Source organism: Miniopterus schreibersii, assembly GCF_964146895.1.
Source record: "Miniopterus schreibersii genome assembly, chromosome: 12".
In the NCBI taxonomy this organism is placed as follows: domain Eukaryota; kingdom Metazoa; phylum Chordata; class Mammalia; order Chiroptera; family Miniopteridae; genus Miniopterus; species Miniopterus schreibersii.
Genome location: NC_138112.1, coordinates 60992148 through 61064236, shown reverse-complemented (window position 1 = coordinate 61064236; position 72089 = coordinate 60992148). Strand labels below are relative to the sequence as shown.

Genomic DNA, 72089 nt, shown 5'->3' with positions numbered 1-72089 from the left:
TCCATATGAGCATAGAGAGGTTAAGTAACTAATTCAAGGTCACTCAGCTAGTAAGCGGTAGACTAGAACTGGATACCAGCGCCCTTTTTTCATGCACAGGGGACTTAACATATTACATGGTGGACACCAGCTGCACAAAATCCTCTGAGCTTCTCTGTTGGGTCCAGTCAGCAATCAACCCTTACTGGGTGGCCCTTCCTTGTTTTGCTGTTGTCAAGTGCCAGCTCCAAGGCACCTTCGCTGACCAAGTGGAGGAAGCCTCCCTGGAGAAGGGGGGAATCTAGCCCACTGACCCCAGCACACACTTTCTCCCTGGGCTGAAATCAGCCTTGGAGTCAAACATGAGCATAACCAGAGGGGTTGTTTCCTCTTGCCAAAGAGGGAGACTGGCATTTTTACTTGCCTTGTATTATAAAATTTGTTGCAGTAGGGCAATTTAATTAGCACAGCAGTTTGAAGTTTTACTAGTTACTGTATTTAAGCGATTTTCTGGCACTCCCGCTGTTTTATGAGGCTATAATTTGGCTCCCAAATGGAGTTACAATAAGGCCAAATAAAGCAAAAAGATGGCAGCTTTATTCCGGAGGTTAAACTCCTGTACAGCCCAAGGTAAGGCACCAGTGAAGCAGGGCAACCCTCTCTGCTGGCTTCGTCCAAGGACACGCTGATTGTTCACTGTGTTCCTTTGGGCCATTTGCTAAGCATTACATTGTGAACCTATTGCATCCAAAACTCAGAGAGGTTATGGGACTTACTAGGACTTGAATTCGGATTGGTTCGTTTCTATGTATCCAAACAAGTCACAAATGTTAGCAATGATGCAAATGTGGGAACCATATAGTATCCATGTAGATAAAGATGGTGTCCAGCTTTCCTGGAGCAGAGGATATGGGAACCGTGTGGTGTCAATGCAGGAAGCATGGGACCTAGTTTTCTTGGTGTAGGCGGGGGCGGGGAACCTTTTTTCTGCCAAGGGCCATTTGGATATTTATAACATCATTCAAGGGCCATACAAAATTATCAACTTAAAAATTACCATGAAAAAAGCTCCTAGATTTATTGACTTTTGAGTCCTGCCTGCAGTTGCGTTGGCAGGGCCAGGCCAGAGGATTTTGTGGGAGTGGAGAATGTGGAACCATATGATGCTCATGCAGGATTAGATTCTGTGTATGTGCTTGCAGGTAATGTCTACTATGACAATTACTTGTTTTTATTTATCTCTTTGAGGTCAGGAATCATCCAAGAGCCTTTGACCATTGTGTCCTCAGTGAATGAAAATTGTAGCCAATACGTATCTGTTGAATGAATGGATGGAGGTACATCAGAGCCTGTTTTGAAACTGGGGAGCATGATGCAGGTCATTTGTCTCCCCTTTTTTCTGAGCGTGTGTGATTTGTCACTTTTTGCTCACCCAGAATCTAGCTCTTTCTTCCTATTAGTCTCCATCTCCCTTCTGTGGAACCCCCCAGGGTGTTGGTAGGAGGGTTATTCCTGACATTGTCTATCCCCTTTTCTTTGGAAGGTAAGGAGGTCAGATCCCCTCTCTATGCATGTCCTGGGACAGCCAGGGGCAGGCTTGATCTCCAAATGACGCTAGATCTAGGGACATTGAGCACCAAGGGACCTTTAGAAGGAGGGGGATTTGAAGATGAGATTCAGCGTGGTGGCAGGTATGTCCTGTGCACCAGCTGGTGCCTACTGAGTGACTCTTGCTGAAGAGTCCTGCTGCTAAGCTGTGCAGTGTTCCTGGCTCCTGCCTGGTTTTCTAGACCTCAGTGCCTCCAACTGACCCTTCCAATAATTTCCTTTTCTTAAGGATTCAGAAGTCAGTTTCTTCCACTTGCAGCAAGAACTCTTACTAGTTAGTACGTGTTGGGAAAAATTGTAAAGTAAGGGAAGGACAAGAATGTATACTTTCCATTTGATGGCTAGGATCCCATAACTGGCCTAATTTCCTCCCACAGATTCTGGAGATTTGTTACTTTTGTTGACTAGAAAAGGAGAGCTAGAGAATTGGGTGTCTTCTGTGTATCAGACACCATACAAAGGCTCTGTAGCCTATGCCAACCAGTCCGGCTCAGTAAGGTATTATCTCCATTTTATTGTTGGGAACACTGAGACTCAAAGAAAGCAAATGTGTTACCCCAGTTATCACAGACGGAGGTGTTAGAGCAGCGGGTTCCAAACCAGGAAGTCTGCGTGCTCCTTCCCGGTGTCATTGCAGGCGCACAGTCAGCTGCTCCTCCCTCCTGTGCCCAGCAGGGCCCCTTGCATGTCTTAGTGTGCCCTGTAAGCCGTAGCAGGTCTCCTACTAGCAGGAGACTCAGTAGTAGCCGACTTGGTCAGCTTCTTTCCCTTGCTCTAAAGTTCTCTATGATAGTGCCTTGTAGTTTTTCTGTATTTTCACTCTTGGTGGCAGCGAGTAATCCCCATATAAATAAGAGATCATTTAGGATGCAAGGGGTGTTTAAGCCCCAGTTCTCAGAGGTGCTGTGTGGAGGTGCTGATATTTCCTGGTTGAAATTTGCTTTCAGAGGACAGGGTATCTGGGTAAAAAAAAGATATTTTTATGCCAGTGTTTTGACACTTTGTAACCACTGCTTTTGAGCAGTGTTTCTCCCTGAGAAGTGAAGATTCCTGACTTTTGTCAGTAATGTTTAATGAAGGCTAATGGTACTGATTTCCATTTCTAGGGAAAAGACAAATTGCGATCTTTTGGGCAATAGTAGATAATACTTTATTATCCTAACAAAGAACCCTCCGAAATTTTAGCTTTTGACAGCTGTCGTGGGGCATTCACTGCCATGAGCACCACAAGCACACAGTATTGTATGTATTCAAACATCTGTACAGTGTTTATTATGCGCCAGGCCCTATTTTCTGTGTGTATATTTACAATTATTGACTCCAGTAATCCTCTCAGCAACCTGATGAGTTGGGTCCTATTATTACCCTCGTTTTACAGAGGAGGCAATCGAGGCACAAATAAATGAAATAATGTGCACCAGGCCACACATCTGATAAGCGGCCAAGCCAGAACTCACACCCAGGCAGTTTCTCTCCAGAGCTTACACTATTAACTCTGTCCTCTCTGATGCGCTGGGACATGGATACAACACGTACCCCATTGCCACAGGGCTCTCTCCTTACAGGATCACAGCTAACCATCCAGGCTGCTCTTTTCATCTTAAGAGTCTCAGTTCCTTCCTAGCTGCTCTTGGTTGCTATACTGTTTTCAAGGTGAGCTGAAGTATGAGGACAATTTGAATGAGTGACCTCGGATACTGCAAATATTCTCAACTGCAGAACTTGATGTTCTAGTAGAGTTACGTAATAAGCCACATAGATGTCAAAATTGATGGGAAATTGGTTATGACCTAAAACAGAGTATGGAAAAATTGGTCACTATAAAAATATTTTCCTGGTTAGATTGTCGACTGGGCATGGCTGAAAGGTGAGCAAAAAATATAATCACCACATAGTCTTTTGAACTGCGGTCAAAATGACAATAAAATGGTTGACTTAAGAAGGTGATATGTAAAACGTCCTGAGTCCAAGGCAGATAGGATGAGTTGACAGTGAGATTTGGTGGGACTAGAGTATAGGTTATGGATTATAGGGAGAGAATGGCAAGAGACGAAGCTGAAGAGGTGGAGTGAGGGAGGGTAAGTAAGGGTAGGTTTTAGCTTATGGGAAATGGGGAGCCGTGGAATTATGTTAAAGGGAAAATTATGTAATAAAATACGGATTTTTTTAAGGCATCCCTTCAGAATCAGTGTGAGGGATTGATGACTGAGGCAGAAAATCTGTTCTTTTCTACTCTGGTACATTCTGTGATTGTACCTGGCTGGGTTTGCCCTTAAGGACATTCTGGATGACGACGGTAGGTCCTGATCGGCCCTGCTTTCCCATTCCGGAATATTATGGGGAATGTTCTTCGGAGGAATTCAGTATCTGAACAATGATCAGTTTTATTGATGTGATAATTTTCTGCCGTTATGAAGCGATGTCTACTGACCTTTGGGACTCATAGCTGTGGTGAGTCCAATTTGTTTGGGACCCCCAAATGCCAGGAGTCTGCCAGGGAAATAATGAAGGGTCATTTATCCTGCTGAGAGTCTCTTTAAAGGGAATCAATAACCTCATTGGAAAGAAAAATTGCATCATTTTTAGGAGGCCCCTTTCCAGGTGAGTAATGCTCAATGGGTGTTGTAACTGCCACTTATAGACTGTTTCCATCTTGACAGGCTCTGACCACATGCTGATAGATGGACCTCTTTTCTTTTAACATGGGTTTTGTTACTCCCATTGTCAGATGAGAAGACTGAGGTCTGCAAATTGAGCTAATTTGCCCACATCGCACAGTTAGTAAATGGTAAGGGATTTGAACTTGGGTTTTATCAAACACAAAAGACCCTACACTACAGGGATGTGTGTGTGTATAAATGTATGTGAGTGTCTTTCTGTGCATATGATCAGGAAAGTTTTCAGAGAGCAAATTGTGAGTCAATACCAGGTAGTACTCCTAAAAGCAGTCTTGCCCACCAGGAAGTTGTCTTGTTTCCTAAGGCAGTAGGTCTTGGCAGGCTGAAGGGGGCAAATAACTTGCTTCGGAGTGATCATTTGAATTGTGTTCTGGAAGTAAGCATTAGAAGAGTCCAAATGACAATAAAATGGTTGATAAAATTGATTAAATTACAGCTTTTGAAGCAGGTTAGAGTGACCGTGTCCCTCTATTAACCCTAAGTCTTAACATATATGAATATTAACACTTAAATCATGCTCATTGTGTGCCAGGCATTATTCTAAGAACTTTTCATCTGTTAACGAATTATTTTAATTCTTACAACACTGTATGAGGTAGGCACTATTATTAATCATCCCCATTTTACAGATTAGAAAACGGAGTCAAGAGAGATGAATAACTTGTCCAAGGTCATATAATTAAGTAGCAGAGGTGGGATTCAAACCAGAGCAGTTTAGCTGTCAAATCCAAGCTCTCTACTGCCTGTTTACCATTCCCCCCAAAACCAACTCATCTAAGGGGTCTCCTTGTCTACCCCAGAACGAGGCCCATGAAGACTGCTTACAAGTGCCTGTCTCTAAGATAATTCTTCTGCTGTTTTCTCTTTAACCAGTAAGAGATTTGCCCCATGACCCCTTAAGTCCAGGACTGCCCGGGCCACATAGTTGCTGCAGAGGGTTTCACCAACCTGCAGGGGCCTGGGCTTGAGACCTAGGATAGTGGTAATATATTCTGAGTGGTCTATTGGCTATTCCTTTGCTGTGACTAAAGTGTTTAATGGGGAGTAGCTGGATGGAGAAGAAACTTGTGGCTACGGTGGAGGCATACAGGGCCCACTGGGGACTTCAGCTGTGTTTTCTGCACAGATCACAGGTGGAATTTGGGATGACCCTTGCAGGCCTTGTCTACTGAAGTCGCCTGAAGGCAGGGATGGCATCTGCCTTGCATTCGTGTGTCCCAGTTGCAAGCACAGTGCTCGGCTCGCAGCAGATGTTTTATAAATTCTTGTCCACCAGACTTTTTGCTGGTCCTTCAAAACTCAGAACAGCGTTATTGCCTGTAGGTTTTCCTGATCCCTCGCACTTCCCTTTCATCTTTGCAGAACTGGTTGCCCCTTCGTCTGGGTCCTTACCAGCTGTGAGACTTTAGGTAAATTGTTTTACTTGTCTTTGTCTTAGTATTCTTAACCTGTAAATTTGGGATAAAGGTACTATTCATCTCTCATAGTTGTGAACATTTTAATGAAATAATGTGTGTGAAAGGCATTCTATTAACTTTAGCAAGATATAGAAATGATAATAATCCTTTTATCTATTAAATAGTGAGTCTCCTAAGAGATAGGGACCATAATTTTACATTGCTTTATAGACATATCTTTGCCTGGAATATCTCTAAAAGAGACTTACAGTTGAAAGTATAAGTAATTTGATTATTTTAAGGGAAATAATGGCACAAAGACTCTGTGGTTCTAGGGACATTTCAATGATCCCTCAGTAATTTTTCCATCAGCTCAGATGCGAGTAGCCTAAGAGGACTATGAAAGGTTTATCATAAAAGAAAGTGCTACTATTTTCACATTGCTAAGTCAGATTAATATACACTTTCTCTTGGCTCATTCTGAGGGCTGGTTAATCTAGTGACACTAATGGTTTCTATGACAGCCCTGACCTTGAGGTTCTTAGACTCCCTCCTGAGGAAGGCAGAAACCTAGGAAGTCATTTACCACTCCAGGTGAGACCTGTAAGATTCTTGGCCAGGTAATTAGGGAATTTGCATATTAATTCTCAAAGGGTGGGGGGTGTTGTACAGGTTGCAGAAATGATGTCTGATCTGGAGGAAGGGGTCCGAAGCAGGAAGAAACTGTGTGCCTGTTTCCTTTGTTGGTCGAATCTCTTAGAAATTGCCCTGAAGTAGTCCTGAAAAAAAGAAACCCAGTCTCATCCTTCATGCCTTGACCTCTTTGGCCCACAGTTAAGCAGGACACACACACCGGTTTGGTGAAATAGCCTTTATCAATAATGCTGATAATGGCTACCATTATTTAGAACAACAACTGGGATCATTTAGAAAGGCTTGTGTTAACCCATGGCCTTGCTCTCAGCATGGATGGCTGGTCTTCAGGATTTCGGTCTGGCGCTTCTCGTCAGAGGAAATAGCAGGAGAAAGATTGAAGATGGGAAATGAGCCGCATGCTAGCTCATTGCACAAGCCACACATCGTCTCTGCAGACTCCCAACTTGGGGGAGTTTTGTAAGCAGTTTTATTTGACAGTCTTTTCAGCACATCGGCCCCAGTCTAGCAAAGTAACATATTGGATGAAGGAGGAAATACTTCAGTACCTTTGAGTGCACCTGACGTGGTAGGCCTTTGGGGTTATCTTATCCCAGCTCCACTCTTAGCAGAGAAGTAGGTATTAATTTTCATTCACATATGCAGAAATGGGGGCTTGGAGAGTTGAAGAGACCTGTTCAATGTCACACAGCTGGTGAACCAGGCTCAAAATACAGACCCATCTCTGCCCTTTCCCACTGGGCTCCGTTGGGAGTGTGGAGTTCTAGAACCTGCTCCAAGCTCCTCCCCTCTCACTACGTCCAACCTCGTGGCTGTGGAAAGACGGAGAAATAGCAGAACCGTCCTACCCAGTGTCCGAGGGTTTACGACCAGTGGCGGGCAGGGGGCGAGGGGCTGTATTACCTGTGGTAACTGTGCACAAACATCTGTTCAGATGACATTGAAATAATTACGAGTCAGTACAATTAGGAGTTTTTGCCACCTGGTCCTGTGCACTTCCAAGCACAGGTTCTGCCTCTGGGTGCAGAGGTGTCTTTCTTCCATCCCTCCCCCCTCCCATTACAGGGGAGCCGGAGTGTGTAAACACTGCAGGCATCTCTCTGCAGGCATTAGCTGTTTGTTTGAAGGATTAATTTATGTTCCTCTAGAGGAGTATTGATCTGAGTTGGGTGATTAAAGGCACTCGATGAAGAACCTGCTCAATCTCTTCCCCTGTGCGCCACTGGTTGTGGAAAGGGGTATATCATATCAGCCTTTTCTCACCCAGCACCTCTTCCTTTGCCTCAACCCCTCTTCTGTTCTGCTGCCCTAGGACTTTCAGTTAGCCAAGAGACAGAATCCACTGTGTCCTGGGGAGCTGTGGAAAGGCGGGAGAGCAGTTCCGGAAAGCAGAAAAGAGAATGGTCTCGCCTTTTAACTAGCAGTCATAAGCTAGTTGTTGTCACTCAGGATGTGGCATTTTGTTGTGGCAGCCCAAACAGACTCAGACCGTTGAGTTAGGTCTGTGAGCCTGGGATGGAGGCTGAAGCTTATCAATTTTAAAACTCTAAGAAAAATTAAGTTTCTCACTTGAATATGCATCATGGAAAACATAATCAGAAGGTAAATCTTCTGGGAAGAAACACACATAATGAATTCCAAATCCTAATAGAAATTGATATTGGATTATAAACTATTTTGGATTAACCATGCCACTGTTCCCCTTCATTAGTGTGTATAATTAAAAGTTAACTGTGTATCATTTTCTTCATATTTGTGGATATTGCTATACCAAGGATGGTGTGGTTGGTCTATGACTAGTTATTATTATTATTATTATTTTTAGTTAGGGCACTGAGTTAATGAGTTCAGCATGAGAGGACTGAGATTTAAATGAGTTCATGAACTTTGTCTTTCTAATCTCAAACGCATGCCAGGAAGACCTAGTAAGAATGTATGACTGAACAAATGTAACACTCATTTCATCTACAGAAATCATGTACCATTTAACACATAGTAGCAATTAAGTGTTTATGTGAATGAGAGATTCAAGTTACATAGACTAAGAGAAACAAAAGATGGAGATATAAATCAGCACTTGCAAGTGGGACAGTTCCTTAGTTCCCCTGCCTTTGTTCCTGGATGTGCCTCTGGCAGGAGAAATTAGCTTTGACCAGCCACCCTTGGAGAATTCATGATGTAGTGAGGTGACTTATGCATCACACACTATCTTGCCTGGTTTCCTGCCTCAAAGGACCCAGGGTTATTGAACTCTGCAGGGGTGAGTTTTTAGATTTTTGAACTCGGGGTTAGAAATTTAAGTTGTTTGCTTGAATAGTAAGTAACCTTTCAAATGAGAAAAATGTCCCAAGTTGTTGGTTTGATTTGGATTAATAGGGTTATGTTTGTATTCTGAGTAGAGAAAATTACGTGCTTGAAGGTGTAGATTTGTTCTTTCTGTCCTTAGCTCATTGGGATATTGTGGCATTTAGGGATTGTGCTAGTGTATCATTTGACCTTTTCATTTCCTGTTCTCAATATGAGGCCACTGCGTGTCCTCTAGAGTTGGCCTGCTGTTAATTTAGGCCACAAAAAAGATGTCAAATGCTACTACTGTGATAATTTCTCTATCCACCTAGCATATCTCCCTAGTAACCTTGAGAAGGTTTGGGTTCTTTGGTCACTGGAAAGAAAATTAATTCATAAAAGTAATCACGGTCCAGCTGCTATACCACATACTAAGGATGGAAGACAACTGTCTTTTGCCCTCAAGAAGATGCATATTGGTGGGGAAAACAGGTGAGGATATCACAATACAGAGCAGTATCTGCCATGGCAGAGGCAAGCACCGGAGACTAGGGAGCACTTAGGTGGGCACTGAACCCAGGCTTGGCGGGCAAGGGAGAGGCTCTGGGTGGGGAAGGGGGCTTCTGGAGGAGTGACAGCTTCCTTTAGGGTTGCAGGTGGGCAGGAGTTACCCATGGGGCTTGGGAGAGGGAGGGGAAGGGAGTTCCAATCAGAGGGTCCACTGAAGGGGCTCAGTCAGAGGAGACTCCTAATTAGATTTATACTTTAGAAAACTCACTCTGACTACAGTCTGAAGAATGAATCAGAGGCATAAAATTGTGCAAACAGGAGCAGTTATGAGACTGTTGTGGGGGCAAGGCATTTAACTAAGACAATGTCAGTGAGGAAGAAGCATATGGGTTCGAGTGGTGTTCAGAAATCATAATCAACCCTGAATCTCTATTTAAATAAAAATAATAGCTAACACTACTTACCAAGTGGCTGTTATGCGCTGGGCCCTGCTTCAAATGCTTTCCGGGTATTAATGTGCTTGTCACTAACAGCAACCACATGGAGAGCAGATGAGGACACTGCAGTGCCTCTTAAGTGGAAGAGCTGGACTGGAGTCTGGGCTGTTTGATCCAGAATTTGAAGTATCACCACGAACCATATCTACAGGGTCTGAGCTAAAACACGTCTGGAAATGCAGAGTGGGGAAGCCACACCTGCATCCCGAGGCTGCCTCTGAGACCTGGTGCCCAAGGAGGCCCTGATGGGTTAGCAAGCCCAGCCCTCTTCCTCTTGGGTCAGATTAAAAGTATGAAGAGACAGAGGAAAAAAACCAGAAGGTTGTGATTAGAGGGAAGAAGACGGGTTTCGATGAGATGGGGAGAAGGTAAAAGATGTGGCCAGACTGAGGAGAAGGCATCCCACTGCATTGAGGACAAACCTGACACAGCAGAAAAGTTAGCCATGTGGGAAGATACCTTCTTCCCAAAGAACAAGTTGTATTATTTACAAGGCAGGAGATGAGTATGATCCCATTTTTGTAAGATGTATATATGCGAATGGGTTATCTCTGAACTGTAAATGCATTGTTTTTATTTTTCTTCTTTTTGTTTCTCCTTTTTCTAAAGTGATAACTGTATTATTTGGCTAAAGGTAAAATAATAAAAAAAATTGGCTGAAGTCAGTTTGTGGGAAAGGAAGTGACTGAGGCAGCCACTGAACTCATAGGGACAGAAAGAAGAGGGTCCTGGGGTTGAACAGCTGACATCACCGGGGTTGGAAAGACGGTGGTGTAATTAAATGACATGGGATTCAAGTGAGAGGAAAGAGCGAAGGCCCAGAAGCAGGTTATGAACAAGGACTGGTCAACTCAACCATGTGCAGCAGGGAAATGAAGGGGGTTTCAAGGATTATAGTATCATCAGGTGAGAGGCTATTTTTGTTTGTTTTTATTTTTTAAGTCCTTTTTTGAATGCTCAAAATATATATAACACTAAATTTACCACCTTAACCATTTTTAATGTGCAATTCAGTAGTAGTGAGTATATTTACATTGTTCTGCAATAGATTTTTAAAATTTCTTCATCTTGCTAAACTGAGACTTTATACCTATTAATCACGAATTCCCCCTCCCCTCATCCTCCTGTCCTTGGCAACCACCTTTCTACTTTCTGTTTCTGTGATTTTGAGTACTTTAGACACTTCATATGACTGGAATCATAAAGGATTTTTTCTTTTGTGGCTGGCTTATTTTGCCTATCACAATGTCCTCATGATTCATCCGTGCAGAATTTCCTTCTATTTAAGGCTGTATAATATTCCATTGTATGGATATGCCACATTGTGTTTATCCATTCATCTGTCAATGAACATTTTAGTTGCTCCACCTCTTGGCCTCTGTCAATAATGCTGCCATGAACATGGGTGTGCAAGTCGAAACTGTTTTTTGTTTTTTTTTCCAGATGGCGGGTCTCAATTGTTACATGTTGACTTTTAACAGTTTCATTGTCAAGGGTGGATTTTTGTTGACCTTGTCCCCACATTCTCTCTCTCTCTCTCTTTTTTTTTTTTTTTTTTGCCACCAGTCTCGTTTTCTCCATAGTCTCTATGTTCAGAACCTTCCATCCTTTCATTTTTTTTCTCTTTGCTTACAGTACTTTGTCTACTTCTCTATAATTATACTTGTCACCTTTGGCTGAGATCAGTGAATTGTTCCAGTGCCTGCTTTCCCTTGGGATTGTGAGCAATTTGTGGGTAAGGACACTGACTTCTCAGCCTCTACCTTCCATAGTGCCTTGGTTTAGAAGGGTTTTGATAAGTAGTAGTCAACTTAAATCCAAAGCTTTCAGGGGAGAGGTCAAAGAAATACATTTTTAGGGTCCCCGCCCATCGGGAAACTGAACTGGCAATTGTAGGAGAAATCTTACATAGAAAAAGTACCAAGAAGAGGTTGTCTCTTTGAGTAGAACCAAGCGAGGAAACTTCCTTCCCATGTAGACATTTGTTTTAATTTTGAAAGCTGGTAAGTATTCTATGACTTTTTGTAGACTAGGAAGGTAGAAACTGAACTGTTTCCAGGGCCTAGGTAAAGCTCAGATAGGTAATGAATGCTTAATATGTATTTTTATGTGTTGCATGAGGATGGTGAAGATTAGTTCTGGAGGACAGCTCCAATTCTAGAATTTTCTTTTGTGAGATGGGTATAATTATAGTGTCTACCACATAAAGTTGTGGTGAGGATTATATAAGTTAATTTCTTTTAAAAAATATATCTTTATTGATTTCAGAGAGAGGAAAGGAGAGGGAGAGAGAGAGATAGAAACATCAATGATGAGAGAGCCATTGATCGGCTGCCTCTTGCACGCCCCCGACTGGGGATCGAGCCCACAACTCTGGGCATGTGCCCTGACCGGGAATCGAACCCCGATCGCCTGGATCCTAGGTCGATGCTCAACTGCTGAGCCATGCCTGGCCGGGCTATGTAAGTTAATTCTTATAAAGCACTTGGGGATATGCCTGGCATATAATTAGCATTAAAAAAAGATAGCTATTATCACTCTGTGGCAGAGTGTTTAATATGCAATGAGTATTTTATACACCATGTCTTATTTTATCTACATACTAATTCAAAGCATTTCCGTTCGATTTTCTGAGGCTCACAATGTTAAATAACTTAAGTCAGGGTTTGACCTCAATTTCAACTCCAAAGTCTGTGTTCTTTTCACTAAGCTGCCCTTTAGGACAGCATGGCCAAGGCTGGCATTGTTTTGAACATGAATCTCTGGATTCAATTGTTCACATTTGTCTTTGTGGATCCTAGTGTCTCTGTATAGATTGGGTTTTATAGACAGTATAGAACCTGATACTGTGTTAGGAATCTGATACTTATCCACAGAGAGCAGAGTGTTGCGGGGGTATCTTTATGGGGGGGAGACGGCGAGGGGCTGCCAGCCTTCTTAGAGCCGGGAAGAGGGAGAAGGGATGAGTCTTGAGGTTCAATACCAGAATTCCACTAATTCTTTCTCTTTCAGTGAGATCCCTTGCTCCTCTTGTCACCCAGACCTGTTGTTTGTCAGACCAGAATCTCTCTTATTCAACTTCTCCAGATGTCAAAAGTCCAACCTTGGGTTGGGGTGGGGCAGGGAAGTCACCAACTGTGGGGCATTGGTTTACTTCTTTATACAAACTTTCAGACTCTTCATTTTCAGCCCAGTCATAGTTGGAACTGCAAAGGCACTTGCTCTCTAGCTCCTGAGCATGCTGTAGAGATACAATTTTTTTTCCTGTATTTTTTGACTTCACCCCAAACCCTTGCAAACCTGTTTTAGGTTCCTCCAGTCTCCTAAGTCAGTGATCTTTGCCCATCTCCTTGACAATTTCTAAAGCTTTGTTGACATGTCCAATCTGCTGGTGTCTCCTAGTCTATTTTGTGTGTGTGTGTGTGTGTGCATTTATAAATTAAACATTCTTTATGATCCTTTTTTATTTTTGTGGGTTTTTTAGAGGGGAATGTTGTAAATATATGGGTTGAATTTGCTTTGTTTTTGCACAGGTCCATCTTCTTCCTGAAACTGTGCATGTCCCTGGCTTCTCTTCTGTCACTATCCTGATTGTCTTCCCCTAGCTCCGTCTATTCCTCCTCTCTGCTTTTCAGGGGCTGCTCTTATTTTGCTTTTCCCTTTAACAGTGGTCTTTCCCAGCCCCCCTCACTGGTTCTCCTTCTGTTCTTGTGTTATAGATTTTGATAAAGTGACCTCCCTATTGTGTCATGGGTTTTTGAGCCCCTGCCGGCAAATAACTCACACATCTCTGCCTCCTGCCCTGACATCACCCCCTAGTCCAGCAGCCAGTTATCATCTGGACATGTCCACTCAGGTGTCCTATAAGCATCTTCTAAAACTCAACATGCACAAGGCAGAACAGGGTGTCTTTTCTCCTCACACCAACTCCTCCTTTTGTATTTGCATCTGTAGCCACAGGAGTCACAAACGTGGGGGTCATCTTAATCTCCCAGCTCTTTTTCTCTCCGTAGATCCAGACAAACACCAAATCCTGCCAGCTTTCCTCCCACATATCTTTTCGGATCCGTCCCCTCCCTATGTCTCCGTGGTGCCTGCTCTCATAACCTCCTTTCTGCTCTATGACACAGCCTAACCACCACCTGCTTCTGTCTTTTCACTTTTAAATCCATCCTCTGCTCAAGTAGCAGAGTGACCCATCCCAAGCATAAATCTCATCACATAGCTCCCCTGCTAAAATCCCTTCGATCCCTCCCGTGTGTGGAATAAAACCTATGTTTCTTGGCATGATATACAAGGCCTTCTGCGACCTGGCCCTACCTCTTTCTCTTACTTCTCTCATTTCACTCCTGGCCTCACATGTCACTCTTGCAGTTCAGACATCCACTATTCCCTCTCCTCTTAGGTTTCTTGCTTTTGAACCTTTGCTCCTATAATTTCTCTGCCCTATACCTTTGTCCCCCCACTTGACTGAAAAGGATCTTATACCTTCTTCAAGATATAACTCATCACATATATTCTTCCCTGGGGAGGAACTTCTAATTTCTCTGGTTTTGTTAGGTCCCCCTTCTCTGTGTGCCTATATATCCATGTATGCACACCACCATCCTAACATTTAACATATGTACATGTTATTCATTCATATATATGTCACTGGAACACATATGTATTTATAGGTAGTTTGTTTTAGTGAAACTGATAGACTGCAAATTTCCCCAGAGAAGGGATTTTCTTTGTTTCTGATGCCCAGCACAGAGCCGTTAGTCAATAATTAGAGATCAGATGGAAATGATCTTACTTATAAATTGCTTCTTAGAGGCTGGAATAGCAAGAGCTCAGAATTCAGGAAGTGTGGCAGAAGTGTTGGCATTATGGTTACAATTGTGTGACAAAGGTGATTATTTCATCCCTGTTTCTCTTGTGACCTTGAATGTTTCAAGTGGTGAATATTGGGAAAGGGTGCTTCCTCACCTGGGGGTATTGGATGGCAGGGAAGAGAAAGCTGGAGACAGTTTTCATTCTACGCCGATGGGTTGAGAGTGCAGAGAAACGCCGGCTGTGACTTGGGTCATCACCATGGGTTAAAACAAGATTTCATACAGTCAAGTGGCCTAGAAGAGGGTTGGTGAAGAAGGGTGGATCCTCTGCGGGCCTCGCAAGCAGGACTGGGTTGGTAGAGAGGCAGGCAGGGCTGAAATAAATGAAAATAGGCATTTACTTTCACCCTCCTCACATATCAAAGTTCTCCTGGGCTGTTCCCAAATGTCTCTGGGCCACGTCCAGTTTGCAGATGGCAATGGACATCCCAATGTTGCATGTAGGCTCTTCAAGACAAGCTCTCATAAGTAGCTCCCATGCCCTGGGAGGCACGCCAAAATACATTTTCATGATGACTGCAGAGATGCTTGCTAAAAAGCAAACAGCACATTAGTGGCCTTCTGAGTTCTTGTGCAAATGGAGTGTGAAATTGTGGCTTGATGCTCGAAAGCTATACCTTTTTGTCTCCCTGATGAGGATTAAGAAGCCCAGCTGGATTTGATTGGGAGGGTGTTCGTGGGTGGAGGTGTGCAAGTCACGGGGCAGTGAAAGAAAGACTGGTGAGACGGAAGGACAGCCCCCCCCCCCCCAAGTGCTTCATTTAACCTTCAGGAAATTAGAATAGAGATCACGTGACTTAACGTTTGCCTGGAAATTAACTGCCTCTGTTTGTTCCGGACCCTGGGATTGATGAAAGAGCCAGGGGATTCTGACCACAGAATTATAATAAAGGGAAATATCTTAAGCAATTATTAAATATTTAAAGAACCATCTCAACACTAACTTGTCAGAGGGAATGAATGAAACGGAAATGATTTTTAAACATTGTTTCTAATGGCATGGGTAGAAATCCAGGGATGAAAATTACTCTGCGCCATAAAGGAAATACTTTCCTTTTGTTTTTGGTGACACTGGTGTTTCTGCATCACCTTTCATCCCAAATGTTAATTAAGGAACAGTATGCCCAGAAGGTGGATCAAATGAGGAATCCCTTTTTCTTTTGCAGTATCATCAAACCAAGGCATGCAGAGGACAAGGGGACGTTAATTCCCAGTGCGGCTGAGAGAGTCTCTGTCAGAATAAAGGGAAGCAAGAGCTTTGTTTACAGTTTCTTTTCTTGTCCAAACTGGACAATGTGAGATAAATAGGTGGTAAAATATGATTATTTATCCGAGATGCTATAGATCTTCACTGGATGTAGTAAATACCGTGGATTACCTACCCAGTACTCATTGCCCTTTTCTTTTGCTCAAAACTCTGACTTTGCTCAAGGATCCACCTCGGGCAGAGACGTCTAGTTGCCTAACCAATATCAGTTTTCACTCACAGAAATTTATGGGAAACAAAAATGCCCAGCTAAAGAATTGTATTTTTCAGCCTCTCTTTTTAAACAATTGAACTATATTTGGCATATAACACTGTGGAAATTTAAAGTGTACAGTATGTTGATTTGATATATTTTAATATGATTTCCATGATAGCGATAGCACCTCTATCAGGTCACAGAACTATTACTTCTTTTTTTGGGTGGGAATAATTAAGAGCTAGTGTCTTAGCTTGTTTGATGATGATAATGCAGTACTGTCTCTATTCCTATAGTGTGCATTACATCCCTAGGACTTACTTGTCCGTTAGTTGCGATTTTGTATCCTTAAAGACACCCCCTACACCCCCAATCCCCAGCCCCTGGTAACTACCATTTTACTCTCTGTTTTCACAAGTTGACTTTTTTGGATTCCACATGTAAAGTGATATCATACTGTATTTGTCTGTCTTTGTCTGACTTATCTCACTTAGCATAATGTCCTTAAGTTTCATCTATACTGTTGCAAATGGCAGGATTTCCTTCTTTCTCATGGCTGAATAATATTCCATTGTGTATATATATATGTATACAGATGTGTGTATATATATATATGTATGTATGTGTATATATATGTGTGTGTGGGCAAAAGTAGGTTTCCAGCTGTTTGTGTGGAAAATAATACAATAATTAATTAATAATAATACAAGAATAAACTCTGTGTTTCTAGTACTCACAACTGGAAACCTACTTTTGCCCCATCCTGTCTACATCCCACATCTCTTTATCCATTCACCAGTTGACCGGCACTCAAGTTCTTTCCATATCTTGGACACTGTGAATAATGCTGCAGAAAATGGGGGAGTGCAAATATCACTTGGCTGTCTTGATTTCATTTCCTTTGAGTATATACCCAGTAGTGGAATTGTTGGATCATATGTTAGTTCTATTTTTAAATTTGTGAGGGACTTCCATATTGTTTCTATAAAGGCTGAACCAATTTGCATTCCCAGGTATGAAGTGATAGATATCTCATTGTGGTTTTTGTTTGCATATTTCTGATTATTTTCATGTACCTGTTGGTCATCTGGATGTCATTTTTGGAAAAATGTCTATTTAGTTTCTCTGCCTATTTTAAAAATTAGATTGTTTTTTGTTATTGAGCTGTATGAGTTCTTTATATATTTTGGACATTAATCATTTGTGTGATGTATAGTTTGCAAATATTTCCTTCCATTTTGTAGGATGCCTTTTTATTTTTTTGATTCTTTTGCTATACAGAAGCTTTTACATTAATGTAGTCCAACATGTTGATTTTTTGCTTTTGTTGTTTGTGCTTCTGGTGTCATATCCAAAAAAATCATTGCCGATGTAAAGGAGCTTCTTTCCTCTGTTTTCTTCTTGGAGGTTTATGGTATCAGGTCTTATGTTTAATTCTTTGATCCATTTCAAGTTCATTTTTGTGAGTGGTTTAAGATAGAGGTCCAATTTCATTTTTCTGCAGTTTTCCCAACACCATTTGTTGAAGAGACTATCTTTTCCTCATTGGGTGTTCTTGGCTTCCTTGTCAAATATTAGTTGACCACATATGTGGGGGTTTCATTCTGGGCTATTATACTCCATGGGAGTATGTGTCTAGTTTTATGGCAGTGCCATAGTGTTTTAATTACTATAGCTTTGTAGTATACTTTGAAATCAGGAAGCGTAATGTCTCTGGCTTTGTTCTTATTTCTCAGTATTGCTTTAGCTATTCAGGGTCTTTTTCCATACAAATTTTAGGTTTGCTTTTCTATTTTTTTTCTAAGAATGCCATTGGAATTTTGATAGGAATTGCATTGGGTAGTATGGACATTTTAACAACATTAATTCTTCCAATACATGAACATGGGATGTTTTTCCATTTATTTGTGCCTTTTTGAATTACTTTCAACAATGTTTTGTGGCTTTCAGTGTACAGCTCTTTCACTTCCTTGGTTAAATGTATTTTTCGGTATTTTATTGTTTTTGATGCTATCATGTATAGTTTATTTCTTTTCAGATGTTTTATTATTATCATATAGAAATGCAGCTGACATCTTTATGTTGATTTTATATTTCACAACCTAATTGAATTTATTGATTAGTTCTAATAGGTTTTTGGTTGAGTCTTAAGGATTTTTTTATATACAAAATCACCTGAAAATAATGACAGTTTTACTTTTTCCTTTCAAATTTGGTTGCCTCTTCCCCCTTGTCTTGCCTAATTACTCTAGGGAGGACTGTCAGTGCTACATTAAATGAGAGTGGTGAGAGTAGGCATCCTTGTGTTGTTCCTGATCTTAAAGGTAAAGCTTTCAATTTTTCATTGTTGAGCATAATGTTAGCTGTGGGTTTGTTGTATATGGTAAGAATGACCATGTGACATGATTCTGGCCAATGAGGTGTAAGGGGAACTTGTTATGTGGGACTCTGGACAAACTCTGAAAAAGGGAGCAGTGTCATTTGGCCTTTCTTTTTCCATTCCTATTCCTCCTTCATAAACTGTGGATGTGATGTTTGGAGCTACAGTAACCATCTTGTGACAGACAGTCAAGTAAAGACTAAGGGAAACGCAGACGTGACTCTTGGACATTATATCTTCAAGACTTTGAACCAGTCTTGATCTCTTCTGGATTTCTTGTCACATGTAAGAGTAATGGGTCCCACTTTAGGTCGCTGTTAACTTGGGTACCATGTTACACGAAGCCAAGCCCAGTCCCTAATAGATGCTTCACCTATCAGAGCACATCTCCAGTAAACTGACTAGTCTAAGCTGTTAGATTCCAGTCTCTTGAGTGATTGGTTTGGGCTTGATCATTTCATGGAAGCTGATGAAATTTGACCAATGAGATGTAAGGTGGAATATGTTTTCCCCAGAGAGAAAACCTTCCCCACTCTTCAAAAAAAAGCTTATCAGAAAGGATGGTGTCTTCTTTTGTTGGACATGGTCAGAATATGATGCCTGAAACCAAACATCTTACAACTATGAGGGAAGCTGATCTGCAGATACAATGAGGATGCAATGAGGATGGAATTGTGGATATTTGGAAAGAACCAGATTCTTGATGGCATCATTGAACTGCCAAATCCTAGAGTTTCCCATCTTTGGGCTTCTAGCTTTGTGAAGTAATCAAATCTTTTGTTGTTATTTAAACCAGGAATTGGCAAACATTTTCTGTAAAGGGCCACATAGTAAATACTTTAGACTCTGAAGGGCACTCTGGAACTGTAGTGTGAAAGCAGCTACAGACAATATGTAAACAAATGAGTGTGTCTGTGTTCCAATAAAACTTTATAAAAACAGGCAGTTGGCAGTACTGGCCACTCAGGTGGTGGTTTGCTGAACGCTCATTTAGGCAGTTGAGTTGAGGTTTTCTGCTTTTAACTGACCTGCATCTTACCTGATACAGAGTTGGAGGTCGGAATTCATAAAATCTAACGCTTGTTCCAGCTCAGAGATGGGATGACTTGGAGAATGACATAAGAAAAGACCAGAAAAGAGAGAAACAAGTTAAAAGTAAGAATGATAAAAAATACTCATGGAAGAGCTAGAGGTAAAGCAGCTTTAAAAGTTATACCGCAGAGGAGCAGGGAAGAAGGAAATAGCCCTTAGCGGAGGCTGGCAGAAGAGGAAAGAGTGTAGATGCATTAATTTTTAGGATTTCCATAATTTTTAGGGCAGAAATATAAATTAGAAATATATTTAAGAAAAAATGTGCTTATTCTCCCACTTTGTAACAAATCTTGTTACAAAGGTGTAAATATCGATTTTTTCTTTTTAAAAAACAGAATTGTACTTCACATGCTGATTTTCAGTTGGCCTTTCTACCTTAACTGTGGATTCTGAACAACTGTTAAGATTTATACAACCATCATTGTGAAGGTTGCTTAGTAGCCCACTGTATAAAACTAGCAATTTATTTAACTGGCCCCTGCCTCCCTCCCTGCCTCCCTCCCTTTGCTATTATATAATAATTTTGAAATATTTGATTTGCTGTTAGGAAGTCCTGTCTCATTCCCTCCCTAAATTCTTGTTTCAGATGAGGCCTTTCCCTCTTCCCTGATAATGTCAAGCAGCTGGTAAAGGGCAATTTAAACATGTTTCAGTTTAGCAATCAGAGACACATCTATTCCACTCCGAGTGAAATCCTAATGAGGTCATTTGTCCAGATGTGACACTCCCAGGTCTTTGGGGATTTCCGCAAAGGTTTTCTGCTCTCCTGTTGAGTCTTCTGGCTGTGCTTCTCCATGTTATTCACAATCCTTAAGTTTGGGGTAAAACTGGCTGTTGATCAGAGGTAGTAACAGTAACGAGCTCCAGGTCTACCTCCCTACTTTCCCCTATACCCCTCACCTCTGCATCTGAAGATTGTCTGAATCATTCTCAGGGGCAATTTAGCTTATACTGGACTTTTATACTGAATGTGTTAGTCTGGACTTCTCTGATCAATTTGTGTCTGTTAATTAGTTAGTGCTCATGTTCATCAGACCAGATGGAGCAGAAAAACTGTCCTTTATAATTGGGAGATACGTAATCTAATTTTCTACAGTATTAGGAAGGAATACTGATGTAAATAAAATATGCCGTTCATATTTAACTTTAGAATGGAACTTGAGACCCAGAGAAGGAAAGACACTTGCTCAGTGATGCACAGCTAGATAGAGGTGGGGCTGAAGGAGGATCCAAGTGTTCCTGGGGCTTCTCCACTGTACCCAGTGGGTCTGAACATACCAAGAGGGAAGCCTCTTTTGAGAAATGCTTATCCAATGCGCCAGAGTTGTTGGTGGGGAAGGAAGTGAAGAGAATAGGCCGGGGCAGCAGATGACAACACAGAGAAGGAAGGTCCTGGGGGAAAAAGTGCAAATTAATATTAAAATATTTTGTAGATCAACATTTATTGACATGAAAAGATATCTATTTTATATGTAAAGTGAAAAATTTAGGATTGAGGTTGCGTGTGGGGCATGACTCCATTTTTGTTAACAAACAGATTAACCTCCTATAGGTTTATCTATCCTTTCTATCAATCATCTCTCTTTTTATCTAACTGAAAAGTGAACAGTGGTTATTTTTGGGATATTGGAAACTTGAGTGTTATTGTTTACTTCTTATTGATCAACAGTATTTTCTAAGCCTTTGTGATAAACATGTATAGCCTTTCCAGTAAAAAAAAAAAATTAAATGAAAAAGGCAATTACAGATAAAGTTGTAGGTCGCGTTTTGAGAGCCGATCTATGTATCACCAGACATAAGGGGCATTTTCCAATGTTGTTTTGAATGTTTAGTTCCTGCTGGTAAAGTGATTTCTGGATATAAGGGTTCAAAGGATCATGAAAATAATAGTTAACTGATCTTCTTTGTACAATTTCCGTAGATTCGTTTGAGGGCGAGCCTTTGCATTTACGTGAGGAATCATGGCAAATGCTCAAAATCATGGCTAAAACATTTGAGAAGACTTTCAAATGGCTTGAAAGAGGGAAAATGGTTTTTCATTCTTTAGGAAACCTTCTTAGTTCCTTTATGTGTATGTTTTAAAAACAGAAATGTTTTATGAATCATCTGGAATAGAAAGCCCCAGGCATGCTGCAGTCAGTAACTTCTACCTGCAGCACAATCTTTGAAGGCAAAAAAAGATTTCACTCAGAAGACTTCAGGGGCCTTGCAGGTAAAAGAAAGGAAATGTCAGCTATGTGACTCCTGAGGGACAGCTTCCTATCCTAGGAAGTGACCTTGGAATGCTGTTCAAAAGTGCCTGTGAGGGACGCATGGCTCATTCTGGTTGGAGAACATGTGGGCTTGGAAATGAACTGCCCTCTTGGGTTGGCCTGCCTCCTAGTACGGGGGCGCTAATGCATTTTAATAGTATCGCCCACTACGGTTAGTTGAAAATATGAACAGCTGTTGCTTAACTGTTTCTAGTCTCTTTGTCTTGCAAAATTATGTATCTTTTTGGGGCTTGGGAAAAGTGAAGTTGGGAGTGAGGTGAGGAATCAGAAGCCATTTATTAGGCCTTCACTCTGGGCCCAAAACAGTGCTAAATGCTTTATGTTAATTTTCTCATTTAATCTACATCGAAACTCTATGACAGATATAGGATTGTCTCTGATTTTTAGGTGATCTCCAATTTACTGAGGTTTAGAGAGGTAGAAATGAGTGGTCGAAAATCATAAAGCTGTTAAGAAATGGAACTGGACTTTGAATCTGGGCTTGTTTGTATTGGAACTGTTTTCCTTTTGATATACAGGGTGTCTCAAAAAATGTACACACACTTAGAATAATTATTAATTCCAATGGGTTAAATCTGAAAGAAAAAAAAACATCAATTGAACTATCAGCTATTAAGTATGTATATATTTTGGGACACCCTGTATATCATAATGCATATATAACAGTTACTATTACCATTAACTGCCACTGCCACCCAAACCAGCAGCTAACATTGATTGAGCTCTTACTGTGTATCAGAGACTGGGCTAGATTATCCCATCTAATCCTCACAGCGGGACTTTGAGGTATTCTGGGGCAGTCTCTTTTTAGGGATGCAAAAACCGAGGGACAGAGCAGGTAGGTAACATAACTCAAGTCACACGTCTCCCAAGTGGTTGAAGCAAGCTTCGAGCCCTGGCTGTCTAACTCTTGGATCTGTCCTTACTCTCTACGTTACCTCTTGGCTAAGAAGTCACTGTGCCCATGGACCCTGGGGACATGGCCTGTGGAGGGGAGGTTGGGGGAATGCATAGATTTTCTAGGGTTGCTATAACAAAGTACTACAAACTGAGTGGCTTAAACAATAGAAATTTATTGTCTCAGTTCTGGAGGCTAGAAGTCCAAAATCAAGTTATTGGCGGAGTTGGTTCCTTCTGGGGGCTGTGAGGGAAGGAGCTGTTCTAGGCCTCTCTTCTTAGCTTGTAGATGGCTGTTCTCATGTTCACATGGTGTTCTTTCTGTATGCATGTTTGTCTCTGAGTTCTCCTTCTTTACAAGGACACCAGTCATACCGGAGTAGGGCCCATGTTAATGACCACATTTTAACTCAATCACCCCTTATAAAGGCCCAATCTACAAATAATGTTACATTCTGAGGCACTCAGGGTTAAAAATATAACATGAATTTTGGGGGAACACAGTTCAACCCATAACAGGGTAGGTTTAGAGTTGTAAGAAAGTTCCAAAATTTCTTAGAAGTTCGAGTGATTAAGAAGGGGAAGGGAGCTGGAGGAATGTTGTTGGGAGCCCTGATGATGGGCACAGGTTGAGCTCAGGGGGAGGCAGCTGGGGTTTCCATCTAGGGGAAAGCCCATCTGGTTGGAATATTTCCCCTTCTCAGGAATCCAAGGGGACATGGCAGAAGTGGGTGGTTATTTCCAGCACAAATATACAAGTGCTGTCTCCTGGGTGTCTCCCAGGTATGTTAAAGCGAGTTGCAATGTGGGGATCCTGTGGGACTGCTCCCAACATAGGGTATGGATGTCTATGAAAAGTTAATAGTAAGTCTGAAATTTAGTAATATGTATTTACAAAGGGTGTGTGAGAAAAACATGTTCCATAATTATATTGAGAGGGCAATAAATAATTAAGGTATGAAAGAGGCCTTGACCAAGAGATAGATTGGGTTTAAAATTACTCCAGGGTAGTATGATGTTGAATTACTGCAAATATTACTCACATACTCATTCATTCATTCATTCATTCATTCATTCATTCATTCAACACTTGAAGAATATATATTACGGGCCCCATGGTAGCAGCTGGGAGAAAAGCAAGGCAGGCATATGTGTTAAACCATAGCAACCTCAAAGGAGAAAATTCAATCTTGTGAGACTGTAGTGCCGTCCAATCTACACGACAGTTTCCCCGGATATGCAGAAAAATCATTGAGGGGCTTGAATAAATACAACAATTTCTGGGACTCAATTTATATTGATTGCCCTGTGCCCATGGAGGAAATAGTTGAGGAAAACTTTAAGACCTAGACCAAGACTTATTTTGAGCAGAGAGGATGTTGGTTTTACCCTTTCCTGGGAGAAGTGCTCTCAGAGAGAGAAAAGCTGTGTCTCTCTTCATTTCTTTGGCCCTGTCCCTGCTTCCATCCCACCTCCCCCTACTTGTCTTAGGGTCAAGGAGATTGACATCTCAGAGCTTGACACAAATGCTCCACAGTCTTTCTTGCCAGATGCAGCTCTTAAAGCTCCCAAAACATTCTTAAGGGGATTAGCTATGGATCAGTTTAGCTGTCATTAGAGGGCACAGAATGGACCCTGCCTGCCAGGAGCTGTTCTCTGGATGTGATGCCAATAGACAAGTAAGCCGACCACTCGTAGGAGGACCTAGAGGCTGTTTGATGACATGGAAGGCCCTAACATATTATAGGAAACAGCTGGGAGAGGGCACAGAGAAAAGCTAGGGTCATAGAGATCCTGTCTGGGGATATTCTGTTGGTGGGGAAAAAAACCCCTCTCCCCAACCTGGGAGGGTGACGGGGCTTTTCTTAGACTCACTAGGGATTAGGACTGGGGACCTCCCAATACACACAGTTTCTCCTGAGCATGTGGACTCAACCTTTGGAGGAGGGACCTCTCCAGGGTAGTACATTTCTCCCTGATTCTGCCCTTAGCCACATTCTCCCCACCACCATTTCACTTTCATTTATGTTTAAATTACTACCAGCTAGTGGAGCCAAAGATCCACACACAAGTCCTTACAAAAAGTGACTTTTTTCCTCCCCTCTCTTCCGGAGCTAGGACAGATCATGAAAACTAACACGGGAGTCAAAGGGGATTTTTCCATGTGAACATGCAGATTTTGGTCAACTCTGTATCTCTTTAATACAAAGAATATGCTACACCTGAAACACTGTTGTCTATTTTTATTTAATAAACTAACCTCTCTCTCTTGATCTTTTAAAAATAAACTTCAGTGGCAAAGCTGAGTTTCATTTGCCATTTCTGTGGAAGGCAGCGGCTGAAAGCTGGAGAGGCAGGGTTTAATCTCCCTCGCAGGGGCTTGCTTGAATGACAGCGGGCTCAGGACCGGTGTGGGGTATGGGCTCCTAGGAAGCTGTGGCAGTTTTGTCTCCTCTTTGTTCCCAGGCTGCTCTCTCAGGAGGAGTGACTGACGCTTTGCTGGGGAGGCGTGATTGTCCGCGGGCACAGGCTGGGAGGGAAGGGCTCACACCTGTAATTTCTCACTGTTCCCAGCACCTGATTCAGCAGGAAGGCCGAGGGGCTCTCCATTTGGCCCCTCCCAGGACTGAGTCTGGAGGGCATTACACTCAATGGGGAGCAGGCTCTTCCTCTGGCATTAGTCCCAGGGGGGCCTAGCTGGGGTCAGGGAGGTGGTTTGCAGAGTAGAGGAGCTGCTTTGCTGAGACACAGCTTGAACCCAGACATTCTGAGCCTCCCACTGGGCTGATTGATTGCCTGCTCGGATACTGGTTAAGTAGTCTGGATTTTTTTGGGGGGGTATGTGTGCATTTGTGCTGTTTGTGTGCTTGTGAGTGGTAACTGTTCCCCATTTTGATATCACTACATGCAGTGGTGGATCTCAATGAGCTTGGATCCTAGTCTCTTGGGAACCAGTTCTTCGCACTCTCAGTCTGGGCTTGGTGCCCCTTTTATGTGCCCCTAGATTGCCCTGTACTTCCTCTATCACTGTATTTATTATACTTAATGTGTGTTTTATAAGTTAAAGTTTTTTTAAATTTTTAAAATTTATTAAAATTTTTTTTTTTTTAATTTTCTGACCACAAGTTTATTCAACACAAAATAATCCCTCCAACTTTACTGAGGTGGTTGACCAGGTCCGCGACCAAATCCGCCTCTAAGCTGGAATTCCGTTGCTAGCCCAGCCCCAGCCTCAGCTTTCCTGCCAGCACCAGGGGGCATAGCGCTCTGTCTTGAGGTGTCTCTGTGGGCTTCCCCTCGTGTGAGTCTTGCAGGTCGCTCACCCTCCAGACCTTTGGGCCTTGGCCTGCTGGACTCAGGCCAGCTGGGCGCAAAGCTGCTGGCACAGCCTCAGGGGGCACGTGGAGGTAGTGGCGGAGATACTGGATGCCCTCGTTGGTACCAGTAGCAATGTCTCCAGGCAAAGTCTTCCTTCACGTAGCCTTGTGATTTGAGAGGCTGCATGGCCTTCATGACGTGAGGACTGGGCACTCTCTTGTCTGCCAGCTCGGGGTGTTTAGGCATGTGCACATCCTTCTTGGCCACCATCACTCCCTCCTTGAAAAGAAGTTCGTAAATGGCAATCCGGTTCTTGGGCATCAACATTGTCACAGCTGAAGTGTCCGGGGCTGGAGCTGGAAAGTAAGTTAAAGTTTTATCCTTAAAAATTGAACTCATCCACTCATTGATTTATCAACCAAATCCTTATTGGTGGCTGCCATGTGCCAGGCACTGTGCAGGGGACCGAGGATTTGGTAGTGGACACGATACTCAAACATGATGGAGTATGTGGGTAGAAGTGAAAGTCCAGTAAATCTCCCACCTCTCCCTCCAGCCTCACTCCTCTGAAGGAACCTATTTTTAATACTTTAGAGCAGGGGTTGGCAAACTGAACCCAAGGACCCAATCCAGCTTGCCACCTGCTTTTGTAAGTAAAGTTTTATTGGAACACAGCCATGCCATTTGTTTAAGCATGAGCGCTCCCTGGTTGCCTTCACACTGTGACCGCAGAGTTGATAGTCGCGTAGCAACTGTATGGCCCATAAAGCTGCAAATATTATCTTCTCCTTTACAAAAATGTCTGCTCGCCACTGATTTAGAGGGTATCTTACAGAACTTATTAGGTATATTTTATATGCATATATATGTTGATGTTTTGGTTTCTGTATTTTTTCTGAAATGAGACTGTGTTACATGTGTTACTCGTTTACCTACCTTCCCCCTACCTAAATGCTTGCATAATTGTCTGTCTCCCGAGCAGAGATCGGAGGACCTGTTGACGGTTTCCAGTTCAGCCCTTGGCACCTAGTGGGTGCTCCACATATATCTGTTGAATGGCTGAATCAAAAGTATATTGTTTGAAACAGAGTTCCAAATCTGTAAATGGTTTACTTAAAAAAATAATTCAGAGCGCACTTAAGATGATCCATATTGTAATATCCTTCCTCCTTACTTATACTGCATTGAGATTTATGGGTAAGAGAGAAAAAAGAAACAATATCCACTCGTCCCTGGAGAATTGTGCAAGGTCGTAAGTCTTATTAGGTGTGAGCCACCTGTGAAATAGGTTGAGATGGAAGACAGGTTGACAACTGATCATTCTAGGGAACGCAAGGCTTTTCCCTAGAAAAGCAAGGTAAGCTGCTTGCTGAAGCCTGAGAGAATCCAGGCAGCCTTGTTAATTTGGTAATTTTGTATTTCATGGTTTGAGTACATGGATTGTGTTGGTCCAATGCCCATGGCATTGGAACATGTAGATACATTGCTCATCAGGTATCTTCTTAATGTTTCGTAGCTTGCACTTTTGTTGAGGGATAGTCTCCACTCGATAGAATGAATCATATAGTTAGAGATTCATAGGGACCTTTATTTCCACTAAAGGTGGGGAGGGTCTTATCAAGTATAATAGTTTCCAGAATTTTGGCAAATCACCTTTCTTGGATATGGAGGAAACAGTTTTAGGTGGCATTTTTTTCTCTGTGCCTGGGTGGACAGGGGTCATAAAACCCTAACACTATGACCACAAGATGGGATTTATGACTGCCTAGGTCAGAGTGAACGGAACGAGCTCCTTGCAGGGGCTCTCTTCACCCCACACCCCGCTTTCTGGATGCGGGTGGTCTTGGTGTTGTGTTTGGGAAGCTGTAGAAGTGGAAGGAACCGCTTGGTGAGTTATTGTCATTTCAGAGCTCATAAAATATTTATGAAAGCTTTTCTCAGAGTCAGACTCGAAACATTTCTTGACTCCTGTGGCCTGAATCTCACGATGGGGCCAGTAATATTTCTTGGAAGAAATAATATTTCTTCCAACTCCACTTTCTTTCTCTTAATTTGTCTTCATTGATTTTACCCCAGGATCCTGAGGGGCACAAGTGAAGAGGGTTGGGCCGGCTGTTTTGTGATATGATTCCAATTACTTATGCGGATTCCTGCCATTTCCTGTGGTCACTTAATAACGAGTGAACTTGGTAGCATCTGTCTCCATAACAGTGCAAATTAGATTGGAGTGTTGCTGGTGGGGAAGTCAGCTGGCGGAAGTCAGAAGGAGCACAGTGAGAGGAGACAGACGACAAATATTCTAACAAAGATAAGTTCACCAGCCTTCCCTCTCCTTCGAATAAATTTGGGAGTTCAGACGGATTGCAGAAGGACTTAGCTTTCCAGCTGGACTCGGAGCCACACAACAGATTCCTCCTTCCTCCTTTTGAGTCAGCAGGGAGAGGGAAACGGAGGCATTCACTCCTCCTGTAATTATCTGGCTGCCAGAAGAGTGTGCAGGACGGATTTTCCAGTCCCAGGAGCCCTGGGAAGCTGCTTTCAGTAGCTTTTAAACTCTCAGTGCTTGAGACTTTAATTTACTTGACATTTAGTTGCTGGAAATGATTTCTTTTCTCCGGCTTGTTTTTGTTGTCTGGGTCACTGGAGAGGGGACTTCAGAGAGTAGGAAGAGGGAAAGCCGTTCCGTAGGTCCCGGCTAGTCAGAGCGTGGTCTCTAGGCTAGACGATCACTTGGGAGGGTGTTAGAAATTTGGAATCTCAGGTCCCCACTCAGACTTACGGAATGAGAATTTGCATTTTAACAGGATACCCAGGTGATCTGTGTGCGTTTCAGCAGTTTAAGAAGCGCTGCTCTAGGGTGTCTCCGGCTGGTCTTAGAGGTGCTCAAGGAGGTTGCAGGCTGTACTGGCCTGAGGCGTGTTTGTCCAGGCCGGTGTCCATTCTTAACACGACACCCAGCGCAGCGTCTGGCACACCTTCCTGCTCTCCCTCATCGCCGCATCACCGATGAACAGTGCGATGCCTGGGTGTTCGCTGTGGGCCCAAGCACAGCGCTAAGTGCTTTTCAAATACTATTTCATTTAATCTTTAGAACAACTCTGAGGTAAAACTACTGCCACCCCTATTTTAGAGATGGGGAAGTGGAGCCAAGAGAGATCGAACATATTTGTTTTTTGCTCATTGGAATTGAAATCAAAGAGCTTCACTTAGAGGAGGCAGCGGAGGGTAATGGAAGGAGCTTGGGCGTTGACGTTGGATAGACACTAGTTTAGTTTTGATTTGTCCTGCACGCTAGTAGGATAGCCGTGGAGGTGTTATTACATCCCTCATGGGTTATTATGAGGCCAAAGTGCAGTAATATGTGCACACTGTCTAGCAGAATTCCTGGAACATAGTAGGTACTTAACAAATGTCTTTTTCCCTTCTCCTTTGCTATTTCCCCCCTCTTCTTTCCCTGTCTTCTTCTGTTCCCCTATCTTGTGGCGCCCTCCTGCTAGCTGACTTTGGTCCACCATTTAAGTCCCCAGGTGTACAGGACTGAGGTATTATAATGCACGCATCTTCTTAAATATACAGCTTAGAAAGGACTCAGTCTGAAGCCTTAATCAGTTGTCAGTTGATTAATAAGCATCCATGATTTAAGTGCTTAGCTTAGCTGATTCTTAGAGTCCAGGTGGTTGCTGTGGAAGAATTTAGATTCTGATCTGAACTGGAAGTCAGTGCCTTCAGGTGAAACGTGTGGAGACATATACAGGTGCGGCACCCTACCTGGAGTCTGGATGAGTCCGAATCCATCTCCATTAACTGCTATTTCCATGACCGTAGGCCATTCAGAGCGAAACAGAGTAGTGATTAAGTGCACAGGCTCTGGAGCCAAATTGCCTGGGTCTGATTCTTGGCTGTGGCGCTGACTAGCCGTGTGAAACGGCAGAGCTGCCTAACCTCTCCAGGCCTCAGTGTGCTCATCCTGGCATGGGGGCAATTAGACCTATCTCATGAGTTCTTGTGAGGATTAAATGAGTTGGTGCATGGAAAGCCTTTAGAACAGGCCTGGCCCGTATTAAGGGCTTTCGTACATGGTAGTTTCCATCACCACTTCGAACCCCCATTTCCTCACCTGTGCAATGGATAATTCAGCCTCCCATGGGGCCAGAGGCTTAAATGTGGTGCTCGAATGGGTCTAGTACAGTGCCCGGCAGGCTGTTTGCTGTCCTGCTGAACTAGCAAGACATGCAGAGTAGCCGTCATTTTGAAGAACTGGGCATGTACTTGTGCTCTGCACTAAAGCGCATAAGTTGGGGGTGTCATGTTGGAAATTTTTCCCGGGTCCCTTTAAGTTACTCTTTGATCTTATTATATGAATCTTTAACAGGGGAGGCAGATGTCATACGAACTGAAAACTACATGATAAAATGATGATGATGATGATGACTATAGGGAACAGGCTGAGACGTTTCCAGAGTTCTCCTTGGAAAACTCCCGTGCCTCTCTAGGGGTGGTGATAGGGCAGATGTTGACTGAAGTGTCGCTTAGATAAGGGGATGCATCCATGGCAACTAACGAGGCTGGGACCGGGCTGAGAAGACTCCGCGGGCAGTGGGTCAGGTAACAAAATGACAGAAATTGTATTCTTTAAGGGCTCTCCTGCCAGTCATCAGGGAAGCTTGTCATTCAAACGGCCCTGGGCGAGAGGTGGTCATCGTGGACCGACGCAGCTAATTTCTTCATAGTACTGGGACGCCTTATGCACCGTCAGCTGTAACCCTGCAAGCCTTCCGGGAAGTGAGAAGGCGCAGCTTGACATTTTTCTTATTTCATGGATTGGCAAGGTTGTTGTCAGGAAATATTGTGAGGTGGAGCTTGCTGCTTCCCTTGCCATCCATAGTTCACCCCCCCCCCCCCGAAGTCTTTTAGAGTAATTCTCTTACCTTGCTATCAAGGTGAGGAGTTTAGATGATAAATTATGTATCATAAGATGTTGTTTCTTACCTTTGGAAGTATTTGTACTTTACAGTTTATGAAAAACTAAACAGTTATTTAACTGGCAGAGCACAAGTGGAGGGCCTCCTGGTAGGAGTTGCCTCAGCATCTATAGGAGAAGCCTGCGTTTTGATGCAGGAGAAAGATGCACTTTCCTCAGAGAACATTGGGTTTGTCTTCAGAGCCTGCTGTGCCTTCCAGTGTTTGTCTCGGCCCTGAGGAAAGCAGCCTCTGCCGCAGGTGGACTGATCTCTGTCCTGGCTCTCACTGCAGCAGCTTGACTTTTAATTCAGTCTCTCCCTCTGCTCAGCCCAGCCTGCCTGTGGCTCATGCAGGCCCCATGTAGCTGCACAACTCGGTCTGAAGACAAAAGGGATTGATTACCAAACTCAACTTAAGTAAACTGACCTTAACAAATGCCTACAGTTACATCTTGTCTCGGCGCATCTAGATATAACTATAAAATCAGTTAATAAAAAAATATACTTCTGTGTTTGCCATTTTTAGTCAGATGCAAGTCTGTGCCTTGGGTTTCTCCTTGTACGTGTGGACAAACCCTGTCCCTTGGGAACTTTGAAAAACCAATTCCTGAATCCTGCCCCAGCCCCGCCGAATCAGACCTTTTGGTGGGTGGAGACCAGGAATCTGAATTAAAAGGAACAACAACAAATCTTTGTGTGTGATACTCACACAGCCAATGGACCTCCAGTCCAAGGACCGGCGCCTGGGAACCAGACCAGCACTTCTTAGTTTATGACTGTTGAAACTGAGGCCCAAGAAACTGGTTAGTCACAGAGCAGGGCTCTACGCAAATTGCCTCTGTGACTGCCTTTATCTTTAGCCTTCCTTCCCAGTGACCACTTAAGAAGCGCTGTCGGGCTGGCTGTGCTTTAAGTGAGAGCGTGTGGACATGTTTCTTTCTAACCAGCTGAGGAGCAGCTTCCCTGCAATTGGTACTCAAAGGCCTCGTCCTGTTCTATGGGTAATGGCTTTTAGTTTTATAATGTTCCACAGGACCCACTTTGTATTTAAAGGGCTGTCTATTATGGTTAAAGAATACTCCACTGTTGCTTCATTTCCAAATCAAGTGTGCATAAATAATTTATTGACACAATGTTGCCCTCAGACAATTTTTCCAAATTGCCCTGTGCAACTTTATTTAGTGCAGAACCGGGATTGCTAATTTGTCTGATTGGAAAGGGGGAAACAATGAATCCATGTATTATTAAACCATTCAGGTGGTAAAGAGCGTTGCTCCCCCAAAGTCCTAATCACTGTTTTTAGTCATCAGATTTAAATCGTAAATAAAAACAAGAGTCGGCATGTTAGAAAAGCACATGCCACGTTTTGTTAACATAATCCGAAAAATAGAGTCACTACAGACCCTTTCCCCATCTGCCAGTCATTGTATTAAATGCTTCTGCAATTTTATTAGAATTCTCTGTCTCTGCAGATGCCAGTCAGCTGTGAAATTGGAATTGCAAACAGAAATATTACATGTTCATCCACAGTGGAAACTGAGAAAGTCCATTTTTTTGACAGGCAAAGAAATGGTCTGACCTTGTCAACAGGGTTCCTTCTTTGTTCGGGTCTGAAGGCAGTTTGGGGCTCCTGTCTTGAAAAGGGAGGAAGGAAGGTGGCGATCTGATTAACAAGTGTCCTCCACCGTTCACAGGAGGAGAGCTTTTGAGCTTTCCTGAGCGAAGCCTATTTTCCTTTCTCCGCCTTTCTCTGAGGACACTGAGGCTGTGCTGGAGAGGCTTCGGTGCTTGAGGGGTGCAGGAATTTCAGCAAGAGGTTAACTCACATTTCAAGGTTTTCTAGTGGGTAGGGAGGGTTCACGGCTGTGATAAATAGTTATTCCCGGGGTGCTGGAACCTGAGTTGGGCCTGAAGTAGAGGCCAAGAATCATCGTTGGATTATCTCTGCTCAAAACGCTCTTCACTTCTTTCCCTGGGTCATTCCCAAACTTTCTTAAATGTCACTTTCTCTTGGAAGGTTTCCTCCATTAACTCACCCACTCACCCAGGACCAGGTTATCTGCTCCTGCTTTGAGCGACCATCACTCTTAACCATGCACTGGTTTTACTGGTTTAAATGCCTCCTCCCTTCATAGAATGTAGACTTTCTGAGGGGAGAGACCCCATCTATCTTGCTTGTTATATCTCCAGGCCTAGAATGGTGTGTGCCTATTAGCGATGGATGGGCCAATATTTGTTAAAAGGTTGAATGACTGAATAAAAGGTGCCTCCAGGAGTAGCTTAGGTGAGATCTCCTGGCAAAGCAGGAAGATCAGAACTAGGGTAAGGAACACAGGGTGGGATTCCATAGGAGGGGATGTGGGATGGGAACCGGAGAAATTATAGTAGGTTCATAACGGAAAGTCTGTATACAGCAGTCATAAGCTCTGACCAGGGTTTTGGGGTTGGAGAGGAAAAGTTGAGATGGGTCTTCTGTCCTCAGATCTTCAGTTTCAACGGTAAATATTTTGTGGGTTGGAAGGAGATGAGAGGAGGTGTTTTTCTCATGGGTATGTTGTGGTACCCTGAGTATCAACTTGAGTTGAAGAGACCTGGCCGAGCACTGTAAATGCTCAGCGTAGAGTCCGGCTCAGCTGAGCCACTGCATTTGTGCTGTCCTGTGCCAGGCCTCGTGTTCAGCGCTTCCCGCACACTTTTCCGTTGAATGCTCCACACAACCCTACGCTTGTAGGTAAAATCTTTATTCTCATTTTGCAGCTATGGGAAACTGAGGCACAGAGAGGCTACCTTCTACGGTCACATAGTTAAGTAGTGGTGAAGCTGTAGTTTGAACCTGTGACTACTGAATTCCGGAGTTCAACAGACTTCTGACCTTGATGATGGGCTGCGCCTCTCTGCAGACCAGGAGAGGCGTTTGGTAAATCCGTGTTTAATTACCTGAAGAAAGGCTATGGGGATACAGACTGGATTGTTCACTGGATGGGCCAGATGGTTCTCACGAGGTTGACTGCGAATGAGGCATCGGGGAGGGTGTCCCCCTTGCACTGGAGGGAGGGGCTGTGCCCTGACTTTAGACAAGTTCCCCAGGTGCTGTCAGCTGGGGTTTTCAGCTCTGTTGTGCAGCCCGCCTGAGCAGCTGGTGCCTAAACTCATACTTTTTTTTTTTATAGACTTGGGAGGCAGGCTGCTTCCTTGAAAACCCTGTAAAAAGAGGAAGCAGCAGGGAAGGGGCTCATTTCCTGGAGTAGAAATGGTGACGTGTCCTGCTGTGCCTGGTGCTGGCCGGCGAGGACGGGACCATGTGCCCAGCCCGCTGCTGAGTCCCTGGTTGAGAGTCCCGCTTGCACTGTGTCACTGTTACGTGGTCTTTGTCCACCCTCCTTGCTTGCCAAGACCCGATGGAAGGAACAAGCTCCCCTCAAACTTGAGGCGACAAAGTAAACGCCACGAAACAGACAGCTCTGAGGGCTGCTGCTCCTCCTTTCTTTTTCGGTGAGTTTGGATGCAGGGTGGCCTTCAGCGTTTGCTCCTGGCAGCCACACGTATCGTTCCACTCATTCAATCATTATTATCTTAAAAGTGACTGACGGTTATTGACACTTTTACTATGGGCCATGCTGCGAGCTAACTGCCTTGTTAGTGTATCACTTATTCTTTACTATATTGCTCTGACATAAAAAATATTAAAAAATATTATACCCTCTCTTCACAGATGAAAAAAGCCCATAGCTTAGAGAGGCTAGCACCTTCCCTAAAATCACATATTGGTCAGTGGTAGAGCTGGACAACCATCAAGGTCCCTCTGACTCCAGAGCCCGTTCTCCAGTCAGTACATGATGCTGCTACTGTCTGCGGTGCTGGAGAGCTGGCTGGGACCCGCTAACGACCATTGTCTTTGAAGCCATCTCTCTGGTGCAGCTTTGAGATGCACAATAGCTGGGAGATGTGTTGATTTAGGCAGGTGGGCAGTCATTGTTGCTGCCAGAACTCTCCATATCTGCGGCTACCCCTCATCAACAAACTCCATGTGCAGCTGAAGGAGCCCAGGGGCAATTAAATCTACTTAGGAGCCAGGACTTCCCCAGGGGATGTGGAAGCCGCGGCAGCTCGCCCTGGTCCCCTCTGAGGAGCCAGCTGGATATGTAGCTGCACCAGTGTTTCCATCCCATAGGCTATAAGCCCAATGGATTCCAGAAGCCTCTCTGGCAAAAATCTCTAGGAGGCACCTGCTATTTTTGAATATCATCTTCCTTTGCTGCCATGGTTCCAGAATTTAATTATGGAGCCTGGATTAGTGTAGGGCCATGTTCCATCTGCTATTGTACTTAGTACCTTTTATCTTCAAGAGAAGATGCCATTTCCACCTCCCTCTTCCAATTTCTATTTGGAGTTGGGCTTGTCGAAGGGCTGCTGTCTGGTGGGTGCCTTAGGGCTGATGTTTCACTTCTACTGTTTGCCCAGTGGCTGCCACCAGCCTTGGGATCTGCTTTTGGGTTTTGTCAGAGCCTTACTCTGCTCGCCTCACACTCCTTTTATAAAAAAGTCCACAGCAGGCTTTTGAACACTGACAAAATGCTGCCATTTCTCCTGATCAAAGGCAACCAGTGATCAGCAGCACATTTGAGAAGCTGCAAACTGGCATCTTGCTCAGTGCCCTTAAGCATTCTGGGAAGTCTGCTCAGACCGTGGCAGCTCCTGCCTTGGAGCCTCGGTCTGTTCACAGAGATGACCTGCCTGAAGGACGGACGAGGCCTGGGCTTACCCCGGCAGAGGGGTGGGCTGCTCACCACGGGCGGGCGAGCCTTCAGATCTATGTAACAAGGCATCTTACTCACGGAACTGAGAGTTTTTTGAAACAGTGTGAAATTTGGGTTTTGGAAAGTTGGACTGTGCCAGTGGTAGGCAAGGGCTTTTATTTAAAAAAAAAAAAAAAAAAGGATCTTGGAACTAATGATTTCATCTAGTAAGTATCTTTTCATATAAGTGGGATCTGTTAGGATTCTTAAAGTGGGGTCCACCAGCAATGGGGAGCCATTACCGCCTGTGGTAGGCCAAAAACTGCTTCACTGCCTCCCTCTCCCAACGATATCTGTGGCAAACTCCTGGAACCTGTGAATGTTACCTTATTTGGAAAAAGGATTTTTGCAGATGTGACTAAGTTAAGGATTATGCGATGAGGAGGTCATCCTGGGCTACCAGATAGACCCTAAATGAATGTATATACGTCACCCCTTTCTTTTCTCTGAGCATGGATCCAAGTGAGTCAGACAAACGATCACCTTTATTTCTGATAAATTGCGCTGTGGTGTGCACTTTTAGATGTGCACGAGCATGAGCTTGCAAGCACCTCACTTTGCAATACAACAGACTTACCCACTCAGTCACTGGCATTGCAGGGCACTTCTGCAGAGACAATGATTTTAAATTTCATGACAGAGAATAGACTAGAATATATGTGTTTGGCAAGAGGCTGGTCCCCCAAAGAGAACCCAGAAAGGGCTGATCCTTGCTTTCTGTGTCTGTAAGTAGAGAAAGTGGAACTAGATAACTTGTAAATGTCTCTTCTCTCCCCATTAATATTCACTACAATTCAATTAAGAAGATGTTCCATGTAACTTGCCCATGTCCATGCCAAGTCATGGCGGGTTTGGGACTAGAATCTAGGATCCTTGACTCCCCAGTGCTGTTTGTTTTTACTCCACACTGACTTGACCTTCCCACCCACACTCATTTTGATGGTAGAATGAAAGTCAGTGTCATTACCCCGAAATGATATGTTCAGAGATGCCATATAATATTTGTAATGCTTATTGGAAATGCACAGTGTTTTGCCCAGAGGTAACATCTGATCATTAGACTGATGTAAACAACTGTCCACTTGGGAGAGGTTTAATTACCAACTCCAGATGTTGGACCAAGCCGGTTCCAGGACTCCAGCAACCTGGCTCGTCCTCTCTGCTAGCAGGTCTCCTCCACCCCCGAATCAGACTTGCACACTGGACATCTCTCGTCTCGGCAGCGAGAGCAGATGCTTCAGACACTTAGACATAAAGAGGAGATGGCTGGTGATAGAATATAGGGGGGTTCCTAGGCCACACAATGCTTTGCAGATTTTTCTCTCCCTTTGGTTTCTGGGAAGGGCTTAAATGACTCCTTTTTGAAGTGTTGAAGAAGTTGGAATGTGTTGGCATGTTACTCTATATAGCCTCATCTTTTGGTAATAAACCCATTTTTCTTTCAAAAGGAGTAATTGTGATAAAACCCAGTAAATCTTTCACTCAACTGCTAGACATGTTATGTGGCTGTAGCATGGCACAAGTTTCATTGCTCTCTAAGGGTGGTTGGCAGAGGCAAAACCTATGATTTAGATTATAGATGCACTCTGGGTGTCAATCAGCATATAAAATATGTTTATATGCACATTTGCTACTACAGGATTATATACCCTCTACCTCTACTCCTTCGGTATTGCAGCTTTATGGCTTTAAACACCATCCCTATGTTGACAGTTTTAAAATTTATATCTCTAGCTCCAACCTCTTGACTGAACTTCAGACTCAGTATTCAGTGGCCTGCAATGTTGTACTGCACTGCCTTTCACACAGTGTTGGGTCAGGGACCCGCCTTCGTCTACTGAGCACCAGCTCTAGGGCTTGAACGGGAGCTGTTGGAGCTGCTGCTTTGCCCTTGCTTAAGAAGAGCCTGCTTTATATTAAACCAGCCCAGGAGGAAGCAGAGCTAAAAGATGGGTTCCTGCTGACACCGTGTGAGGCCTAGATCCAGGCATGCCTATAGCTAGAAATTGTGGGCTTCTTTGTAATAGGAGACTATAAATTTCCTCTTTTGCTTAAGTCAGTCTGAGCTGAGAGTCTGTGACAGCAAATGTTAAGGTGTCTGCCCCTTGTTCACATGAGAGTTCAAGCAACCTGATCTGAAGCAGACCCGGGCCTCTTCTAAGCCGCATCCCTATGCAAACTCCCTGGCAAGTGCCCGCCTTGCCTTCCCTTTCCCCAGAGGCAGCTGCTGTGCTTTGGGGGTTGGTTGGAAAAGAGGGTGTTAAATGAAACTAGAGTCTGTGGCTCTGTAATATCTGCTTTTTTTTTTTTTCCTTCTTAGATCATAAGAATACTGTTTGGCAGGGAAATCACAAATGTAGAAACAGCAGGGGATTTTCTTAAAGCACAGTACTGTTCAGTTTCCAATTAATTCACTGCCTACCCACCCACTGTCCATTTTGAAATGCTTTTATTAACATATCGCACCTCAGGACTTCTTGAAGTTGTAAAGCCTCAAAGTAATTCATGAGGAAAGGAATGAGGGGAAACCCTCCATACCAAAAAAAGGGAAGAAAAGCTTAATTTAAAGTTCCCACAAAGTGGGTTGGCACGGGACACCCAGGTCGCATTAATATATCTCGGAAAGCAGGCGTCTTTAAACTGAAACCTCAGAAGTTGGCTTATTCTCGGACACCTGGAGTACACCCCAGGAAGCTCACACTTTCAAAAAACACAAATTGAGGCCTTGATGTTGCTCCTGAGAATAAATTTCAGGTTAAGGACAGCTAATTCTGATGAGAAGGGCTTTTGTGGTAACAGACCCCAAATACTTTAGAATTCCATTTATTTCTCTCACTCTTCATCGCTGTCCTTAGGGCTACATGATGGTTTCTGTATGTCAGATGTGCAGTGTTTTTCCAAAGTGTGTGTGTGTGTGAATGTCACTGAGAAAGAATGTCACTGGTCTCCCCCGGCCCATCTCCTTAGATGGCCAAGAATCGTGCCCTCTCTGTTTCTTAGTGCTTTGTGTTTACCACATCACATTGTAATTGTCCTTGATATTCACCAGATTTCAATTGATTTTAAGCAAAATTGCCCCTGGACTGTGTGCTTCAGGAAGGTGCGGGCTATATTTGTTTCATTTAACCCTGAGTGTCTAGACCGTGGTACAGCAGAGAGAGATTGTTTGTTGATGCTAATCTCACCCCAGCCCCTCTAAGCTCTCCCCTGTGTTAGAGGGTGGACGCTTGGAAACTGGGCTCCTCGTCTGCAGGATTCTAGTTAAGAGTCCAGCAATGTGAGGCCCTCACGTGAGATTTGGAAGATGGAATAGACGAGAAGCCACCTTTTCTCTGCTGGGCAGGTGTGTGGGCATTGGAGATGGCGGGGGTGGTGGTTTGTCCACGACTTTTGAGCATCCTCTTGAGAATCACCTGCTTTGGCACCGCAGGTAACTGAGACTACTGGCAGTAGCTTCCTTGTGGTCTCTGCACTTCTGGGTTTCCTGCAAACAGCCTTCCTGCCCTTTGTTCTGCAGCCTCCCAGTAGTTATGGAAGTCTCTTTTCCTATAGTAAAGTTCTCCCTATTTTAAAAACAGACAGTGATTATTCTTTGCCTGATTAACTCTGATAAAATAAGTTGCCTGACCTTAAACTTTGTGGTATGTAATGTTAAACTACTTCTTTGAATTATTTATATTGGAAAATGTGTCTATTACTAGGTAGTGAGTGCACCTACTGGACAGGCCAGTGCCCACATCTTGGACTGACATTTTTGGTAAACTGATGGCGGCCTCATGCACGATAGCTCTTGTAAAGAGATGCAACTTTGTTTCTTGGTGAGGTATGATCCCCATTTGTAGAGCAATAACTCCTGCCTAAAAATGGAAGTGAAAAGAGTATAAAGAGTTCTAAGAAAATGAGAGTTATGTATTGTTTAGTTTTGACTGAACAACAAACAGTCTCAAAGCCTGAGTAGCTTACAACAACAAACGCTCATTTTCCTGTCCACAGGCCTGCAGGTTGGCTGAAACTGTGCTGGGCTCAGCTGGGAATTGGCTGGGGATGGCTCCAAGGAGTGAGTTGGGTTCAGGGCAGCTCCAAATGTTTCTTCATTTTCCTTGGACCAGCAGCTCTACCAGGCAGGTGTTTCTCATGACAAATCACAGACACGCTACATACAGGGCAAGGCAAAACAGACAGGACATTGAAAGCTTCTCTTTCTGTCATGTCTGCTAATGTTCCATTGGCTAAAGCACGTAATAGGACCAACCACACCATCAATAAAACACGGTAGTCTGTCTAACCAGGGTTGGAGGCATTCCACAGGTTGCCAGCCAAAACAGGGAGCTTTTTGGATGAATTAGAGTAAAATGCTCAGTCGGGTCATGGCTTCAGTCTGCAATGTGGATGCGATCACCTACCACTCTATAAAGAGAAGGAACAGTTCATGAAGCTGTTTCTTGGTAAAAGATACTTGTCAAGTGAGATATAACATTACAGTGAAAGTGGGGTGTGAAGACAAGACAATCATAGAAAATTCCCAATAAAAATGTGATTTGGGAGAAATCCAGAAGCCAGAGCCTTCCTCACTTCTACATTCCTAGTGCCTAGACCATAATATATATGAGACAAATATTTGTTGGGAAATGAATTACTACACTAATGGTAGTGGTTGGCCAGTAGGCTGTGTTGTGAAGTGCTCTAAAGCCAATATAAGCTTGTGACTGATTAGTGAGGTGAGCGTAGGGAGAGGTACAGAGGAGGGACATGTGTTCGCCATGGCTACATTACTCTTTCTTAGATCATCTGGATCTCTTTCAGCTTTAATAGTGTATAACTCTGTGACTGAGATCCCCTGAAGGGAAATACTCAAATTCATCTTTGAATACCTCACAGTACCTACCATCAGGAGAGGGACACAGGGTTTCTCAATGGGACGTGAACAGTTCAGCATATGGATTTTGAAGTCAGATAGCTCAGGATTAGCAGCCAGCAGATACCTTGGGCCCCACCTATATCCCCTCAGCACTTGCCATTTCCTCGCACCTTATAGGATGCTGTATTAAGTGAGATAATGCATGCCAAGCTCTTAGCACAGTGACTGACACATACAGATGCTCACTATTATTAACTGTTTTGTGAATTTAATTGTACTCATGTATTGCTGGAAAGTTGAAAGAGATTTACAGATCTACTCAGTAATTTTGAAGATCGGCAAGAGCTGGTCCTCAGCCTTTGCCTTGGAGTCTCTATAACTGTTCTTCAGAGTGCTAAAGCAAAAAATGAAATAACACAGCATCAGTACAGAAGAACGTATGCTTTCGAATGCCTGGTGTAGACTGGGGACTAAGAACAGGCTCACTTAATCACTAAGGAAACTTTTTCTAGCCTCCTCTGTGTCTTGTTGCTTTTCTCCCTGTCTTCCCCATTGAAGTTGGCTGAAGAAGACAGAAATGGAAATACCCTCCCCCAAGTAATCAAACATGCCAATGAGAAAGGAAAGGCTGCCAGGCCCCAGGAGCTGGGTGGCAATTTGTAAGCAGCCAGTTACATCAAGGCACATGTAATGTTCCTGGGAGCCTGGCATCCTCAGAGAAGGCCTGCTGAGTCTGGTTTTCCTTTCTAGACACTCAAGGAGAGCAAAGCATAGGAAGTTAAGTGCCTATCGTGCTGATTCTACACAAATGTTTGCAGAGTGTTTATTTTCATTAACGGGAAGCCAGTTGTAGTAGGAAGGGAGCGGCTTGGGAATCCTCTTGGTATAAAGTGTGATCCTTAGTGGGGTGAAAGACTAGCGCCCAGTAGAGTTGGGTTCAAATTTTGGCTCCACCAATCAATAGCTATGTGACACTGGTTAATTTTTTGAACCACACTGAGTGTCTCCTATCTGTGTGGTTGGTGAAATGGAGACGACAGTGCCTCTCTCATAAGGTAATTGTAAGAGTCGTGTCACTTTCTTGCTGACAACTCTGCAGTAGTTTCTCACAGAATGTAGAATAAAATCCCAACTCCTTATCGTAGATTAATCTTTATCCTGCTCTCTGGTCACTGTTTACCTTTTTGACATCATTACCTACCACTCTTCCCTTGCCCACCATGACCTGAATTCCTTAGTTTTTTCTTTCTTCACCCAACATGCCAAACTTCTTCCAGTTTATCAAGTCTTTGCACCTGCTGTTCCCTCTGCCTGGAATGCTGATGCCATAAATTTTTGCACTTTGCATTTTTGCATTTTCTTTCTCAGCTTAATTCTCCCTCTCCACCACCTCCATCATCATGACCATCGCCGCCAGCACCACTATCATCATCATCATCAACATTTATTCAGTACTTATTGTGTGCTCAGAACTCTTCTTTCACATTGTATGTGTGCTAACTTGTTTAATCTTCATATCCCTGCACAAAATGACTTGAGTCAGAAGATAAAGTTCCTGTTTTCTTTCATACTTCAGGTACATAAAGTTGAACTAAACATGATCTTCACTTCGTGGAACATCAGTGTCATTGGTCCACACAAGGCCTCTGTCACTGTTATTTAATTTATCCATTTTTTGGTATCTTTCCCCCCTTTCTTGCTTTCGTTCCTCCTCATAGATAGCCATTCGAATGTTTTTTTTTTTTTTTTTTTTTTTTTAAATATCTTTATTGATTTCAGAGAGAGGAAAGGAGAGGGAGAGAGATGGAAACATCAATGCTGAGAGAGTCATTGATCGAGCCTACAACCCGGGCATGTGCCCTGACCCCAATCAGGGAATCGAACCCTGATTGCCTGGATCCTAGGTCGACTCTCAACCTCTGAGCGACACCTGGCTGGGCTTGAATGTTTTTAATGTATGTATTTTTGTATGTGATCTTATAAAATGTCCTTTTTTTTTTTTGCTCTACATTTTAGTAGTATTAATTTATGTAAATGGTGTTGTAAGAAAAAGCATTCTGTTCCTGCCTTCTTGTTTTCTGGCCTGCCTTCAGTTGTAATGTTCACCCCTGTGGCTATTTGTGCACCTAGTCCAGTGCTGTGCAGAGCTCAGCAGGGGAACCCACCAAATTCTAGTGGGACTCCTGAGGATAAACCTCTCCAGCCTAGTGTCTTCACAGTGCACTGGGTGACCAGAAATTCCTTCATCTTGTCCTTCTAGATGTGTATTCCTTCTTTTGTTTCTTGGCATCCTTCTTTTCTCTCCATGCCACCTTACCCCAACTCAGCTGTATCAATGCCATGCCTCTGCTTTGTGCATGAATTTCCAGCACCCAGACTACAGGCTGAAGCTAAATATTGATAGTATACTCATGTATTTAATCATTCAACAAATATTTATTAGTTGTTTTCTATGTGCCAAGGCACTATTCTAAGAAATGGAGATTTAGCACCAAAAACAAGGGCAAGGTTTCTGTTCTCATGGAGCTTAGATTTTTGATGGGGCAGACAATAATCAGGTACAAATAAATAAGCAATATCTTTTCAGAGAATGCCCCCTTTAAGAGATGAATTTGATCTGAGCTCCAAATGAGAAGAAATAGTCAGTCATGCAAACATCTGGGGCCTGAAGTCTGAGGGGATCTGGAAGCTGGACCAGCAAGCACCAGTGCCACATGGTGGGTACAAGCTAGAACTAATTAAGAAACAGCAAGAAGATTAGTGTGGCTAGAGTGGGTGACGGGGAGAATGGGGACAGGTGAGACTAGAGAGGCTAGGCCAGGTAAAAGGCATGACAATGGGGATGGCTTTTATTCCAGTGCAATGGGATACCTACGGAAGAGTTTAAGCAGGTGTTATAGAATTTGCAGTATGTGGATTACATCCGTGTTCCCTGTCACTAAAGTAAATCTTGAAGATGGGGGGATTCTAGTTTGGTTTCTGCACAGGCACTGGGGGCCATTCTACCCCTAGGGAGGTCATCTCTCACATAGGTACTGAACTTTGTTACAGAAGACTGGGTTTAGGGAACAAGACCATGCCCTGTATCATGCAAAACTAATGACCCTGGACCAAGTTGCCTCAGATACTTTGGAATCAGGAGCCAACCCTAAAAGACAAAGGCTATTGCCCTAAAGTTTGGAGTTTCTCTCATATTGGGATGCACCACTAGCCTATCACCAGAAGATGATGAATCTTCTGAGCAGGGGCAAGCCAAGAAGACCTGGGTAGTTATACAGAGATATGGTTGTTCATATTACACTGATCTCAGGCTGCAGTTTCCGTTGTTTAGTCAGTTAAGCTAATGTTTCACATCACTAGATAATCCACGAAGTATTCTAAATATTGTCTTTTGGGCATAACACCCTACTGCAAAGCCTATTTAAGCCTTAGCCTTTACCTTATTTGGGTCCCAAATCCATCTTTAAGATCATGCTTCTGTAATACTTTCAACAATAAAGATTAAAAAAATTTGAACTCATGTAAAAAAAAAGATTATGCTCAAGTTATGCAGATGTGATGGAGTCTCTCCTTACTAGTGTCCTCACTCCAGCCCACTTTCCCTGCTGTCTGCTGCCCCACATCAGTGGCTTAGGCCCCACTCCTCCCTCTCCTCTGCCTTGGAGTAGCCAATCCTTTGGTTTGCTTTTCTGCACCGTAATGTTCAAGTGGTTAATGGCTCATAAACAAGGAATGAGCTCTCAGTGTACATTTAAAGGAATCTGTGGTGGGTAATCCTTTGTATTGTGAATTACCACCCAATAATTTATCTCCTTACAAGTATAGATTTGGAGCTTTTATTAAAGGGTGTCCTTGTAGCAGTATTAGGGGAATGAAAAGGGTGGTTTTGGAAACTATTTGCCTGGGGGAGAGAAATAAAAAGGGTATTCAAGATGAGTAACGTGAAATCATGGGATGAATACAACTATTTTTGGGTAGGGGGAGTCTTTTGTTAAGCTAAGGGAATGAGCATCTTGAGGTATTATTTTGAGGGTGGTATATTTTTAAGTAGAAAAACTCACACCATGCCCCCTTCCGCACACATATGCAGCAGCCCTACGTTTGTGAAACAGAAGCCTAGATATATGAAAGGGTACGTGCAACCTGCCAAAATGTTTCATGTATGAACAGACGCAGGGCCAGCTGCATAATGAGCGGGGCCTAGTGCAAAATGAAAATGTAAGGCCTCTTGTTTACAGATTATTAAGAATTTCCAAACAGAGAGAGTAGAGCATTAAACCAAGCACAAGCCCTCCTATGAGCGGGGCCCCATATGGGTCACGTGCCATGAAGTTGGCCCTGAGCACAGAGTTGCTTTTCCTGGAAATTTGTAATGGATGCAGTCAGTGTGAAGAGGCGACAAGAATACGGGCTTTGCAATGAGACAAGCCTGGGTTTTAATCACAAGTATCTGTAGTTTGCAGGAGCAAGTCAGATAACCTCTCTGAGCTTCCATTTCTGCATCTATCAAATGCAGATGCTACTCTTCAGCTTCGGTATTCCTGAAGGGATCAGTAATGCTTTACTTACGGTGCCTTGAGAGGAGAAAGTGTTAAATGTGTAGAAGGTATGGTGATGGTTGGACAAGTGAATTAGAAAGCTGGGACTCTTTAAGGGCTATCATTTTTGTTTTCTGACGCCTGTTCCTTCAATAGGTCTTATGACATTTATTGACTTCAAGCACCTTTAAGACCAATTCAAGAGACATTAATAGAACTACTGCTACTTTCAGGGAGTGGGCGTAGACTACAGAGCTGACGGGGAGACTTTCCTCTTCTTCAGGCGCTTTTAATTTAGTTAATGAGAGCAGGACAAGAATGCAAATAGCTGTATTATAACGTAGAGTAAGATAAGTGGTACAGGAATGTCCCTTGACTGTACTGAAGAGATTTAAAGACAAATGAAGCCAAATACGGTTTGAAAATAGCTATAAGATTGAGGTGGTCCCTTTATTGCTAAAGGACAGAAAATTATTAAAGTTGAAGGAATAGGCCTTAGGACAAATTGACATAGGCCCCACTCTCTGCAAAGATAGTAGGGGGGTGAACTGATAGTTTGGTGGCCCCAATGAGCTATGCCTCAGAGTCCTCATGCACTTCTGTAGGTCCCTCCCCTTGAATCTGGATGCCTCTGTGGTCTGCTTTATTTAATAAAATGTGGGAAAAATGACACCGTGCAGCTCAAGCCCAAGCCTTGAGGAGTCCAGGCAGCTTTTGCATTTGTGCAGTTAGGGGTCTTGAGCAACAGTTCTACAGAGATCGATGGAGAGGCCACCAAGAGAGTCCAAGAATCCATGGAGGAGAAGGAGAACCAAGGGTCCAGCTGACAGCCAGAAATGCAACTCAGATATGTGACTGTAGTGAAGCTTTGCAGTCAGTCCCCAGGTTTGAGCCATCCTAGCCCAGGGGCTACACATGTGAGGCAAGAGCCCATCTAGAATACACAAGCCCTGGCATATGTCATGCGGAGCAGAGATGAGCGAGCCCTGCTTGCCCTCATGCCTTGTCTGACTTCCTGACTCACAGAATTGTGAAAAATAGTAAGATTCCTATAAGTCACTGAGATTGTTTTTTTTTGTTTTTTGTTTTACTTTTTTGTTTAATTTATTAGGGTGACATTGGTTAATAAAATCACATAGGTTCCAGGTGTACAATTCTATAACACATCAGCTGTATATTGTATTGTGTTTTCACCACCCCAAGTTAAGTCTCCTTCCATCACCATTTATCCCCCTGATATTCTCTTCTATCTCCCCCCACCCCTGTAAGTCACTAAGTTTTAAGGGATAGTTTGTTTTACTGTAATAGATAATTAAAACAAAAATTGATACCTAGCAGTAGGCCACTGCTGTAACAAAAAGTGGAATACGTGGAGCACTGCCTTTGGAAATGGATGGCAGGAGGGACCCAAAGGCCCTGCCCAAGACTGGAGTGGGAAATGGAAGAGTGGTGTTATCCTATTGGCAGAACAACTGGCCAAACTGTTGCCTTGGTCACCTGGAAGACAGAGTGTATATCTAACGAATTCATGAATTTGGTAAGGAGATACCCGGCCGAATGTGGAAAGTACCAAGTGGTTCCTTTTAACTGCCTATCATAAAGTAGAGGGAAGGTCAAAATGAGCTAAAGAAGGAACTTTTTAGTTTTCAAACAATTTAGAGAAAATATAGGAAAGTTAGAACTTGCTGGATTTGGAAGGAAAAACACACGACTATTTCTCATTCCCAGCTTCTGCAACTAGCAAAAGATTTTAAAAATTGCACACAGTGCTTTATGCATTCACTTAAAATTTATGACTATAGATCTTAAATGGACATTCAACACTACCAGCTTATTTTAATATACTTTTCCAGTCAGCAAGAGTATTTTCTAACTCTTCTTCTATCTTCAAGTCTCTAGCACCCCCTCTTCCATCACTGATGCCTTCACTTCAGACTTCCTAGAGAAAAAAAATATGCAATCCAATAAAAATTAATTCAGCTACCCAATACCAACTCCAATATCCTCTTGCATCTGTATTTACAAATTTGCCTTTCCTTCTAACACAAGAAAAGAAGTGTCCCTGCCCTTGTCCGAGGCTAATCCCTCAACTCTTGCTTCCGTCCACCCTCCTCTATTATACTTAAGGATTTTGCTCCTGTGATGATCTCCAACATAGAATTCCCCCACTCTACTGGGTTATGTCCAGTGGCATTCAAGTATGTCTTCATATGGCTTAAAACATCTTCTCTTGACCCCTTATTTCTCATGAGTTTCACAAGTACTATCTCACTTGTCTGTTCTCCCTCACAGAAACACTTCCTGAACCAGTTGTTAAAGTTCTCTCCCTTTCCATTTATGTTCTCTCCCTAACTCTATGGAGCTTTTACTTTCACTCCATTCAAATGGTTCTCATCTGGGTCCCCATTGACTGACATCTTGTCCAAGTCAATGATGACCTTTGTCCTTACCTTACAGTATCTCTCAGCAGCCTTTGACTCATGGAAGACTTTTTCTTTGACTGGACCCTGTCTTCTCCAGGCTGTTGTAATGAAAAATTTACCTAATTGTTCTATCACCAATCATCACTTCTTGTCAGCCTGTTTTACTGACTCATCCTCTTGAACCAGACCTCTAAACATGGGAGGAGCTCTTTCCTTCTTTATTGACACCTTTACCTTGGCTTAGGACTCTGAATACTATCCATCTACTGATGACCCTTAAAGCCTAGGCATTGTTTTACAGGGTGTGTGTGTGTAGGGGGGATTTTAGATTTATATATATAGTATATCTAGCATCTATTATGATGTCTTGGATGTCTAATAAGTACCTCAAAAATATGGCCAAAATAGGAATATTGAATCTTATCTCCTCCATCCACTTTCCCGCCTCAAGAAATGACATGATAACATACTTACCCAGACATTGCTCATGTTCTCTTTGTCAAAGGATTTTAATTGGTCTAGTCTCCTTTTATGATCATCTAGGACTATGATCAATATTAGTGACTCTCTCTTGTATAGTGAGTATTTTGATTTTCATTGCCTTCCATTTTGGACTCATCTAAAATAGAAAACCAAGATTAATTTATATCACTGAAAGCACATGAATACTCTCCTGGGAAGACAGAATGACAGCACCCTTCTGAAGTCAGGTCAGTAAGTGACCCTCTTAGCTGATTGCTAGCAACATGAGCTCATTAATGACCACATGGTGTCAGGACCTTGGTTTCCTGTTTTAGAGGCCTGAAGATAGCCAGACTCAATCATTTCAACATCAACAAGGACCCAATGGGGAGAGAAGTCATGGTGATATGCTGTTAGTGTCCAAAGGAGAACAACTTGGTTTTAATTGTCTTTTTTTGCATTCTCAGAATCTGAAGACCGAAGAGGCCTGTGTAGAATAACTGCATGCCCTGCTTTAAAAATAAGCATGTTGGTATTAACCTGTATGTGTGGTCCTCTAGGATTCAGATACTGTATTCTTACAGGGAAAGTGTCCTATGTTGGCCAATCAGAATGATGGGTTTTTCCCATGAAAGATATCCCCTGGCCAGGCTGGCCTATGTTGAGAGCACTGATTATTGGTTTCAGAGAGAAGGCTCCCAAGTTTTTACTTCTACACCCTCCTCTCCTTGTACCCTAATCCCAATTCACTGTACCTCCATTGGGCAGTCGATGGTAAACAGATTGCTTTGGAGAGAAATAAGTAAATGTCCAGCAGTGGGGAATGGAAAATCATCTCACGGTTCATTGCATATAAAAAGCAGTGTTTCTTGATGATTAGTGCTATTGAGCATCTTTTCATGTGCCTGTTGGCCATCTGTATGTCTTCTTTGGAGAAAATGTCTATTCACATCCTCTGCCCATTTTTTAATTGTTTTTTTTTTATTTTTTTTTATATGAGGTTGTGTCAGTAGTTGATAAATTTTGGATATTAACTCCTTATCAGATACATGATTTGCAAGTATTTTCTCCTATTTAGTAGCTTGCCTTTTTGTTTTGTTGATGGTTTCCTGTGCTGTGCAAAAGCTTTTTAATTTGATGAATTCCATTTGTTCCTTTTTGCTTTTGTTGCCCTTGCCTGAGGAGACTGGTCCAAGAAAATATTGCTAAGATTGATGTCAAAGAGCTTATTGTGTATGTTTTCTTCTGGGAGTTTTATGATTTCAGGTCTTACATTCAAGTCAAAACCACAATAAGATGTCACTTCACACCTGTCAGAATGTTGTTATCAAAAAGATATTTTAAAAAAATATTGGCAAAGATGTGGAGAAAAGGAACCCTTGCACACTGTTGGCGAGAATGTCGATTGGTGCAGCCACTGTGGAAAACAGGATAGAGGTTCCTCAGAATAGAGGTTCCTAAAAATAGAACTACCACATGACCCAGCAATTTGACTTCTGGGTATTCATGTGAAGAAAATGAAACCATTAATTTAAGGACATATTAGAACCCTATGCTTATTGCAGCATTATTTATAGTAGTTAAGATATGGAAGCAATCTATGCATCCATTAATGGATGAATGGATAAAGAAGATGCACTACACACACACACACACACACACACACACACACACACTCTGGAATAATACTTAGCTATAAAAAGGAATGAAATAGTACCATTTGTAACAACATATACGGACCTAGAGGGTATTGCACTAAGTGAAGTAAGTCAGAGAAGAACAAATACCATATAATTTATTTTCGATGTGCAATTAAAAAATAAAACAAATGAACAAAGAAAACAGAAACAAAGTCATGGATACAGGAAACAAACTGGAAGTTAACAGAATGGGGATGGGTTAGAGGTGGGCAAAATAGGTGAAGGGGATTAGGAGGGACAAACTTCTAGTTATCAAATAAATGGAGTCATAGCGATGTAAAGTACAGCATAGGGAATATAGTCAATAATAGTGACCCTTTGTATAGTGACAGAGGGTGACTAGACATTGTGGTGATCATTTCATAATGTATATAAATATCAAATCACTATGATATACACCTGAAACGAGCAGGATTTGATGGCAATTATACTTCAATAAGAATAGTAGTGTTTCCTTTGCAGCCTGGAGTCATCGAGGTAAATTCTGTGCCATTCTCGAGTGATGGGAGAGGCCCTGGAGAACGTGTGGCTTTAAGATATGCACATTGCCCCTGGGTTTCCAGTATTGTTGTCATTAGCCTCATCTCTGGGGCCTTTTTGATCTACTATTACCCTTTTGGTTTCCTCAGAGGGTGAGCTGACTCCTCAAAGGCAGGCTTTGCGCTTTTTTCTTCTTTGAGTTCCTTGTGCCTTGCACAGCACGATGATTAATGGAGTTTGATTGAATGAATGAAAAAACAAAAGAAAGCTAACCTATAAATGAAAAACTGCAAAGACCCTTTCTACAAACTTGCACAGTCCATTACTGTACTGAATACTGTAGGCAATTGTAACACGGAGGGTAAAACGGTGAGTCAGTCTCCTTACAACCTTTCTAGTTTATTCCCTATGTCTGAGGGTCACCATCTCCCTGAATGCCAGTTTGCGACCTACAGGAGGTGCATCCAGAGATAAAATTAAAATACGAAAGATTTCTTTGGAGGTCAAGCCCACTAAAGATAAAAAGAGGAGAGGGAACGGGAGGAGGCAGAGGAAGTCTTCAGATTATGATGTGGGTTTTAAGCATGTGAATAGAGAGGGGAAAGGAAGGAGCATTGGGTTGCAAGATCCTCAGACTTCGTGTAACTCTGAGAGTCTCATTTAGCCCAGTAATTATTTGTTAGAGGAACCCTGTGCTCGGAAGAAATTGCCAGGTTCTGGACCCCCCCCAGTGTTCAGAGAGAGCACTGTGTTGGCCCTAATCCTGCTGTGGATTGCTTGCAGCGGGGGCTGTTGGCCAACTGCACTCCTCACAGCAGGTTCCTTTTTGGAGAGCTGAGAGGTGCATCTCCATGGCTGCTATGCCTTGTCCTTGGCAAGCAGCTCCCTTGCCAGCATCTGTGGGTATTTTTATACTGAGAATGCCACCCCCAGGGTCTCGACTCCTCCAAATTAATGAGCTCCTTAGAATGGAACTGTGGAGCAGTTTTGTTCTTATTGATACTCGACTCAAGGAATGTCATTAATTACCAAGACAAAATTCATGCCATTAACTTATTTTTTATTTATTTTATTTTTTCCATCACTTATCTCCCCTATGCCCTTCCACCTCCACCCATTCCCCCCTCCCCACCACTCACCATCACCACACTGTTGTGCATGCCCATGAGATCTCTCTCTCACTTTTTTTCTTTTTTGCCATTAACCTTAATAATTAATTATGATGTGCGTGTGTGTGGTTCGGAATCCTGCAGGGTGGTGATTCTAAACATGAACTCAGATTGGCAAATGGTAACTGGGACTGATGTGAGTGGCTTGGAAACGTCTGTGGCGGGCACTTAGCGCCAAAGATGGTAAAGGGACACAGACACACGTGCTGTGGGGAAAAGGGCAATGAAGACACCTGGGATTACCTGCGAGTGTTGTAGCAGTACTGATAGGGTGTTTAAGTTCTGAGAAGCAGAGCAAATGGGGGGAGGGTTAAGGTTGGGGTTAGTGTTGAGTCTTATAGCTGGACTAAGTCTGTGGAAGGTTGCAAACCAGCTGGGGTCTGGGTCAGGAATAAACAGCACACCCTTCAACTCTTCCTAGAAGCTATCACCCATCCTAGAATGCCTCTCCTATGGGTCCAGGGAAACTCTCTGTGTTGCAAATGTTTATTAAAGTTGCTGCTGCTTACTTAAGATGCACTTTTAGTGCGTGATTACTCTGGTTTGACTTTCTTTTTGTCTTTTCTTTTTCCTGAAATCGACGGCCAACTTATTTCTTATTCTTTTCTCTCTTCCTGATGCCATTAGTGATTCTCTGAAGCAGCACACACTTGACCCACAGGTGGCCAGGAGTCCCCCACCAGCTTTCTGATCTTGCTTGAGAAATATATGGATTTTTCAGATAGTGTGCAATAAGTCACCAGAGTGGCACTGGAAAAGAAAAGAGAAGGGTAGAAGAATGTATTGAGTTTGAATGGCAGTAAAACAAATGCCATGTTAACTCAAGAGTTCAATATACAGAGGAAGTTTTCTAATTCTGTGGTAATTAAACTTTAAAGAGAGGCTTGTCCTGCCCCAAGTAAACATACCTAATGATCTTTTGTCCATGGTAAGATTGGTACATATAATTTCTCACCAAGACTTTTAGTTTTAATCTGTCAAGTCCTGAGTAGGAACATTTGGTTTCCTTTTAAGCCATTTTCTTTGGTTGGAAGCGAGTGAGAGTGGTAGGGGAGACAGGAATGTTGCATTTGCAGTGATAAGGGAGGAGTCTGGGCTAGGGTGGGATGCTACCTGGAGGAAAAGAAATCAGAGAATTTGGGGGTTGAGCAATCTTAGATAGCATCTACTCCAACTTCTCAGCAAATGTGGAAACAGAAACCCAGAGAAGCTAAAAAGCAGAAAGACAGAGCAGAAAGAAAACTGGAGTTAAAAGAACTGAGTACATTACTGTTACAGTAATGACCTCTGTGACCTTGCTCAATGCTAGCACCCTTGTCCTGTGACCTGACCTTCCTAGGCTTCTGGAGGCAATGTGGAAAGCTCGAAGCCACACGTTACTTTCAGAATCTTAGGTAGAATTCCTGGTACTTGTTGGCATTGTGAATGCAAGTACAGACATAGGCTAAGCCTCCTTTGCATGTTGTTACATCCCGTGCAGTTCAGTCTCTCTGATCCCCATAACAACGAACACACAGTTCTAATGACAGTTTGGAAAATTCTTTCTTTATTCCTGTTCTGAAAGTGTTTCTCTTGACATTCTCACTTGGTGATTCTTGGGTGTTGATATACATGGGTCAATTAACATTTGAAAGCTTCCATCTGGATTCTTGGCTTTAAAATGATAAGAACTTCCCCCATACCTAGCACCAATAAATAGGCCTACGTAACAAATGTAGGGATGGCCAAAAGAAAAAAAAAAGATTAGATCATCTAACTCTAACATAAAAATTGGAGCTTAATGTGAAAGAGCTGAGGTATATTAGAGTGATAACAGTCTGATGGGGAACAAAGAATAAAAGGATGCTAGGCTGGTACAGGGTGACCATGGCCTTATCAGGTGGACAATGATTGCTGCTCATCACAGTCACATCACAGTCCCTAGGGTGCTAAGCCTTTTCCACGTACGCAACCTCTCACAGCTGACACTTTTTCATCTTCTAGATGGCAAGCGTATCCATCATGGCTTCTAAGGTTGTTGAGAGGACTAAATTAAATGATAGCGTCATAAGACTTAAAAGTACTGTGAAATATTAAATTGTTTACTAGTGATTTAGCATGGGCCTAGAACTGGGGATTACTGAGAGCTAAAATAGGCTTTTACAACTCTTGGGAGAAAGCTGTGAATAAGGGTAAGTTGTAGAGAAGACAGCCAATGTCTGGAGACAGAACAAGGATAGCACTAGCCCTATAGAATTCTTCTTGGAAAGACAATTAAAATTTTTAGTATACAGCGCTGTTCGAGTCATAGTTGAGGGTTTAGAAACCACGTGAGTCTGTTCTGAAGGGGGAAGACAGGAAACAGTCTAACCGTTCCTTCTGAGTGGAGAAGTTCAAGTCCAGGCACGGAGCTGATATGTTTCTCCTCTTTCTTACAATGAAGGTGATGCAGGGGGTGACCATGGAGTAACTTAAAGATTGGGGCGTTAAAGCATGAATTCTCATAAATAAAACTCAAAGATTTCCTGAGACCAGAGCACAGGAGCAGCCTGCAAGAAAAAAGAGTCTGGGAAATTGGTCTCTTTACTAATGCTTTTGTCCTAAGTAATATGTTTCCAACTGTCATTCAGATAGCATCATATTTCGTATTTCTCTGCTTCAACCTCCAGTTCTTTAGAGAGGACCCTAGAAATCCATTTGCCATCCTGTGAGATGGAATGCAGGACATGATGATGATCATTATTATTATCACTGAAGATAAAAATATCTACCAATTTCGCTATTTCCTGCTGCCTGCCTGAAAACTCAAGCTCTGTCTTGGTCGTCAACTTTAAGGGACAATATAATGACATTGCTGGGAAATATATATATATCTACTTACTCCAAAGCTTGGTTCAGCTTTAATAGATTGAATTCTATTTTAAAAGTTATGAGAACAATGACTTATTACTTTTGAGAACTAGGGAGCCTTATCTCTACAAAAGTGGGTCTAAAAAGTTCACTGCTCAGTGAGTACCAATTTGCTTCTGGGAAATGGCATGTGATTTCTGAATGGTATTCTATCTTATAAAACTTTAGGAAGATATTTCCAGTTATTAAACAATGACCCAAGGCATGTCAGTAGTCAGTTTACTTCATATTTGCTTATTTGGGAAGGCTGAGAGAGTAGAGTTCAGAGAGTGCTCACAGCATGGTGGGGTTGCCAGCATCACCACAAGCACATGAGGAATGCGTTGTGCTATCACGTTATGGAGCCTACGCTGTCATTAGGCAACAGAATTTTTCAGCTCCATTATAATCTTATGAGACCACCTTCATGTACAAGATCCGTCATTGACTGAACTCTTGTTACGCGGTGCATGATTGCATTTACAGATGAATTGTCAGAGCGCTGGAAAGGAAGATGAAATCATTGAACACAATGAGATCCAAAAAACGAATCGGATTTCCTTTGTTTGGTTTTTGTCATTGAATGATATTCACAGAATGTACTGGATGGAAAATATCCATATTTTAGCAAGATGTTGGAGAAATTTCCCCTGTGCTGTGCCCTCTTGGGCAGTTTGTATGTGCTGTGCGTCCTGGCTAGGATGCTCGTCCTCTCCTCATCGGTTGGTGATTGCCTGCCCGTCTGAGGCAGGATGACACTTTTGGAATACTAACCAACATTTCCTTTTTTCCTTTCCAGCCTTGGTCCTCCTGGAGTCAGACAGGCTGTCTGCAAACATCACTTTAGGTAAGTGATGACGCATCAGAAAAGCAGTGGAAAGAAGTCTGTTGCTGGCTTTATATTTCAAAAGGCTTAATCTTAAGGGAAACAGAGAGGACTCTTGGTTAGAAAAAAGGTTTGGATGCATAAAAAATAAAGCCTTCCCTCATGGAGACTAGATAATGGAGAATAGAGGGCCTGGGAGGGGGAGGCTAGAGCGAGTGAGCACCATGCAGCACCTGCCACGTGCCACTGATACCTGACCTCCTCATGGTCCTTTCCGACCCTCTTCAACAGCAATGTTGTCTCTTGATGGCCTGGCATGAATGGAACTTGTCTGTGCCAAGTACGTCTCACCCTGCGTAGACAACTCTCCCTTTAAAGCCTGTGACACTTACAAGGCTCAGAGCTGGAGTGGGGGAGACGGAAAGCCTAGAGGGGATGTAATCATGTAGAATGGGCCTGCACTTGGGGAGACCTGAGCCCAAGCAATCTTTGCTCTTCTACACCACCCTTGTTGTTAGGATTATAGTAAAAACTTCTACTTTTTCACATTTTTTAAAGAAAGTTTTAAAAATAATAATTTTAAAATTGACTTCAGAGAGAGGAAGGGAGAGAGAGAAACATCAATGATGATAGAGTCATTGATTGGCTGCCTCCTGCACGCCCCCTGCTGGGGATCTGCAACCTGGGCATGAGCCCTGACCAGGAATCCAACTGTGATCTCCTGGTTCATAGGTCGACACTCAGACACTGAGCCACTCCAGCTGGACCCTTTCCACATTCTTCAGACTTAACTAAAGAAAAAAGTGGAGAGTGGGGATCTCACATTCTTTCTTGAGGTTTCCTCACCAACCCGTGGGAGAGTACGGTATTCCTTCTTGAGCTCCTCTTGGACTCCAAGTCCACCCTTCACAGGGAACTGCTGTACTGCCTGCATGGGTATTTCCCCATTAGATTGTGAGCCTCTTGAGGGCAGAAGACAGATTCTGTTATGTTTGTATTTCCTGGCACACAGTAGAGACTAATCAAGTATTCAGCGGGTTGAATTCAACATGGTTAGTGGATAGAATTACCTGGATTCATAAGTAATTATATACTCAAAGAATATTGGCTAGTGTATTAGTGTCAACTTTGAACTGTCTCTTTATGGGGACTCCACGGCTCAGGCCTCTTCTCTTTCTACTAATGGTTAGAGTGAAGATGTAACTCATTGATTACATTTTGGAGCCATAGAAAGCTGGAAGGAAATGTCATTGCACTGATGAGAGTCAGAAGTCCAAGGCAGAGTAATAGCTGAAAAGATGAGCCAAATATAATAATATAAATATAAAATACTACATTTAGTTAAACACAACACAACTGCATTATAAACTAGGGGAGATATAGCTTAAAATAAGGTATTGATTAAAGATCTTGCCAGAGGTTTAACTGATAAGCTTATTATGTAGCAAAGTGTGATGCAGCTTTTACTATGTTACACATTTAATGGAATTTTTGGGTATAATTTATAGAAATAACAGGAAGAGATGAACAAAGCAAGGGTCCCACTGTATGCCTCACTGATGAGATCATGGCTAAAATACTGAGTGTCCTTAAAAGATACCTCTGGAGAATTTAGAAGACAATTTTGGCGGAAACTACATTTTTATGAGAAATGAGAAGGGATTGGGGCTAGACCACAGAGGAAATGTCCTTATGAGGGAAGCAATGGTTGTTTTCTAATACTTGAATACCTGTTATATTGAAAGATAATTTAGCTTATGTTTTATAGTCCAATGAGTGAAATTCATAAGGAAGCAGAAGCTGGGTCACTATTCATAGGAAATTTGTAGCAATTAGGCACTTCCATCAATGAAGTGACAGCTTTGGGATAGTGTTTACCTCACCTCACTGGAAGAGTTTAGACTGAGAACAGGATAACAGTCATCACATGGATTCCCTGATATGCATAGATGATTGAATTCAGAGCTCTAAGGTGGCCTCTTTCCAGTTCAAAGACAGGGCACTTTTTCATGTATGTTCATGGCTTAGATGGAGAGTTCTCTGTGGATGTGTATGGACAGGAAGGACTTTTGACCAAGTGCCAGAAGTGATGAAGAGAACTGCTTAGCTTAGAACTGAACTTCCTGGATTTCCCTCACCCCTCACTCTGTATGCAGGCCACATAAAGGCAAAGATCTGGGCTGTTGTACAGTAATTCAAGTGAAAGAGAAGGAAATAACTCCTTGGTGGATGTGAGCTGTGGGTAAGAATGATGATGCTACTCTATGTTCCATGACTCTGTACCCAGGGAAATAATGGGACTTGATCAATGGGAATGTTTGGGGATGGGGGAATGGAAACCAATGATGAAGAGGTAAGTGTGGTTCTCGTCTGGGGGAATGATGATATTTTAGCCCTGTGGTCCATGGCTCTGAGCCCAGCAGGTGAGCCTGGGACTATTGATGTCTTCTGACACCCAGGGACTTGCAGTAATTCTGAGCTATGTGCCATGGCCAAGCAGCTCTCATTGCTGCAGACAGCTTCATTACTATGGGGTCATCCTTCACTTAGTCACAGACCTTCTTCCATCAGCCAAAGATGAATGAAAAATTCACCCTACATGTTTTTAATAATACCCTCTCTCTTCTGCCCAGACCAGCTTTGGTTTCTGTATTCTGATGCCTCCCCTCTGAACTATAGTGCAAAGGCCTTTGGCACCACCCAACCCTCAAATGATATGTGAAACACAGATGAGAGGATCCCCTCAAAGGACATGGCAGATAGGGAATCTGCAGCGATCAAAGAATGATGGAGTGTGCCCTGGCCTGCCCAGGAATAGGCACAAGTTCATTGCCGCTTTAATTTATCAAAGCAATTCCATTCCCCATTCTGAGCTTGGAATAGAAATCTTCCAAGACTCAGAATGGGCAGCTAGCAGAGCTTAAGTTCCTGCTGGGAGAAGGTAAAATGTATGCTCATGTTGGAGGCAACATGAAACAGTGTGCAGTTATGTAGCATGAAGTCAAAGTCAAAGTCCTCTCTCCTCAAATTGCAGAGAAGTACAGTCTCTGAATACTTCTAAGTCACAAAATATATCAATTGTTTTCTTCCTAGTGAATTCAAAGAGAAGAGGCAGTAAGTGCATATATTAAATGTAAGCCCTGTACTTTTTATGGAGACCCTCCTTCCTGAAGCTGCTGACTGCCTCCCAGGCTGTGCCGCAGCTCCAGCCTCTCCTAGCATCCTTGCTAAGCACCCTGTGCAGGTGAGAGTCTGACCAGAAGCCTTCAGCCTCCAAGGTGTACACTGACTGAGTCACTCCTTCACTTCTGGACAGATAAAATGCCACACCAAGAGGCGTGGAACCAGACTTGCTGGGTGACGGCCAACGGTCAGATGACAGAACCCAGAAGTGGGGGAGAGCCAGCTCCCATGGGGTAAACTTTCATCAATGGGAATGGCAGGTGGGAAGATAGTTTATCTTTAAGAAGGGTAGTGCCCTTCTTTTTTCTCTTAGGTGGACTGCTTCAAGGTACGCTTTCCTCTTGTCTGGAGAAGTCCTGCTTGCTGGGGGAACGTGCCTGCCGAGAGCTGTGCAGGGTCTCTTCATGGCTGGCATGGTAGCACCCTGCTTCTCACTGTGCCACATCTGTCTTTGTCTCACGTCTCCTTATTTCCTGACTTAATCCACTCTAGGTATCTATATAATCTTATTAACCAATGCCACCCCGGTACATTTCATAAAGATAAATAATTAAAATAACCAGAAAGCTATGAAATCTGAAAATATATTGCTAAGGGTGGAAAAAGACTGTAACATGGCAGGGTGGAAAATCAGCAGCTGGAAGATGTATAAACACTTCTGTAAGGGATTTTAAGGGCAGGCCTGGAAGGGGCATGTCTTTCTTACCTGCATCTAATTGGCCAGAACCCAATCGGATGACTTCTACCTAATTGTACCTGAGGCTTGGAAACCTCTGCCTGTGTGTCCAGGGAGAGCAATTTGAAATGGTAGCATTGTCGCTGTTACAGGCAGTCACTTTGAAATCCAGAACATTGTACAACTTAGATAGAAGGTAGGAATCCAGTGGTTTTGCAGTAATGAAAATATTAACAGTGAAACTCTGATGTGATAGACACTATTCAGGAGTTCTCACTGTGTTTTCTCAAACAACCAACAGTTTTACAGGTTGGATCTCAGAGGAAGTGTGCTCTGACTTGTCCAGGATGAGAAGAATCTAATATTCAATCCTGGCAATTCTGCGATGTGGGTGCTATGACCCTCGTTTTTTAGGAGAAATGAAAGAGCTAACAATTTAATTCCATGACTAATAGATGGTAGATTTATTGTTAGTATCTGACTCTGTCCCACTTCAGTATCCCTGCTGTTTCTATTATAACCACATCGTCTGGTAATTTTCTTAAAATCAGAGCCTTTCTTCTCTTTGTTCAAGATGAATTTTCTGCACCTCATTTGGATGATTCCATGATGACACCCTATTGACTTTCCACATGACATGCATTCTCTGTGCCAAGGATCATGCTGCCAGGAATCAGGGTTTATTGTTCCATCTGGCTGTTATTATTCCACTTTTACAAGATCCCGGTGTGTGTGGTTCTCTTTTTGTATAAGGTTGCTGTTTCAATGGCCTAATGATGCTCCGAGTTGTGTTTGGTGTGTTGAGTAATTTCCTTAATTTGACTCTGATGTTTGTAAAGGTTGAATACTCACCAGTTTATGCAATTTTGATTTTTGACATATAAAATTGGGGGAAATGGGCCTGGGGTTCAATCACTTAGTTATTCCTGATCAGTTTCATATCCTGTTTATTTATTGATGGGACTATTGCTAGTCAGTTTCTGCAGTATTCCGTTACGCCAAACAATTGTTTGATATTAATGTACTGTCACATTAATCTCATATTATCCTTTTTAGGTTTCATGGGAGCTCAGTGAAAACCCTTCAAAACAATCTGCTTAATTATGTTAAATAAGCATGACAATATCATAATTAGATGTTGGGGGCTTTGGAACTCAAAATATGATCTTGTTAGTAAGCTGAAACACCACCACCACTGTAGGTATCTTCCTGACATGTCCTGATTTGCCAGTCGGGTGGAGCCATCAGAAGTAGCTTAAATGGTGAAGGACTCAGGCAGCATTTGGGTGTGATTCTAATTCCTGGGTTGAAATTGGGGAATTAGTAAAAGCACTTTTGTCTTTCCCTTGGTTGTCCTTAAACAGTGCTCATTGGTAAGGCCCCTTACAAAGTGATATACCCAACAAATACACACCTGTGACACGCAGTCTTTAAGCTGGTCTCTGTGACAAAAATGATGAATTCTTGGACCTTTTGGAGTGCTCCCAGCCTTATTGGAGTAGAGGAGATACACATACACACACACACTAATATGTATGTGTTATATTCACTGATAGCAAATGAGAAAGGTTTAATTGGACCAGCAATCCCATTTCACAAATATTTAATTGATATTTAACCTCTCAGAGAACTGTTTTATAGCCATTCCCTCTGCTTAAATAATGCATTAGGGCAATCAGTCACTAGCTTTCTTTCCTTGATCCCTAAGTCTTTCTCTTGAGGTCAGAGGGCTGTATCTTAGGGCTTAGGTCTAGGGAGATCATCAGTATTTGAGAAGCTGGGCTTGACTGCTCTTTCCCCACCATGCTTCTTATTTTTTCCTTGGGTGCTAACCACGTGTATAGGATGACTTCTCTCCCACATAGAGAAGAGTTCTCTTTTTGCGTGCGGCTGCATCGAGATCTCTGAATGGCTAGGGAATGGGGAATCGAGTTCCCTTCAGGGTAATTTGCTGCTTCATAGGTTGTTTTTCAGAATGTGCAAGTAGATCAGTCCTTGCAAAGAGTGGAGTGTTTTTATTTTTTATTCCTTTTTTTGCAATTAAGATACATTTTTTTATTAAGAGCTGCTAGAAACCAACATTTTTCCACCAATAAATTTAGCATCTTGTGACACAGTGAGAATTACAATGGTAGGAAGAAAGGGGACTCTGCAAGCAAAACAAAGACATAAAATGTAATGAGGGGAAAGCAGCCAGCTTGCTGCAACTGTAAAGAAGAAAAAAACTTCAGGGCGGTCTGATTTATAGGGGATAATTATTATTGGCTGATTTGGAAAACTGGGGCAGCAATAGGAAGCCGCTGAAGTGGCTGTGTTTGCAAACTGATTTGAAGAATCCTTCTCTTCTGTGCCATTATAAAATAATGATTCTTGGTGAATGTTTTCCCTTTCACTTAAGGATTTGCAAGGAATGAAAAATACTGCTTGAATAGAATTATGATGCCCGAGAAGCACAGTGTGGCCACTATTCTAACTGTGAAAGCAAAGACCAGGAGCAGGACAAGGGTTTGTGTGAAGTTGCCTAAGGGGTCAGGGCGAGGGAAGGGATCCAGTTCTCAACTTCTGATTTCCTTAATTTAGAAACAGGTGGCTCCCACAGGTAAACGTCACGTTTTAATGAGGGACATTTAATCACAATCGCTTTCAATCTAAGAAAGATTACTCATCCATTGTTTTATTATTTATTTAATCATCAGACATTTATTGAGTACCTACTATGTGTCAGGAACAGGTTTATGTGTTAGGACAATAAGGTTGAATAAGTCATGATCTTTTCCCTTAAAGAATTTCTGTATTTAAAGGGGTGAATTTAAACAGACACGATAAACTAAGATATTCATTTCCCCACTGTGTAATAGTGATCAATAAGATGCTTAGACTCAGAGACCCAGATGTTATCTTTTGTTGTTGGTAATGCATTTTTTCCCCACAGTGAAGGATGATTTGCATGGTTACTCACATAATTTCTAAAGTTACCGCATCAGTAACACATATTTCAACAGACCCTAAGATGAGAAAAGCTAAAATCAAAACGTCAGAGGTTGTCTGTTATAGCCGGAAAGAGCATTAAATTGGGAGTCAGGATACTTGGGTTATATTCTTTCTTTCTTTTTTATTAACCCATTATATAGATTAAAGCAAGAGATCACACCCTTTAGTATTTATAGCCCTCATTTTCAAACAGTGAGATGGGGACTGGCTGAAGGTCTCTCTAAAATTCTCAATAAACTTAAAAAAAATCAAGGAGACATGCACTGAGCACCTTCTATAAGCTTCAATTGTTCAGGAACGGGGGCTACAGAGGTGAAGGAAATAGATAGTGAGGTAGGAAGAAATCAAGAAAGTGTGAGGTTCTGGAAGCCAAGTGAGGAAAATGTCCCCAGGAATGGGGAAGGGACAAATGCCAAATGTGGTTGATTAAATGAAACGAGTGTAAGAACTGATCACTGGGTTTTAGCAGTTAGTCATTGGGAACCTTGGCAAGAGCAGTTTCAGGGGGGTGGTGGGGATGAAGGCATGATTGGTGAGTTCTAGGTGAGAGACTAGACAATGACCAGACCTATAGAAATAGAATTCTGCCCCACAATCTGCAACAACCAGTCCAACCCATTATCTGCACTAACCAGCCCAGGACAGCAGCCTCCTATCTGAAAGTCAGAGCTGTAAGTCTCACCACATCTCTAGTCCAGGACACTAGGCAGAAATCCCTATAACTGTTGGCCCCAGTGGCTGGGCCTTGGCAGCTTCCCTAATTGTCCCTGCTTCCAACTTAGGACCAAACAGAGAAAGCCAAACACACACTTCTAACGAGTGAAGCAGGACACCTTGCTCCTAGAGAGCCTGCCTGCAGCTTCCCCATGCCAGCAGCCTCCGACCATGGCACACCCGAGACGCACCTACCTGTCTATAAAGCTCTCACTTTCCTCTGCCTGCCTTTGAATCTCTACTAAACACAAGTGATAGCGGCTGAGTCCTTCGTTACAGCAAGTTCTGAAATACTAGCCTTTGCTTGTTCTCATTTGGGTGGTTTTTATTTATTTCCACATAGGAAAAAAAGTGAGAAGAGGCATTGGAAATAGCGATATAGGGAATTCTTTTAAAGACTTTTGTTCTAAAGCTGAGCAGAGAAAATGAGTCGGTAGCTGAAGTGAGATGCATTTTTTTTGGTATTGTACTGGCAAGAACATCAAGTACAATGATTAAAAGAAGCTGTGATTGTGAGCATCATGTTGTTTCTTGATGTTAAGAAGAAATCGCCTAAACTTTTACCATCACAATGTTTTTCTGTCTGTTTTTGGAAGGCATCCTTTATCTGAGACACGAAACTGCCTTCTATTCCAAGTTTGAGAAGGGATTTCATTTAATTAATTTTTTGTGGAACCATGACTGAGGGTTGATATTTTTGGCCAGTGCCCTTGAGATGTATCTATTAAAACAATTATAAGGTTTTTCATCTTTAATGTTTATAATCTACAGAATTATGTTAGTAGGTTTCCTATTGCTTAGAATCCTGAGTTAAGTTCAGCTTAGACATGATTTTTAAAAATGCATTGCTGATTTGGTTTCCCAATGGTGTTCAGGTTGTATCATAAGTGAAAATTTTTTTCTAACTCATTTTTTTTTTTTAATATTTACCTTGTTTCCTAGTTACCTTATCAGATTTTGGTATCAATATTTTATACACTAAGCTCATAAAATGAGTTGAGGAATGCTCCTCTTTTTCATCTGCTCTCTGGAAAAGTTTATATAGATTAAAATTATCTGTTGAATTTTGATAGAATTTACCTCTAAATACACATAGGCCAAATGTGTGTGTGTGTGTGTGTGTGTGTGTGTGTAGGTATTTATTTCACATCTTTAATGCAGTCATTAAATACACATTTTTAATTGCTTTTTGAATCAGTTTTAGGCCATTTCTCTACATTTCAAATTTGCTGGCATAATATTTTTCCACAATAGTTTCTTTTTAAAATTCTAGCCATATCATGATTGTAATATCTGCTTTTTTATTCTTAGTATATTTTATTGTACCTTCTTTTCTTCTTGATCTTAATTTTTTATGTCTTTGTTTTTTACTTAATTAGTTTATACTCTATTTTCTTTTTCAGTTTTCTTAATGCATAAGGTCTAGTTCCTTTTTCTAATATCTTAAACTCATTAACTTTAATGTTTGTTTGTTTTCTAATATGAGGATTTTAAGATATGAATAGCATTCTAAATACCATTTTAATAGTATTCTCCAGGTTCTGATATAGAGTATTTTCATTACCATTCAGTTTTAAATATGTTCTAACTTTCATTTTGGACACATGAGGTATTTCCAAAGTATATTGTTTTATATTTAATAATTTTAATTTATTATTTTATAAATTTATCATTTGACATTAACTTTTCACATAATTAAAATTAACTCATATAATTTAGTCTATGTTGTGTCCGTTTTTTGTAATAACTTAGACTTGCTTTGTGGCTTAATACATAGCCATCTAAAATTTTTTAGGTGTTTTCTATAAAAATCTGCATTTTGTCATCGAATACATTATATACCCTCCCCCCCTTCCCCTTGGCCTATGTTTGCTTTAAAATTATTCAGAATGTCTTTTTTAGTTCCTGAGAATAGCTATTTATATGATCAGGACAAGAGCCCACTAATGGTTAATTCTAGGTCCCAGCCCAGAGCCCTGGGCTGAATGTCTCATTGATGTTGGCAGGATTTTAGGGGCAAATCCAGAGCTGTATAAAAAATAATAGTGATGTTTGCAGGTATAAAGTTTATTATTCAGAATTTTTGAATATTTTCCTGTGCTTATTTTGATGGTAACTATGATATATACTATTTCCTTTGGTTTTTGTGGCTATTTTTAATAGAAACATATTTTTTCCACACCCAAACTACTTTCACTGAGATGTTTTGTACAATTGACATAGATTTGAAGATCCTTTGGAAAACCTATTGCATTTTGAGTTAAAAAAATTGTAATCAAGGGAAATGCCACTATACAGCAAACTATAAAGTTGTAAATACCTTACAAGAGGCACAGATGAAATGCTATTACTTTTCACAAATAACATATCTTGCAGGATCAGGGAGGGCCTTTGGAAGCAATGGCATTTGAAGTAGATGTTAAATAATATTGATAGTGACACTTGATCACCTAGCACCAGTTGTCTGCCTAACCTTGTGTGTATGGTTTGTGTGTGTGTATGTGTGTGTGTGAATTTCTTCTTCAACTCTTGTGAAGTAGTTTCTCTTACTATCCCCATTAATGTGAAGAAAAGACACATTAAAAAGATATGTCATATACCTAGTAGGGGATGGAACTAGGACTTGAACTCAGGTATGTTTGGCTCTAAACTCTGTGTTTAAATTCACTGTATTCTCTTTTGTCTTGGTGGAAATAAATGTGCAGAGATAGGGGTGGGAGAAAGAGTATATGAGATAGTAGGAGCAAAGACAGAGACTGGGAAGCACAGGGGAACAGTCAACAGAGAGCAGTGGGTTTTGTTGGAGCTACTGTCATATGGAAAATGCAAGACAAATTTGGAGGCACCCCTTGAGGCTAAATGGTGAAAAGCCCTGAATCCCAGGCTGAAGATGCTGACTCTGCTCTTCAGTGCTGGTAATTAGTGCTAACAGAGAGTTGGGATAAGTAGATAAGAATCTGGGGCCCGACTGGGCGTGGCTCAGCGGTTGAGCGTCGACCTGAGATCCAGGCGATTGGGGTTCGATTCCCGGTCAGGGCACATGCCCGGTTGTGGGCTTGATCGATGACTCTCTCATCGATGTTTCTGTCTCTCTCTCTCCCTCTCCTTTCCTCTCTCTGAAATCAATAAAGATATATTAAAAAAAAAAAAAAGAATCTGGGGAATGACAGATTAGTTACAAGATTAAGGCTCTAATTTCAGAAAGCTAATGAGGATCTGAACTGCAGAGGTGACTGGAGAAGACCAGTGTGTGTTATGAACAACCTAGGCGCAAAAATGAGGCCATGCGACCTAGTGAGTGGACACAAGTTCCAGAGGGAGAGAAGCCTGTTACAGATAGAACATCATGATTCTGGACACGCTGACTGGGACACCACAGTGGACATTTCCAGGAGGCATTTGAAAGATTTTCCTGGCAGGTCATGAATCACCTACCCAATCAGAAGGAGGGTACTGTGTCAAGCATTATGAGAAGATGGAGCTGAGGCAGAAATAAAGTTAACATCTTTTTACCTGTTGTAGGTATTTTACTGCAATAATCCTGTGAGATAGGTGATATTAACTCCATTTCAAAGGTAGAGAAATGGCTTAAGAGAAGTTATGATTTTCCCAAAGTTCAAGTATTTGTAAGTAGTAAAGGCAAGATTCAAACTTAAGTCTGCTTTACTGAGGGGCCTGAACTCATTAATCTTTGAAATTATCATTTATTTATTCATGATTTGTTTATTCAGCATTTATTTTGCACAAAGCATTGCTTAGTCTCCAAGAAAAACTATTGTGTGAAAACAGATTAGCAGTCCAATATGCTGCTGTTTATGTATATTTTTAAAGAAAAACCCACAAAATGATGCTGCATGTTTTGTCTGAATACATATACAAAGAGTCTGAAAAAGCACACAGTAAGTTGTTAACAGTGGTTACATCTGAGGAAGGAATCAAGATAGGCGGAGAGGTTAAAGGCAATTAATGTCTAATGTTTTAATTATTTATACAGAGAGTACATTCATGTATTATTTGTATGATTAAGATTTAATTTTAAAGTGGCTATCTCTGCCACAAATGGCTTCCTATACAGACATGACTATTTAATAAGGAACTTGAATTAAGTAGATGGGAAATAGGATGAGTTTATAGAAATTATTTAGAACAACTTTGTGTAAAGTGAGAGAGGTCTTTTTTTTCATGTAGGCTGGTCTCTTTTGAAGGAAGTCAGGCAAGCTTCCATTGACGACTTCATGAGACACAGCCAGTGGGCAGAGCTCGTGATCCTCAGCAGGGTGTCAGGCTATAGGTAGTAGTGTACGGGGGAGGTTCCCCCGCAGGAGTTCATATATCGCTTATTAATTCTTATGGTTGGAATCAATAAAAGCCAACTAAGTTCTCTCAGGCATGTTTGGGGACCTCTTTTATTGAGCTTCCCCACTGGGGACCTCCTGCAGCCCCACGCATGCCCCACTCAAAGCTCCAGTCATGATTAGCTTCTGCCAGGTATTCTTTGGGCCCTATGGGATTTCTTATATGCTCTTTTCTTTACTGTGCTTCCTCTTAGCTACTTAACCCTCCTCATGCTTTAAGTCTCAGCTTGAATTCCACTTCTACCAAAAAGTCTTCTGCAGCCCACCTCCAACCCAGATTGGGTATTTCTTCATGGGCCCCCGTAGCCCTCTACTTCCCAAAACTATTGCATCCCCCTCACTCATCTAAGACAATTCTCCATCCCAGCTGGATATCAAAATCATAGTGAATCTTTAAAAAATATAAATATATGGGCATCTGCATCTTTAGGATTTTACCTAGGTATCTATTTTGTATATAGTGCTCATAATATAATTGCAACTAATACTTCTTGATATTAAGTGCATGAAGAAGAGGGGTTCTGGTTACCTGCACCTGTTTGTTATACTGAAGAACGTTTTTTTTCTTAGCCTCATTAGTAGTTCTGGTTTTATTGGAGTCACCAGAATAATGTCATAAAGATGGATCAATTTGGCTTGCTTAATTTGAGAAAAGAAAAAAATTTACATCATAAATGATGTTTTCTGGGTTCTGGCCATAAATAATGGGACATCTCAAATGAAGCTCAAAAAAGTAAATATTCACAATAGCTTATGCAAAGCACTCTCATTGCAGCATCTTTCACTGTCCATTCTAGTTCAGCCCCTTCTATCACCATACCAACTCATAATATAGCAGCTGGATGAAGCATTACCTGGACAGAGAAAGACATAATATATTCACTTTTGTTCTCTGGACTCTCATTCTTGGTCTCATGAGACAGCTCTCTCTCACGCAGCATCTGGCAGTCAACATTTGAGTAGGTGGTGTTGGACCCAGACACTTCTGATACCTCAGTGCCTAGAATACTGCTCACAATCACGTGTGTCCTCCCAACACTCAGTATCTGCAAATCAAAGTGAAGCAGAAGGAGCACAGTGTTTAAGAGCTCAGGTTCTGGAGCCTGGTTCTGGGCCTAGAGGCAAGTCTTGCCATTTCAGTGAGCGGTGTGCTTCTCTGTGCTTCAGTGTCCCACCTATAAAATGTGGAAAAAAAAATAGTATGGCATCTATTTCCTAAGGTGTTAGCAGGATTCAATGAGTTAATATACAGGAAGAATTTAGAAGATTATCCAGTACATTGTAAATGCTTTAAAAATATTGGCTATTTTACTCTCAAAGATAGGCATTCACCAGGGATACAATGATGTTAAAGAAAAGTATGGAGAGAATAAAGAACAAACTAATCACACATAATATAAAATCACTAAAGATAAAATGGAGTACATGATATTGTACACATTGAAGAATATTTGAAAAATGCAATTTGCTAGAGAGGATATCAACGGGAGCAGATTTACCACCTTCACTGGCTCTGTACTACGACCTGGGAAGGTCTTAGCACTCTTCCTTTCAAAGAGTCTATCTTAAATTATATGAACTTTAAGACTTGTAAAACCTAGATCTTCTAAATCAAAATAAAAAGCACTGTTCAGGAAGAGAAACCAGAAGAGGAATTCAGGCCAAACTGGTGAGGTAGATATATAAAATATTTGACCACCGACTTTTGCCTTTTAAACTGAGGTTGTTATAACTCACTCAAATTCCATTTTTTTATACGCCTTTTAGGAAACTCTTCTAAAAACTTTCTAAAGGAATCAGTTTGCACCATGTTTGGACATGTTAAATCTTATTTCCCCCCCTTAATTGCCTTAATGTTAAAATATGAGGAAGAATTAATTAACTATCCTGATGGGGGAAGAAAAGTTAATAGCAATTTTAATGAATGTAACCTTAGCAGGGTCTGTAATAACCCTGAAAAGATGGTGAAGTCACTCCTTTGCCCACTTGACTCTCTCACCTTCTGTGAGTGGCTATGAGCATTGATTACAGTGATTAATTACCTACTGGAAGGCTTGTCTCCGGCTCATCTTCTTATCCCAAAACCAACTGCAGCCTGAAGAATATAATGAGAATTCTCAATGTACAAAGGATAAAATGACTTTTTCTGCAATATAAAGTGCTTACAAGACAGAATTTGATAAAGAACATCTGGCTGGAGCTTTTACAAAGCACAGTGGAAGGAAAACGAATTATATTAGGCTGGCCTTGGAAATTTCATCTAGAATGACAGCAAATGTGGCAGCCATGTCATTCAGCAGAGAACCTACAAAGATCGTGCTCCAGAAGTAGGACAAATTCAGCCCTAGAGTAAATTATATTCCTGGACCACTCTAAATGCCATAAATGAGACATCTGTGCTACTACAACCAGGCAGTGAATTTTTGCCTGGGACCACTCTCTAGACTGCATTGCAGGAAGAACCCAAATAGAGCCTAGTATTATCATAGAGCTGAGTATTTAGAGTTCAGAGTTTGGGGCTAATGAGGAAATTGGAACTTATGAGGTAGAAGGGGAACTGGAGAAGCAAGAATTATATAGCAAAGGATGGTTCCACATGGCCCAACAAAAAACTCCTGGGGAGTTGTGAGCTGACCTGAGCTGGTGCAGTGCTCGGAGTCATTCACGTTCCATCCAGAGAAGAAGGACCTCGTTGAACACCCTGGGCATTCAGTAGAGAACCTTGAAAAGTCATGCTCCAGAAGTAGGACTAATTTAGCTCTAGAGTAAATGATATTCTAGAATCGCTCTGACAAAACAATGACTTAAAAGGACCAAGCAGGCTACAAGTAAATGCACTGCCTTCTGAAATGAAGCCCGATATTCTATTCAGGGCAACAACAAAATTCAGGTGTACAAGTATGTAGCATCTATTATGTTTGTAATATAACCAAAATATATGAGAGATGTGAATCAGAAAAATATGTCCCATAACCAGAAGAACAATAATTTTATAGGAACCTGTCCCCAATTATAGGTATGATGAAATTATCAGATAAAGACCTTTAAACAGTTATTGTAAATATGTTCAAGGATATAAAGGAAAAAATATATACTTCTAATTAAGAAAATAATTATAATAGAGAAATGAAGGTATAAAAGGTTTCTAATGGGATGTATAGATGAAAAACATAATATTTGAAATTAAAATACTAGATAGGATTAACAGTAGATTTTTAACAGCAAATTAGTAGAAATGGGCAAAATATACAAACTGAAGCCAAAAGAAGAAAAGCTGAAATAAATGCACAGAGCTTCAATAATTTCTCAGGCTATACCTGACTATGTATAAGTGGTCCTATGTCTGTATAATTTGGAGTCACCATAGGAAAGGAAGAGATTTTGTGGCGGAAAAAATAACTTTGACGATATCAGGGTTGAAAAATTTTGAATTAGAAAAAATATATAGAGCACATAACTATAAATATCAAAAAAGCGAGAAAGATGAAGTCAAATAAAACCATGTCCATGAACATTATGACCGAACTGCTAAAAAATTGATAGAGAAAACATTAAAAGCAACCGGACAAAGTAGCACATTACATAGAGAGCAATAGTAATAATAGTGATTCTATCTACACATTAGGAAAAAGTGTAAGCCAAGAGACAAGCTTAAAGGACTGAAAGAAGTATTATAACCTGGAATTTTATGTAGAGTGAAAATATTCTTCAAATATGAAGGCTAATGAAAGCTAATAAAAGGCATTTTAGAAAAACAAAAGTTGAAAGAATTGCCAACAGCAGACCTGCACTACATGAAATGTTAAAGCACGTTCTTCAGGTTGAAGGGAAAAAATGATACCAGATGGAAATTGGGATCTATATAAAGAAAGAAAGAGCAATGGGAATGGTCCATAGGTAAATTAATCTTTTTTCGCTTATTTTAAAATGTATTTAAGTGATATTAGTCTATAAAAATAATGAAATGTACTTATGCATGCTGATAATATGTGCAGAAGTAAAACATAAGAATAATAGAAGAATGGGGGGCATTGAAAATAGAAGTATACTTTGTAAACTTATTATAACTGAAGTGTTGTAATTTTAACAGAATGTTATAATCTCATTTAAATGTGATACTTTTAAGAAATATACTTTAAACCTTAGAGAAACCTCTAAACAACAGGTTATGGCTAAGAAAGCATTCCAAGATAAGGCATATTGCTAAATATTGCTTAGAAAACCAAGAAAGGAGAGAGCTAAGGAATAAGACACAATCAGGACCAAAACTTTCTAGGATATTAGACTTAAAATCAATCAGAGAAAAAAATTATTTAAAATAGAAATAAATCATTTCATCTAAAAACAGAGTCTCAGGCTGGATAAAAAAGACAGAACCTAACTACATGCTCTATACATTAAACATTAAGATACGGATAGGTTAAAATTCAAAGGATGAAAGAAAGTTATACTATGCAAATACCAAAAATAGGACAGCTGCAGTGGCAGTGTTACTATTATATAAAATATTCTCCAGAATAAAGATTATTGTAGGAGATACAGAGAAATAGTCTATAATGATAAAATGGTTAATTTATTTAAGATACAACAATCCAAAATATGTATGACCTTAATAACCGTGTTTCAAAATACATGAAGCAAAACTGATGGAAAGGCAAGGCAAGGAGAAATAGGTAATTTCACAATTGTAGTTGTAGATTTCAACATTTCCCTTTCTGTAAGTGATGCACTAAGGGGATAGTGGATTTGAACAACACTGTAAACTCATTTAACAACCAACTGAACTTGAAAATTGATGAGAAAATATCTGGAAAGTCTCCAAATATTTGGAAATAAAAAAACACACTTCTAAATAAATCACAGGTCAAAGAAACAATCACAAGGAACACTAGAAAATCTTTTTAACTGAAAGAAAATTAACACAAAGCAGATAAAAATTTATGGGTTGCAACTGACATAATTGCTGGGCGAGATTTATAGCTCTAAATGCTTATAGGAGAAAGAAAACGCTAACATTAATGGTAAATGAATTCTTTTCTCCTTCAACTCCTTACAAGGTGCATGATATTATTCTTACCTTCCCACCCCCTTTAAAAAACATGTGCCGAGGCTCAGAGACCAATTAGCAAGAGTGAGATTAGAACCTGTTTTGTTTAACTTCAAAGCCATACTCTTTCCCC

General features: G+C 41.8%; 1 pseudogene across 1 annotated transcript; it reads right to left on the bottom strand.

Annotated features, from left to right (window-relative positions):
• Nucleotides 1-25716: 25716 nt before the first annotated feature.
• Nucleotides 25717-26236, bottom strand: LOC308564713 (small ribosomal subunit protein eS10 pseudogene; annotated as a pseudogene). Its single transcript has one exon. The product of its transcript is annotated as a small ribosomal subunit protein eS10 pseudogene (transcript).
• Nucleotides 26237-72089: the final 45853 nt, after the last annotated feature.